This window comes from Silurus meridionalis, chromosome 26, assembly GCF_014805685.1.
Source record: "Silurus meridionalis isolate SWU-2019-XX chromosome 26, ASM1480568v1, whole genome shotgun sequence".
NCBI classification, from domain to species: Eukaryota; Metazoa; Chordata; class Actinopteri; order Siluriformes; family Siluridae; genus Silurus; species Silurus meridionalis.
In genome coordinates, this window is record NC_060909.1 from 9,852,471 (window position 1) to 9,924,559 (window position 72,089).

Below are 72,089 nucleotides of genomic sequence, written 5' to 3' on the forward strand. Positions count from 1 at the left end.
CTAACCTGCAGAGATGAAACGAGAAGCATGGTGGGATATTAAGTGAAGATGATGATAGAGGCAAAAGTGAAAGGGTAAAGCCAGGGAAATTTTTCAAAAGGGGGCCAGGAAGCGTCTACAGACTAACCACTAACATTTTTACAGACAGGAAATGTGTGTTGGTGGAAATGTTTTTAGTTATGGCTTTGTTGAACAAAGCAGCATATGCCTTTTTTTGGTTAACAGATTCCTACATTAGCCCACAATGACATTTGCCTATCTATTGATAGAGGTAACAGTTTGTTTTAGTCCTTGCATCATCTCTAACAAATAAGCATGATGCAGTGGCACTTTTGGCATTGGATTCCAGATTAATGCGTATTAGTCTGACAATTCAATTTTTGTTTTTCAAAAATTGCCAGTTTACACTGAAACATCTGAAAATGTTACATCCTTTGAAAAAGGTGAACAGTGATTAGTTTAACAATGTTGTGTAACTGTATAGCAGGCACAACATGCACAGTACATCATACACCATCTTGATTGTTTTAAGTCATTGGGTATCATAACTAAGTAAAATCATTTTTTAAAGGTTCTTTCTTATCAGTCCACACTGCACATTAAAAATTGCTTTTTTTAAACGTATCCACTTGGGGTATCATTTTCAGAAAATAAAATAGATGCTATTTCAGTGTGGTTGAAAGGCCACAATTTAGAAATGCATTTATTAAATTTATCTGGATTAAAGTGTAATTTCTTTAGTTTATCAAGCTCTCGCACATCCTCATCGATGTGTACATTCCAAACAATCCAAAGCTTTTAAGGTAATACCATCATCAGTAGAAGTGGGCAAGCAAGAGTTTGGAGTTTATTATAACAACAAAGGGGGAATAACTGTGGAATAGGATTAAAAAAATATACATTCAATCTTTTGGTCAGGTATTTACAAATATTTGTCCATATAGTGCAGATTAGAATTTAGACCATAATGTGGGTATAATGCTGCACAAAATAGTTGCCACTGACAAGTGAAAGTTTTTAAATTGTATTGTTTTGCAGGACAGAAATACAAATTGTATGCAATGCAGCTGAAAAACATTTAAATATATTGCATATTTAGCATGTGCTGCTCCATATCTGGGACAGTTAAAAACACAAGTACAAAATTCTAAATATTAAAAGCTATTCATATTTAGCCTGTTATGAGCACCGCATAACTGGATTTCAGATTACCAAAGTGATTCCTGATCTGATATTTCCCAGATATTGTAACTTTTTCGGTCGTGTCTAGACTACTGTTTTACCATAGAAAAAGAGGGAAAATGTGGACTAAAAAAAATTCTAAGTTCAGGCAATGAGCAATGACTGGAGCATGTTCTGTACTTTGTTAGCAGCAAATGAACCTCATACTGCTCTAACTCACTCACGCTAACGGCCTTTATTGTGTTTTCATCATTGACACTATTAAGGAAATAAAAGCAGACATAAAAATAGCTGCTGCCGCTATGATCTACAGGTAAAAGCTTCTGGTCATGAAGAAAAAAAGCGTGACATTTAAGAGAACGGGGGTCAGGTAGCTGCAGTAACACACAGCTGTACATGTGGCTTCCAACTGGGAAACAAATGTTTCCCTGCGTGTTGGAGGTTATGTGTTGGGAATTTCAGAAAAGTAAAGCTGAGCAAAAAGTGTTTAAGAGGGTGGTTCTTTGCTGTTGCTTTAAAAAATAACTCAATAAATGCTGTTTAAAATATGCACAATAAAAAATGTGCTGAGTTGATGGAAATAGGGAAGTAATAGTGGTGTTATGTTTGTTATGTATGTGAATGTAAGAGAAGAGAAGAGAGAAGAGAAGAGAAGAGAAGAGAAGAGAAGAGAAGAGAAGAGAAGAGAAGAGCGGTGAAGAGAAGACACTAGCTATATGGAATATAAGTCGTTTTACTTTGTTGTAAAGAATCTTAATCATGTGCATCACCTTCACTCTAGAGGAAGATTTCTCCCACATGCAAGCGGTTTCCGGGCATGTTTGGCATTTCTGCTTGACTCTCAGCACACATGCAGTGCAGGATGCTGTTGATTTTGTGGCTTGTAAACCTGAGGAAAATGCTTGACGTTCATTGCAATTACGGATCATAAACGTTCCTTTGCACAATATTCCTCAACAAGTAACTGTGCTGGAATTGTGCCGTAATGCTGTGGTTCACTTTTTTCCATCATATGCATCTGTGTAGACTGAAACATGTTAAAAATAATTATTTACATTTCTCTTTGGCAGATGGGTTTTATATGGACTGATTTAAATGTGAGGCAGACTTTAAAATAGTGAGGAATATCATCCAAGCTGAGAGCGCTTAAAGGAGCCAAAAACCTAGAGCCAGAAGCAAGTGCAAGACAGTTGAAAGTGTCTTTACACGCTGATCATTTTAACACATTAAGCCATTTATTACTAAGAATTTGTTTATTAATATTATTATTATTATTAATATTATTATTATTATTATTATTATTATTATTATTAATAACAAGCTTTTACCCAGTGACCTTTTTAATCCTACAACTGCAACTTTAACACAAATTTTGAGGTAAAATTTGTCATTGTCATAAAATGTGTCCTACAAGCCTTTATTTCTTACAAGTTAGAGTTACCTTTACAAAGTTGGTACTTTGTATATCACAAATATTAGTTAAAATCACTTTTTACCCTATTAGCTAACAGTTTTAAGTTAATATCACACAACTATGATATTTTGCCTCAGAACTGTAAAATAATATCATAATCCATCTTTTTACAACTCAGTTGTGATACTACACAATTGCGCTTTTTGTCAATTGAGAAATACATACATTTTACCTCACAATTGGGAGTAAATATCATGCAATTGCAACTCTTTGTCTTACATTTGCGTATTATGCAATTACCCCATTCAATCTTCAACTACAAATAAGTTAATTTCCCTGAATATTGATATTTTTTTCCTTTAAGTTTCAGTTTATTATAATTATATCATAAAATTTTAATTGTGTTAACGTTATAAAATCTTTGAGCTCACAGTTGCAAGCTATCATCATATATTGAACAATCATTCAGCTATCAACACAGTTATTGTACTTAATTGAAAACATGATGCTCTCTGTACCAACTATAATCATATTTGTCATAAAAATTTACATTGTGAGACAGCAAGTAACACGAGTCACATTCAAGCAGCTAGCTGCAAAATGTGCATTACTCTGCGTGTGTGTGTGTGTGTGTGTGTGTGTGTGTGTGTGTGTGTGTGTGTGTGTGTGAGAGAGAGAGAGAGAGAGAGAGAGAGAGAGAGAGAGAGAGAGAGATAAAGCTATGAATGAAGATGATGAGCCACTGATGAAGCGATGAGCTCTGACAAGCACAGCCGTCATGGTGTTTACCGGCTTGAGTGTGTGCATTCGTGTGTGTCTGTGTGTGGTTGTCAGAAAGAGAGAAAGAGAGGTAGATGAATTAACTGTGTTTGTTGTGGATTTGTGTCTGGGATATGACTACATTATTTGGGTGAATTATGACAGGTTTGTGCCACATGAGTCTCTCCCTTCCACACTCTCTCTCTCTCTCTCTCTCTCTCTCTCTCTCTCTCTCTATTTCTCCAACACAAACCACAATGGTGATGATGATGATGAAGATATCACTTTAAAGAACAATCTCCATAATATTTCATGCTCACTCAGCACCCAGGGTCTGAGGGCCAACTGCTTTATCAATTGATTTGATTCACGGCTGGAGCTTATACTCAGACACACTCACACACACACACACATACAATATTTCAAATAAATGACACAATGAAAATGATATCTGCATGTGAGACATGAATAAAAGGTGTGGATGAAGGAGGCAGGGCGAGGCATTACTCCACACAAAGGGATGAGTTTTATCTCTAGCACTTTATTCTATTTCTCATTTCTTTCATTTCTGATGATGTGAAAAATGAGCCATGAAAAACACACACACACACACACACACACACACACACACACACACACACACACACACACAAACCTAGTTGTAGTTATATTAGGGTCTAGTCTATTCTATTTTATAGTATTCTATTTGGATATATGACACAATGTCTTTTTTTAGGTTAATTATTCAAACCTTTTCTATATATAATTTTATTTAAAATATTTTTTTATAGAGCCTTTTCTTTTGTACTGTATAGTAATATCGATTATTATATTATAATAATGTAACAATGTAATGTCTTGTGATGTATTTACCCTTATTTACTCTTTTTTTTCCCTTCGTAGTCATTCTAATATATATATTCTATTAAAATTGTATGATGTTGAACCACATATTCTATTCTATTTTAAACCATAGAATACTTAATCTGTTTTTATATACTCCATTTTTTTCTTTTTATTTATTATAAAATATTTAAATCTGTGTTAACCCGTTTTTCTATTTAATTCTATATTGACTGTATTGATATATATTCTACTTTATTGTTCTGAATATCTTTATTGTTATGAATTTTGAAATACTATATTCTGTAAGATTTTTATATAATAAACCTAAACCTATTTTATTGTCTCATGATATGTAATTCTTTTTTTTATTTTATTCTACTTTATCAGGATTTACAGTATACTATAATGGTATGTGTTGCACGCCATTCTGTCTTTTTCTACCATGTTTATATCTCTTAATCTATGATAATATTTTTTTTGAAAAGTTACTTCATTCTATGCAACACTGTTCTGTTCTGTATGTCTCTACAGTATTTTGTTCTGCATTATTCCTTAACTATCCTCACAGGGTGTTTAGGCCACAGAGACCAATTCTATATGACAGAATTGCAATGTGTGTGTGGTGAGGGGTATAAAGAGCTATGATTAATCACACAGCTGATGACGGATTGTGTGAGGATGAAGAATCTGTCAGACACTCTTATGACTAATGAACAACATAATAATGGAAACATACATCACTCAATGTGTGAGCTGCAGGGGGGGGTCAAAGGAAGGCCTTACTGCTGAATGCCTTACTAATGAGTCCACTGGAGACTGTCCCCACACATGAGGAGAGAGACAGAGCGAGAGAGAGCGAGAGAGAGAGAGAGAGAGACAGAGAGAGATAGAGAGACAGAGAGCAGAGAGAGAGAGAGAGATAGAGAGAGAGAGAGAGAGAGAGAGAGAGAGAGTCTATAGAAGGATTATGTGTCTGTTAAAAAGATCTCCTTTCAGACCTGCACTTATCATCATTGTATTGTGTATTCATTATGTCTAATCCATGCAAATTTGCCAGATGAAAACTGGTTTGCATTAACTCGATCAGTAAAGTAGTAAACCCATGTCATTTTCAAATTCTATTCATATAAAACCCAATAATTAAATCATATGAACAATGTGAAACGCATTCTGACAATATACTCAGGATTATGCTGGCTAGCCTCCTTATAAGGACTGAGATGGTAATTTTACTCCTTACTATTGTTTATGTTTATTTCCTTGAATAAGTACAGGAAAGCCACATTAGTCTGGACCATAATTCATGTATTTATCATATTTCCAGAGCTTTAGACTCTGTAAATAGACATGGGACGAAATCCAGTAAGTTGGTAATATTTTTAAATGGATTGACTGACCACTGAATGTGATTTCAATTTTATTTAATCTTTTTATTTTAGAAGATTTGAGAACTGCAAAATATGGCCATGTCTGCCAGTTCTAATAAATTACAGTATTAAGAAGTCTGCAAAATAGAGAAGTGTGATGTATTCTATTGCTTTTTGATCAATTCAATTCTATTCTTTTCTAGTTTAGTCTAGTGTAGTCTAATTCTACTCTATTCCATTCGGGTGTGATGTATTCTATTCACATCAATTTATTTTAATGTATTCAACTCTCCACTGTCTTCTTGTCAGAGAACCACCAGCCACGCCCCCTCAAACGTTTAACACTCTCACTCAGCCTCTCCCTCGTATTAATCACCTGCACCTGTTTTACCTTAATCCGTTCCCTTTAAAATATCTCTCTTTCCCTTCACTCGCCGTCCGATCCGCTGTATACCTACCCTAGATCATCCGGACTCTACTGATCCTGTGTGTTCCTGTGATCCTGTGATCCTCGTTACGCTTCTCATGACACTCGCTACAGCTAAGTTTATAATTTCCTGCACTCCAGTTTCTCAGTCTTCTTTGTTTGTCTCTACAAAGATAAATAACCTACACCTTGTTTTACTCCTGGTTTCCGCTGTCTGGTGTTCTGTGACAGAAGATTGGACCGAAAACTGACCTCAATGGATCCCTAACTAAGTCTGGTTGCGGAACCAGTCAAGGAACTCTTTGCTGCTCTCCAGGAGGCGTTCACTCTAGGTCCAGCTCCTGCTAGCATGGCTACACCGCCCGCCTCTGGCAGCCCCATGGCACTTACAGCTTCCTACTCCGGGGAAGTAGCTGAGTGCAGCGGCTTCCTTCTACATGTCAATCTCTACATCAAAATGCAACCTACCAAATTCCCCAATGATCGCTCCAAGGTCAAGTTTCTCATCTCGCTGTTAACCAGGAAGGCTCTGTCATGGGCTAGAGCGATATGGAATGCCAATACTGCCACTACCACCACATATTACCATTTTACCAGATACTTTGCTGAGGTGTTCAGTGTAGCCACCGGGGAACTCACTACAGCTGACCAACTCTTTAATCTCCGCCAAGGGTCTTCCTCACTAATGGAGTATAGTCTACAATTCCTCATGCTGGCCGCCACTAGTGGCTGGAATGAAACCGCTCTACTTGGCGTGTATCGTCAGAGCCTAAACCAGAACCTCAAGATGGCTATGGCAATATATGATGACACGCTGGGCCTAAAAGCATTTATCCAGTGAGCTATACGTGTCTCCCAGCGGCTGGCCACCCGTCTGTCCCGTTAGGCTGAACTATCACTCCACCCCACCATCCCTTCCATCCCAGAACCGGAATGCCTATATTGTGGTGATCCCAGTCACTTAATACGCCAGTGCCCCGTCAGACCACCACGTCCGTTGGTGAGTACCGTTAACCAAGAAGTACGGCGGTCTCTGGCCATGGATTGATTACTGAAATCTAAACTCCCAAATTGTACAACTCCCTTACCCGCTCCCTCTGGTCCCGGCTGCCCTAGAAGACCTCAGTGGAGCCCGAGTATTCACAAAGCTAGATCTCCTGAGTGCATACAATCTTGTGTTCATCACCCCCTCGGGGCACTACAAATACTGGGTCATGCTGTATAGACTCTCCATTTCTCAAGCGGTGTTCCGGACTTTTATGAACAAAGTGTTCAGACAGTTCCTCCACCGGTTTGTCTTTCTATACATTGATGACATTCTTATATACTCTCAAAGTCTGACTGAACATTGTTGTCATGTCACCTAAGTTTTGGAACGATTACAGGAACACCACCTCTACCTGAAGCTGGAGGTGTGTGAGTTCCATCAGTCCTGTGTACAGTTCCTGAAGTATGTCATCAGTCCATCGGGTGTATAAATTGTCCAGGGGAAGGTCAAGGCAGTCTTAGACTGGCCTTGTCCGGGCTCAATAAAAGAACTACAATGATTTCTAGGATTTCCTATCTTCTATCAGCGGTTCATTTGCAATTTTAGTTTGGTCACTACCCCGCTCACATCGCTCCTGAAGGGTAAGGTCAAGACTGTAGTCTGGAACCAGGAGGCCGAGGAGCCCTTTACTGAGATCAAGCACCTCTCCTATGACACCCGGATCCCCAGTTTCCGTTCATAGTAAAGGTGGATGCCTCCTCCACAGGCATAGGGGCTGCACTGTCACAACATACGGGTAATCCTCCACACCTTCAACCCTGCGCCGTCTACTCCAAGAAACTCTCTCCCTCTGAACAAAACTATAACATTGGTAATTCGAGAACTCCTGCCAATCCAACTGGCTCTGGAAGAGTGCCAGCACTGGTTAGAGGGGGCGATGCATCCATACCGTGATCACTGATCTCAAGAACCTCCAATACCTTCGAGAAGCAAACTGGCTTAACTCTCGTCAGGCCAGATAGGCATTATTTTTCACGCGCTTTCACTATTCTATCACCTATCGTACTGGCTCTAAGAATGGTAAAGCAAAGCCCTTTCAAGAATCTACACCCCCGATGACCCCACGAACCCGGAACCTATAATTCCACCCAATCTTATCCTTAGTCCCATAGTGTGGAATATAGATGAAGAGATCAAACGGCAACCCTTTTGGAACCTGAAAACATTCGTCCCCAAATACCTGCCGTATACAATCCGTGTCACCCTGAGGTGCTCGACCAACCCTACATATACTCCACCCGAGAGATTATGTACTATTGGCATCGGGGCCCCACGCTGGAAACCTCATCGATTGGGAGGGGTATGGTCCAGAGGAATGCTTCTGGGTCCCCTGGAACCCTGGGCGTCCTGGAACCGGCACTCCTGGAGCAGTTCCACCTCAATCACCCTGACCCACACGTAGAGGTTGCGGGCGTCCCCAGAGCCGTGTTAGGGCATCACAAGCTGCCCCTGGAGGACTCGTTTTCCCTTAATCCGTTTCCTTTAAAAGATCTCTCTTCCCCTTCTCTCGCCGTCCGATCTACCATATACCTACCCTAGATCATTCGGACTCCCTACTGATCCTGTGTGTTCCTGTGATCCTGTGATCCTCATTACGCTTCTTGTGATGCTCTCTACAGGTAAGTTTATAATTTCCTGCACTCCAGTTACTGAGTCTCCAAAAATAAATAAATTACACCTTGTTTTACTCCCGGTTTCAACCATTTAGTGTTCTGTGACACTTATAATCCATCAGCACTGATTATTCTACTATAACTCAGGACTGCCTCACTGACTCAGGACTGCAGTTTGCTTATGATCACCATCACTGTACCCGCAACATCGAATATCTGCAGTAAATAGACTTTTGGTGCAACCCAGATGAGGATGGGTTCCCTCTTGAGTCTGGTTCCTCTCACGGTTTCTTCCTTATGCCATCTCTGGGAGTTTTTCCTTGCCACATTCGCTTGCTTATCAGGGACAAATGTATGATCCACATTATCACCACATTATTTGTGTAAAGCTGCTTTAAGACAATGTTCATTGTTAAAAGCGCTATAAAAATAAAAATGAATTAAATTAAATATATTTTTTTATTTTTTGCTTTAGACTGTTTTCTTCTACTCTATTTTAATTCTACTGTAATTCTATTTTTTTGTGATTCTATTCCATGTTATTCTGTCATTCTATTATACAGTGCTTTATTTTCTTGTGATATATTATATTAAATTGTAAAATGTTTATTTATTTTTTATCCATAAGCCTCTATATTGCTATGCAACTAGGCATTATATAAAATGACGATATAAAATTAATTGCAAAACTTGGTTACTAAAACTGAAACTACTAAGCATTAATTAATAACAGAACGGTTAAAAAAAAAGTAACTAAATACGTTTTAATTAGTAACTTACTTTGGGGCACATTGTAAATGGAGATGTTAATTTATTCGGTTCTGTCCTGCTCTATTGTGCTGCATTCTACTCTGAGTGTGATTAAGAACTTTTGATTGATCCATCAGTGTTGAAAATATCTAAAGAAAAGCAGAACTTGGGTTTTAAAATCTTTTACTGTTGCAGAAAAAACACAATTGTTACTATCCATCTCCTTACAGAATATATCTGAGAAGAAACCTTTCATATTAGTTAACAATTTAATCAATTAGGACATGTCCTTTCCAATGTGTAATTTTAATTGAAAGAAAATCATATAAAGGTAAGAAAATATTACTCAGATTCTATAAGCCTTTGTCAAAGTACACATCCAGTGTTTATAATCAGCTGCAGTGTGTGCCACGCTTGACCTTACTGATTTCAAGCATTAGCCAACAGACGCCACAGACGAGGCCCCTGTCTTTCTCTTTCTTCACCTTTCTGTCATTCAGTCATGGTTATTATTCCAATTATTGATATCAGAGCAACATTTTACTCTTTTGGTTTTTCTCTGCAACGCTCTAACAGATCAATACACTTGATCAGTGTGAGGTCCAATTGTGAAAGATTCCCAGAGGGCAATCACACTGCTGCTACTTAAACAGTGCACAATGTAGGTACTGATACAATAGTTTTATTAATCTATATAGCAATTCTATATGATATTTGTTTATTAAAACACTGTGGATGATTATAATATTATTGTAATAAGCTATATCAGAGCTTATAATATATATAATGCTTAAATATATAAACAATAGGTTTCCAATTTTATAAAAGTATAAATCACATAATAGAACATTATACCATATCATAACAGGCTACAAAAGTGATCTACATTATAAAAAACTAAAGTTTGATGTCATCTCAAAATAAGATTCATATGTGTTTTTCCACATTCAGTCCCCACCTACTGTAATAATAACCTCCACTTTTTGGAAAGATGTTTAACTTGATTTTGGAGTGTGCTGGTAGAGATTTGTGTTATTGGTTAAGGTCAGAGTTCTCACACGTTTTGGTCTTCAAATTACGTGAAGGGAAAATTTAATAATATTGCAACCAAAATCACAAAAAATTGTGTGCCTTCAACTTTGTGCATCCGTTTTGGAACGGGATGGCTGGAGAAGTCAGGTCTCCCAATATTTTTGTGTATATAGTGCATTTTATGTTTGGTATTATATGAGGAAGACAGTATGTGAGGGTGGTGCAGGACATGTATGAGGACAGTGTGACAGCAGTGAAGTGTGTAGTAGGAATGACAGACTGGTTCAAGGTGGAGGTGGGATTGCATCAAAGATCGGTTCTGAGCCCTTACCTTTTTTGCAGTGGTGATGGAAAGGTTGACAGACGAGGTCAGACAGGAGTCTCAGTGGACAATGATATTTGCAGATGATATTGTGATTTGTGGTGAGAGCAGGGAACAGGTTGAGAAGAGGTATGAGAGCAGGTTGAGAAAAGGTGGTACACACTGGAGAAAAGGGAAATGAAAGTCGGTAGGAGTAAGACAGAGTACATGTGTGTGAATGAGAGGGAGGGCAGTGGAGTGGTGCGATTGCAGGGAGAAGAGGTGGTGAAAGTGGAGGAGTTTAGGTACCTGGAGTCAACAGTGCAATGTAATGTAAAGTGTGTTAAAAAATGAAGGAAAGAGTGCAGGCAGGGTGGAGTGGTTGAAAAGGTGTGTCAGTAGTGATGTGTGATAGAAGGGTATCTGCAAGAGTGAAAGGGAAGGTTTATAGGACTGTGGTGAGACCTGCGATGTTGTATGGTTTAGAGACAGTGGCATTGACTAAAAGACAGCTGGACAAGTGGAGCTGGAGGTAGCAGAGCTGAAGATGCTGAGATTTTGATTGAGAGTGATGAGAATGGACGAGTTTATTAGAGGGACAGCACATGTAGGACGTTTTGGAGACAAGGTGAGGGAGGCATGATTGAGATGGTTTGGACATGTGCAGAGGAGATGCCAGAAAGGAGGAAAAGCGGAAGGACAAGGAAGAGGTTTATGGATAAGGGAAGGAAAGACATGCAGGTAGTTGATTTGAAAGAGATAGATGTAGAGGACAGAGTAATGTGGAGACGAATGATCCGCTGTGGCGACCTCTAAAGGGAGCAGCCGAAAGAAAAAGAAAGAAAGTGTATTTTATATGTTATGATGCATTATGTATAGCTGCTATACATACTAACTCATATGCTATTAGTTAATACTCAACACTACCTTTTTAATTTTAAGTATAAACAGTGTTATGTAAAAGTGTTATCCAGCATTATAAACTTATATTAGCATACTTAATAAGAATATTAGCATTAGAAAGTGTTATTGAATTATTATAATTTTTTATAAAGAGTTATACTCCTACTGCTCAACTTTTAGAAAAGTTATATTCGGGTAATTTAATAATCTTAATGGTATGGAGTTCAATCCAAATTCAGAGAACAAATGTATGTGTTATAATGCATTATAACCTCAGAACTGAACTACAACAGATCTTCAGTTAAGGTGCATTAATGTCTTGTTCTTATTGACAAACAAAATGTTGTTAATACAACCATATAATACATGTGTATAATACATGAGCTTTATAATGATCCTTTAAGTTAGATATTGTAGTTGTCCATAAACATTTTTGTCCTATGTTGTTTGTATGTAAGGTTATAAGGAAATAATTATTGACAAGTAAGTCTGATAAACATAATTTGACAAAGAATTAAATGTTTACCCATTCATAGTAACATTTGAAAGTTTATTTTCTTCTTAAACTTTCAACATCTGGTAAAACATTTCTGTTAGAGAAGGTACTACTTTCCATGAACTGCTTTAGTTAATTTGCTGACACTATGACTGATGATTTCATACAAATTTAGATTTTGACTTTAATTTTTTTCAATATAAACATTTACTGGTAAAAAAAAACAAAAAAAACAGCATGAAAGTGTTTGCCAGTAGAAAGCTTCGTGTGAATGCAAGTGTGCTTTTTTCTGTATCTCATTGCTCCGTCTGACCTCTCGGCTTACAGAGATCTTCCCAAAAGGCTAGTCTTTTTCTTCCGCCCCCAATATTTCCCACAAAACTCTCAACAGCAAGATGCGGCAATGGACAATGACTGTGCCTGCATGACCTGAGCGCCCAATAGAGATTAAGCTTTGCATTTCAATCTCTGTTGTTGTGTCGGAGGTAATTTGATTGATAGGCTGTTTATCATTCAGCTGGGATTGACACTCATTCTGGCCTGGAGGGCACACATCCTTGTGTCTGTGTCTGTGTGTGTATGTGTTAGAGAGAGAGAGAGAGAGGGAGAGGGAGAGAGGGTGCATTTTAGCCAATCTTTTGCCCCCTTGTTCACATTTAGCTGACCCCTCGAGGTCATCTCAACATAAGTAAGAGTGAAAGTGTGTTAAACATGTACACGGAGTCCACAGCTGCAGCAGCACTCCTCCACCTCCTCCTCTTTAGCTTTCTCCTCTTTCTCCTCTCCAAGCTGACTTTGATGCTTTAGCAATCCATACATATTGATTTGGAGCGATAATAAACAATTTGATTAGCCTCCTTCTATATGCTGCCACTTCAATCTATCACAAGGGCCCAGCCAAGTGGAAGACGAGCAAAGAGGAGGGAGTGCAAGGGAACAAGATAGACAGACGGAGAGGGAAGGAGAGTGATGGAGGAAGGGGAAGGGTGGACCACAGAAAAAGGGGATCCTGGCATGATTATGTGTCAGGGTGTTCTGAATTGGACAGGACAGCTGAGCTGCCTGCTTATTAACTCCCTCAGAAAATTCTCGGGGCTCTGGTGAGCATGCCGCAGCGCTACCATCTGGATCGATAAGCAATCTCCGCTGTGTACTGAGCAACTGCAACATTCATTTGTCTTCCACTATCCACCCTCTCTTTCTCTCATTCTCCCACTCCGTCCTTACCGGACAAGGCACCTGAACAGACAAAAAAGCAACCTTTAATTCCTCTTCACCTTCCAATTCAATTTTTCAGTTTTGTTATAGCCACAAACATGCTCACTCTTAGTCCACAATTTTCACAATTTTTTCCTTTTCTCACACTATCTCCAGCTTTGTCACTTTTCCCCAGGCTCTGTCACTTTCTAGATAATGACCCTGAGTGAGAGAACAACTGCCTCCATCCATCTCATCACTTTGACCCCTTTCTTCTGTTCCTAAGACTATAGAGAAAGTCAGAAAGGTGTGGAAAAAAGGAGAGCTTTAGAACACCAGTGGTTACAGCACACAGAGGAAAGAGTTAAACATGTACATTTAGTATTTGAAATTCTTGTTATTTAGAAAAAAAGATAAGAAACAAACATATAGTAACTAACAATGTCATAAATGCTCTAACCATGATTGAAGTTTTTATATAAAAATCCTAAATTAGAATTATTATTTTCGTAATAAGCCAGACAATGTGGGGCTAAAATGGAGATTTTGTTGACATTGGCATGATGAATTTAAAGTTCTAGTATATGAAAGCCCTGGTGGCCAAACTGAGAAAATAACCTTAAACTAAATTTGGCACCCAATGTTGGTAAGGTGCATTTAAAGGTGGTTGAAAGCTGATCAGCTCAATTGGCCTGGCATTAATTTAACTACCACAGACTCTCAAAAATAATGGTATGTCAGTTAAATTACACAAATAAATTTCTTTGAGGGGACCTTGAGTTGAATTCTTGTGAAAGTAGAGATTCAAAACTAATTACCAGGCATTTGTGTCACTGGGTAGAATTAACATTAGGTTTGCCTCAACATAGCAGATAAAATAAGAAAAGAAGGCTGTGCTGACATCTTCTCAATTAGCAAATAAACTATAGTCATGATGTTCAGACAATTGTGTATATGGGATTTTTTTCAGAGCTGCCATTGTCTCAAGTTTAATTTTCAGAATGACCTAATGTAACTAGCTAAGAAAAAGTGCTGACATTAGTGAAAGTTGGTTTGAACCTAAACTTAGTTTTTTCAACTAGTTTAGATTTTCTTCTGCAGTCTCTGAATTTCATAAAACTGCAATCTGCCAAACAGTTCAGTTTCCCAATTCACCTGCTAACTGTCCTAAATATTATCCGAGATTAAAATTAGTGTATGTTAAAATGAATATACTATAGGCATTTCTGGAAATTTTTGGAAGTTGTTTTAAGTGTGGTTCTGTGGTCAAATTTTCAGTTTCAGGGAGGGGAGATTTGTGCCAGAAGCACTTTAAGACAGGAGTAATGAATGAAGAAATGCTGAAATGCAACAGAAAACCTGTACGCTTTAGTTACGCACTAAAAAGTCTGTGCTTTTTCTTCACCAAGAGTATATACCTTTAGTGAGTATAAGTACACAACTTAGAACACAGCGTTAGTATTAACCAATAAACTCTTGGATAAAGTAGAAGTTGGATAAGGGACATGATGCAATTTCTTATTTTCGAACATACAATATGATGGCTATTCTACAAAAAAGATAATAATACAACACTGACTCTAACCTTTTATTACTACAATGATTTGCTTTATAGCATTTTTTTTCTGGAATCTTCTAGAAATGAGCTCTTGAACATTGTTCTGTGCTATATAGTTTAATACTCTGTGGTTCAAAAGTCTGGACCTACTTGGCAGCCTTATACATTGTCTTTCAGGTCTGAAAAAGAGGGAATAAGTGCTTGTTAATGCAGCATTTGGCTCTAGTGCGGTTCCCCTTGGCTCCACGTTGCCTCTCTGAAGATGGATTTCCATACAGATTGTGTTTGCAGATTGGCTGAGCTGATCACTTTGAGTGATTCTGGAGGCTATCGATCGGACGGATGGATCTATTGACAGGCAGGACAGCTGAAGAGGGAGGCAGTGGTAGCATACGCAGCACACAGAAAGCCAGTCAAGCGAAAAAATGACGGACAATAAGCCATATAGGCTTTCACGTTCTTCGAAAATGAAAAAAAGGACAGGACATTTTATCCTGTTGATTATAAAGCACGGATTTCATTGTACATGTTTACTGTGTAATTTAGATTGACAAGTCCTCTGACACCCAGTTACGCCCACTCACTAGTGTTATAGTGTTAATGTGTATTTCTAGTATTTACAAAACAAGATTGTTTGGGCCCAAATCATATAAACTTTAGTTTCTTTCATTTATAAGATCTTATAAGTCTTATTTTCCGTTTGGGTTCTCGTTATAACGACTGATCACAGCAGCTTCATTAAATGTTTACAGATAATCAAAATATCTTCACTTGTTTTTGGGGAAAATTGTGAAAGCTAGCAACCGCATTTTCACTAATACAACCATTTCCTGCAGGAAAAGCTAAAATGTGCATGCAACATGGAACACATGGTCTTGGCACACGGAACATTCACGAGTTTCACACACACACACACACACACACACACACACACACACACACACACACACAGAATACTAAAACCACAATACATATTGCTGCAGGCATAGGATATGAAGCAGACAAAACAGGAAGTTCATTATAAATAAGCTTTTAATCAGTTCAAAATGCCAACTCTGAGTAAGTGTATGTGTGTGTGTGTGTGTGTGTGTGTGTGTGTGTGTGTGTGTGTGTGTGTGTGTCAGTAGATTACGCCACACGCCCCCAAATTTCCCACATTATGGAAGTGGTGATGGATAATAATGACTCATACTTATTATTTATTTTTGGCTTATAGTCTGAATATTTCAACTCATGCTACAATAGATAATGCTTAGACAGTACTTTCTGCCACCATGTAAATCACAGATTTATAATACTTTGGTTCTAATATGTTATCAATTTTAGATTAACAACAATTTATAGGGATGTGTTTAAAGTGCACTTCAGATAATCTAATGCTTGTAAGAAATTAATATAGAATATAAAAGAGAATAAACATGTAGTATGTGACATTTATGGATGGAGTCTTGGTGTCAATACTTATCTGTTTTCAGAACAATAGCAAAATTATGTGGTACAAAAGCATTTCTGGATGTGGTTTAATAGCATAGTATTCACTTTGCATCAGACTGCATTATAATACCTAATCATTTATTTTATTTTATTTTTTTCATTTTAGGAGCTCTCAAGTGTGCCATTCCTGATCTAAATAGTAGTATATTGGCATACAACTTTTTACTGTACACTATTTTCCTGCTGATCTTTAAACAATTGCTAGCATTCAGCATACCGTTTTTCACATCTATCACTCAACCATGACTTGATTTTCTATTTTTCTTTCATTACGCCCTTCTCTTCTTGTCTTTTTTGTCCCTCTTCCCTCTAAGGTCATTTGTAGTCTGGAATCTATAAACCTTTGCATGGCCAAAGTTATATGAATTCTTACTTTTTAATAGCCAAGTTAAAACATTCTCATTTCCAGAGCCGCCAGTTTAAAATGAACCCACAATCAGGACAGAAGAGGATGGAATTACAGAGTAATTACTTTCTCCTTTCTCGCTCACCGAAGTCACATTCAGGGCTCTTGAAGTTGACGTGTTTCTATCTGTTGATTTTGCTCTTATGAAGTGTCTTTTTGTGTTGAAGTATTTAATTGAAACATGAGCCTAAGCAATTAGTCAGAGCTTCAGACCTCCACTGTGTAATTCTTCATGTGGATAGGTGTATAGCTACATCCTTAGGCTCAGGGCAGATATATATGAGTCACACACATGCGCACACACATGCACACATACACACACACACACACACACACACACACACACACACACACACACACACACTCAGACAATGATGGTAATGTGAGGCCAGCCAAGCTGCCCCCTGAGGTTGGTCACCCCATCGTCTGGCTTAATAAAAATCACCACCCGTCATCACACGGACACCCACACACACACACACACACACACACACACACACACACACACACACACACACACACACACACAGAGCACTCATACATGCCATCGTGCTCTGTCCCTACAGCCCAGTGAAATGTTTTCGGTTTGCCATACAGCACTTTTCTCCCCCTGTAGCACCCTGACAACTTGATCCTAAGCAGACCGGACTGCATGTGATTTGTCTGATTCACTGCACACCTGTCTGGCTGCTATAATTAGTATCCATGACACCTGCTGCCTGGTGTTAAAAGTGCAAGTCAAAGTTTAGGCCAGAGTGCAGAGTGAGATACAACCTGAAGCAAAACATAGCTGACAAATACATTACCAGGATCGGCAGTGATATCTCAAGCCTTTTAACACTTAATAAACTGTGTGATTTTGCAGCCTGCGATGAAATAAATGTAAAGTAATAAATAGGAAATACAGTAAGACTTCAAAAAAGGATACAGAGACTAAAGGTATAAGTAGACAAACAAATAAATTACTTAACACAATATAAATGATAGTACAGCAGTGGGTGGAAACAGGGCCAAAGCAAAAAAATCTTCTTTCTGTGTGAACATTTTAAATCCATGGATTCTTTGAGGATTAACAGAAAAGTGCTTTCAAAGCAGAAAATGCATTACATTGTGGCATAAATACAACTGTTAAACCCGAAAGCTCTACACAAGAGATATCTGGCAACATCAGAGTCATGAACTGTACGTGGGTAATTCTGATAATCTGAACTTAAAAGTTATAAGAAACTTGCATTAATATTCATGTAACTTTTGAACATGATTACTGAACTTTTGAAGTTAACTATGCATTCCAACTCTGTTGTTAGGGGGTTTGGATATTTTCTATGTCGAGTAATAAATAATGCACTTGGCCAAATTGGACATAATGTCTATAATTTCTATTGAAATGACTTTTCAGGCAACCAAAACATGGGCAGCAAATTAGAGAAGTTATTTACATGTTTGGTCTGCTAATGAAATTATGATTGGATGACATTGTACATGTGAAATTAGGTAAGGTTCAAACTAATTAACTAACTGATTTGCATTATTCTACATATATTGTGTACAGTCTACATGATGTACCACTGAATTACCTACATTTGTCATGATCCTGCCATTATCCTGTCAGTCAGCCCAGTTTACTCCCCAAAACAAGCCATTATTCACAAAAATTAATCAAAATGCGAGAAAGTATGTTTCTATATCTTATATCTCCATAAAATGTTTCACCTACATGAACATATATTTTAAATATGAGTAATTAAATGCTCCAAGTAAAAACAAAAAAATATTAAAGTTCCCAAGCCTAAATGGAAATGCTTGCATTTGGTCTATTCAGTGCAATTTGTTAATGTGTTGTTTGTTGCATTAAAGTTGCGTTTAAGCAAATAAAAGACAGGCCATTGATTTCCTGCTCAGTTCTGCTCCTGGAGAAAGTGCACATGTAGGCACTGAATTAGAATTCGTTTGATGGCTTTATGGATTGAAATATGCCACAAATTTGATTGAGGGCGATTTGCTCGTCTGGACCGGATCCATCCGGCCCTTTCCTCCTTATTGTGCTTCCTGATTGATTTTTAAGTTAGGAGCAGCCGAGTGCCACCCAATCAAGAGCCACCAACATTGTACAGATTAGACAATTTGCGGTAATCAATGAAAATATTCCCTGATTTGCGAGAGCTCAATCTGAGCCATAAATCACAGGTGCAATGCATGAGTTAGTTAGCAGTAAAACAAGCGCCGCAGACAGAATGGGCTAGTAGGGGTGAATTAGGGGGCGGGAGAGGAAGTAACGTGAGAGACGCTACTGAAGTGTGTGTGTGTGTGTGTGTGTGTGTGTGTGTATGTAAGAGTGAGATAGAGAAAGAGAGGAGGTAATGAGACTGAAATACTGGTCTATCTTCCTTTTACCCCCTCCTTTCTCCAGCAGCATTCCTGTCAACTACTAATGGGCCAGCGCAAGGGCCAGCATTTGTCATCCAGCTTCCGGACACATATTTATTCATTTATTTATTGCCTAGATGCCGGATCATCTTTTATAACATTAAGCACCTTGTCCTCCCCTCGAGTCACATATTGACAACAGAGGCATGAATTTATTCCCAGGAAATAATGCAGTGAGTTAATGGAATGTCAAATTCATTAATTAATAAAAGTGCATACTGTAGATATTAATATATCTAAATAGAATAAATAGAGGATTTATGACTCTGCAACATCAAGCTGAAATTACTTTTTTCTTTTTTTTTTCCTTTTTTTGAGAAAATGGACCACTATGCATCTCACTTGTTTGGCTCAGAAAAAAGATGGCCATCTTTCTACCATTCTCGCTTTCACATCCCAAACACACACACACACACACACACACACAAACACACACACACAAACTGATACACACCTGGCTGATGCTCTTGGCAGGTGGTTGCTCTTTGTGTCATTGTAATGGCCCTGGCTAGACTGATGATCCTGCCAGCAACCTCTACAAGTGCATTTGATTCTTACCCCCACAACCCCCACTGCCCACCCCCACCCTCCCTACTGCCACAAACACACATACACATTTACACATACACACAAACACACACAGAACGATGAACACACTCACAAACTGTGGTTGGTCTGTTTTATCGAAGGAATTACCTAAAGTGGCTGTTATTTCATCATCCTGCCTGTCAACATGGCCTATTCCTTTAATTTATACACCACCAAAACAAGTACACTGTTCATAGATCACCCATGTCTGACAAAAAAGAGCTAAAATATCATCTGGCCTATGCAGTTGAGGCCAGGTGTTGAATCATTAACCTCTGCCATGGTGTGAGACCAAGCTTATTATGAGATGGAGGCACCTCCTCGGTAGGAGAAAGAGTGCCTTTTGTTACCGAACCTGTCCTATTTTAAGCATACACACTTTGTCACACATCAATACACTCATTTCCTCCTCATGTAAGTAGGTGCTGAGAATAGGAACAAAATGCCTGGCCTTAAACTTCATGCTTCCTGAGAGATTCTACAAATTGAGTGTTAATGATGTCTGGGTTGAATTTATTGTCAAGACCATTTTGTACCAACCACATGCATTGCACTCTAATAAGGGTCACTTATAATAAATACTAAATGAAAATGTAAAACTGAATAAGTGTAATTTAAGTTTGATGAGGCTTGTATGAGTTTTCTGGAACGCCATTTGTTATGTATAATGCTCCCTTTAGAAACTGTTTCCTAACACCTTGTGGGCAATAAGTAACATTGCTGGTGATGTTTGGGTTCTTTGATCATGTTTGAGTTCATATTTGGCGAATTGTCTGTTGCTTGTAGTGTACCGTATTTTTCGGACTATAAGCCGCTACTTTTTTCCCCGCGGCTTAAACAACGAAGCGGCTTATTTATTAATTTTTCCTGGGTTTTTCCCAGTTTCACAAACATCAAGCCAAAAAACTGAGCGACATAATACTAGACCAATGAAATTTCCGAACAGAAACAAAAAAACGCACCTCACCTGTGTTCTGAGCTGCACGGCATCAGGAGAAAAACTTTTTTTTTAAACGCATGACGATGTCAAAAGAAAAACTCCCGAGAGAAATAGTTGTGAAAGGAAGGAGGAAGACAGTGTACAAAGACTTTCTTGGTAGGCTACTGTTTATATACAAGCCGTTGTAATGCGTTGAGTCTGGGTGAAGGGAGAGCTCGCTAACTCCAGTTGCAACAGAAATCATATAAGTACAGACAGATTTCCAAAACTCTTGCTTTTTTATTGTTCTTGGCAACAGTGTTACGGGTTGGTCAAAGAAAGTTAGAAATCAGCATCAGAAAATAATAAGGACATATTCCTCAGTCTTGCACACATGCAGTAATACCGGAAAATGCGGCAGCAGGCTATTCCCAAAATTCCGCTATGCTCCTAAAGGAGCCACAACATATTTCACCCATTACACCGTGTAACAGACATTGTCTTTTGTTAGAGACTGTGTAAAGTTCATTAGTTTCAGTGTTTATATACAGGCTTATATACAGGTGCGGCTTATTTATGTTCAAAATAAAAATCTTTGTCAAATTCAGTTATATATGCTTATATATGGATAATATATGGGTGCGCTTTATAGTCCGGAAATTACGGTAGATGCATTTAAGATCAAGACCTTTTTACATCAACTCCACTTTCTCCCGGTTTTATTAGGTGTATTGGAGTTTGCTGGAATGTTATTTGTTTTGTATGGTGTTCCTCTAAAAAGATTTTCTGAATCATTCTCTTTTTATACCATGTACATAGGTGTTTAAAGCAGGCAAAACACAATGAATAATAACAACTGAAACATTCTGTTTTGCTGAGGACAAAAATGAACATGACACTGTCTTTGTGATAATTCACATTTAACACTGGTGCTGTCTTTATTATTTTTTAAATATTTCCTTGTTGCTTTTAGTACAGATACATTTCATTTTAACACTTTTTATGCATCAATTACAAGTTTATCAATTTGGACAAGCTTTACAGGAGTTTGCAGTAATGCTATTTTTATTAAATGATGCTCCTCTGAGAACATGTGTCTTGAGTCAGTCTCTATACATATTATGTCTATAAGCCTGACTGTCACCAAACCTGGCCCTTTTCAAGCACGTATATGCACAAATTGATTGAGAGACATGTGCTTATTCCTGATAAGCATAACAATGAAATGTCTAGCCATAAAAGTGACAGTGCCTGGGTGATATGTTACACATTTAACTCTGATGATTGAGTTTATATTTGGATGTTTATATTTTGCATGTAGTACAAATGCATTTATCATCACAGCCTTTTTTTGCATCATTCACAGATCCTTCGCATTTGACCAAATGTATAGGACTTTGTAGTAATCCTATTCGTACTATACAATGTTCCTGTGAAAAAGCATTTTTCTGTCTCTTTCTATATTGTGCTTTTAGTTCTGTTAGTATATATGTTACAGTATGAGCATGTCTCTATCTTTGCTTACCCTTGAAAATCTCTGCTCTCCCTGATCCAACATCAGAAGCGATGATTAAAAACACAAAAAAAACCCGAAAAAAAAAAAACGCTTGCTTGCCTCAAAGCAGCCGCCTGGCTTAACATTGTCAAAAAGAGTTTTTTTACACTCCCCTTTTTGACCTCCTGTGTATAATTTATTGAGCCGTTCTCATCCCTGTGCAGAGCATAAGCTTTGTTCAAAATGTATTTCTCCTCTCATTAACAGCTTGTGGGCTACATATGCACTCTGGCTTCAGCGAGAATCCTGGGCTGAGCTTTTCAGATTCTTCTGATGTTTCACAGGAGAATTCATTTTTTTACTTGTTTAAAATTATGGTAAATACATGATAGTTCAAAAGTTGATTATTTTAAGTGCATTAGTTTTAAATGTATAGTTCTTTACACATTAATTATACTGAATTGTATAGATTTTGTTTTACTGTACAATGCAATAATTACTAAGACTTTGTATAAAACAAATTTAACCATGATACATCATGTCAAGTAAATATAAACCAGTGGTGCGATAATATCAAAATGTGCTTCATAAAAAGTATTAGTTTTGGGGTGTGCACCATTATGCAAGTGGGTTAAGTAGGTTATACTACTACTATAAGTAGTAGTAAGTAAGTTTCTTTTTGTGCTAAAAATATTTTTTCACTTTTTATATGATGGAATATCAAACTGAGGGTGGAAATTATTATAAAACATTTAACATGGTGTTTTACATAAAAACATTTCTTTCTACTAGGCGACTGGTAGAATGTAGACCCTTTATATGAATTAAAAAATGTAAAGTTCTGACTAATTAAAACTTATAAAAAATATCATTATTGAAACATACTTCAACTTACCTCATGTTCTGAAATCCTAATTGTTTCCCCCAGATTATATTCATATGATTTTCATTATTTCTTATATTTCTACATCAACAGATATTAATATTCAGAGGATACTACTTGTAAATGATCTTTCAATATATGTTAAATTGTTGGTCCTGTTCACATTGTCTTGCCACACTGTAGTACCACCCTACAAATTTCAAGTTATTATATAATTTAAATACAGAAATACTTTGGTCTGAATAATCCACATTATCTATTCTGCAAAAGTGCTGACAAAGCAATTTACTCTGAGCGAATTTTCCCATAGGAATTAATGTAAATTAAGATGCGTTCAGACACCAAAATAAATCTTAAAAATTAAAGTATACAGTACAATATACAGTAATACAGAATAGTAATACAATTATATGTAATTTTAACTTAAATCTAAAATAAATAAACAAAAGCTTTACTGTACCTTTGAGAAGACTCAAGGCTGCTCAAGGCCGAGTCTGAATTATGATTTTGGGAAGACTGTCACCCGAATCGCTGATTTAACCAAACTTCTGCTTTTAAGATGAACTTTTTCAACTTTTTGTTTTTTTTATTTACCTGACTCTTCAACCTTAATCAAGAATGTTTTATTCAATGCTTGTATATACTGGATATCCCTCACAATCTAATGCAAAATTTCACGAAAGGTTTTGCTCGTACTACAAAGCACTCGTAAACTGCGTTACTCACAAGTTTTACTGTAGTTTCTCCCTAAACTTTTCGCCACAAAGCTGATATCATGCAATTGTCTAGAATTTTTTTGTCTGCTGTAGCTTTGGAATTTCCCTTCACTAATTGCTGCCCTTAAATGAACCTATTCCAAATGAACTCCATGGAGACATGGTTGGAATGAATTTGAGTGGCCTGCACAGATCCCTGGCCTAAACACTATCGGGATGACTTGGAAGAGTGACAGCATCACAGGTCTCCTCAAACCATTTCAGTACACGACCTGACTAATGCTGTATGGATAAATGTACAATTCCTACAGCTACATACAAAAAAAAACTAGTCAAAAAAGTAGTGGAGGCTGTTCATTGCAGCACTTTTTGAATGGGACATTCAAAAATCACATATGGATGTGACAATCAGATGTTCTTATACTTTTGGTCAAATACTGTAGTATACTTATCTTTTTTAAATATCCTGTCAATACACTGACTGGATGCCAAATTAAAAACATTTATTATTTACAACATGATCTCATAATCATATTACATCCTAGAGTGCTTGATTTTATATTAAGGTAATTTACTTTATAATTCAGTTAATTATCAAAAAAATAATTTCAGAATGTAGTGTGAGGAATGGACATTTGGATGCAACAACACATTTTTGGAAGTTGAAGGATAAAACATTTTGACATTTATATGAAAAGGTTTTTGAGGGTTTTTGCATTTGTATCAGTTAACTTATATTTTATTTTATATACTTATATTTGTATAAAATAATCTAAAACCCAACAACCTTGTTCATTCCAATTCAGACAAATTTCTCAGAAGATGAGTTTGCTATTTCCAATGCCATTAAAGATAAACGATGCATTAGTCTTTAATACATCTGTGGGTTTCAACCTTAGATATGATTAACACATTAGTTCCAGCCAAGAGTACCTGTATTTTATGCACTAGCACAAACCATTATAAAGACCAACATGACCTCAGCTTTATTCCATAAAACTATCCTTCCCGAGAGTCTCTCATAGGGCTAATGGAACATGCCAATAGATTCAACCTGCTGTTTCAGCCTAATGTCCCATCATACAAAGCAAATATCAAAAATGTGATTTGAATCACTGAGAAAAGTTATTGGTAAAGGACAAAGGAAGGATGTACAATGTGACGTGAGAGCGATGCCTCATTCAGCTCTTTTTTTTTTACAAGTGTCTATGAAGCTTCTTTCCTGCTCCCCATTTTCTTGTATCAGCACTCCAACAAAGTGAAAGAGCTTCCTCTAAGAATCCTCTAGACAGTAGGCTAACAGCTCAGAAGGTTAATTGAAGTCAGTGTGAATGACTTTAGTGGTCTAACCACTAAATGACCTATAAATGTTTAAATGTTTGATTTCTGCTCAGCTATGGAGAAAAATGCATTGTGCCACCTTTTTGTTGTTGCTAATGTCCTTGTAAGAACATTGAGTTCTACCAAGCTGGATTTGCCAACATTAGCAAGCCTTAAATTGTATAAGAAATGAAAAGTCCTTATACTTTGACAATAAATGAATATAATTTACTCCATTCCATTTTGATTTAAAACTTTTTACAAAACATTTACACAGTTTTTTTTTTTTACTTTTGCTCAGCTACCTGTCAATTTTAATTTGAACTTTATTTATTAATAATTTTTACTATTATACATGTAATCTTGTACAAATAGCATGACTATCATCTTTGCATCTTTAATAGGACATTTTACCTTCTGCCATCTGTTAAAAATTATGTTGAACTGACAGCTCTAACCATAAAACACATATAATTCTACAGTAGAGCAGTTTGTGTGAATTGTTTACACAAGTGTGAAAATTTGCAATTGTTGGGAATCCATGTTTACAAAAATAACAGATAAAAGATATTACTTCTTGCAAATTAAATCCAATATTATTTGGCACTAGAATGAATTCTTGTTAGTTTTTGCCCAAATATTTTTATGCAATGCCTCGATTTTAACTGGGCAGGATTTTTCAGGTAGTCTTCATTTAGGTATACTGTGCAACCTCGATACTCGAGGGGGGCTACGTTCTATGACCCCTCGCGATTTTTTGTTACTCTTGAGTTTTGACTCTCTCCTTTTGATGGTTTCTTTTTCATGGGGAATTGTACATATACAATGTATATGTACATGTATATTGTAAACTCAACAAAAATTGTGAATTACTTGTCATAAATGTTTTATTTACTACTATAAATGAATAACACAATAATAAAATAGTTTTTTAAACATTTTTATGTACAGTCGAACCCACTTATCTCGACCTCGGTTAACTCGCCAACCCTTTTAAGTCGACGTTTTTGAAGTGGAACCGCGAAATTCTCGCTTTGTCTTATCATTTTTTAATCGTTTATGTACATTTTTTTATGTCGCTGAACACTAATATCTCGAGCACAAGGGGGGGCAAATTTGCCACTTAACATCGGTTATGTCAGGAATCCCCCTGCCACGCCCCCTTCGACGTGCATTCTCATTTCTTCTCCCGTGCATGCCCCGCCCACACGGAGCTCGTCGCAGTCATGCTGATCACACACACCTGACTCTCATTCACTCACTCATCCCAAGCCTCTCACCTCCACACACTCGCGGTCCGTTATTGTTTGTGCATGATCGTATGTATTGGTTCATGTCGGTCTGTGTAATCGCGTATACGTATCCTGCTATGTACCCTTCTTCTCGGACTCCGCATTCTCTCAACGGCACCCCGGATTACCCCGATCCTGCTGTTTTCCATGTTCACGCTGTCTGCACCACGTTTATCCACTGCTGCCCATCGCTGCGCTTTCCATAGCGCGGATCCGTGGATTCTCTAAACGAACTGTCTCTGCGTCACAGAACTTCGTGGACCGCGCTCCCGGAGCACACCACTGGATATTACTGCTTCGCTACAAGTATTGGTGGATTATCTCCTGAGTATTCTTAATAAACTTTGTTTGCGTTTACTTCGGCTTCCGCCTCCTTATCCGCATTACAGGTTATCTCGATCCGCATGACCAATCAAACAAATCGCGGCAACGCTGTTGTGTAAAAAACTTCCAAAAACACGTGCATGCACATTCTCATTTAATAACGCACATTATGTACATAAAGAAATTTCAAGCACGTTAATATATTGCTGCCATATTGGTTTTCGTTTGTCTAAATCATCGGTTATCTCGACGATTTTCCGCAAGTTACTCTCAGTTCAGTTCCATACGAAAAGTCACAAAGTATTGCAAGTTTTAAGGTCGCGAGTATCGAGGTTCCAATGTACTTTTAAGATCTGTTTGTAAAGCAGCATTCATAACTATATGGCCATTTTACCCATTTTATTTTTTACACTGCTTCAGTTTTAAGTTAAGCACTTAGACAAAGAATTGTGCTGAATCACAGCTGAAACATTTTACCTTCTTCTCCTATTAGCTTTAATATTCAAGTACTTTACTGCCACAACATTGTAAATCCTTAATCATCTTAAATCTTTAAAAAGTAATCTAGTTAACGTCATACTTCTAGCAATTACAAGTTTGGCCTTCAATTAATTTACTCCACCGATCACAGAGTTTTATGATTTACTGTACTGTGTATATCTGTGAGTAAAGATTTTGTTTTGCAGAGTTAAAGAAGACAGAATGGAAAGATAGAGACAGGCCAGAATTTTTTTTGCCTTACATTCTTGTCATTTGGGAGATAATCTCCACTATTGATCTGAATAGAAATGCCCAAAGATGAAGCATGCATTCTTGACTTATCTTAATCAAGAAGGATATTGATTATATGACTAATGATGGACCATTAAGATATGGACGAAATGAATGGTCTGTCGTATAATACTAAGCTCTCGGCTAATAGGATGTTTCAGTCAAGAGATGCTCATGATATCGCCTCGATTACAACTGCTCTCTAATTCTATCTGCTCTTCAAGATAACTTAATGTCCTTGTTATTTCTGAAAGAATGGTATTGATTTGTCAGGGCCTGTGTATTACACAGCTAATTCATATCTTATTTGTTTCTATATTGGCTTTAACCTTTGGGAGAACACAGAGCACATATTGAAGGACAGTTTAATAGTTGGTCAGTGATGTATTACTTTTATTGAATATCAACCACTAAACAACTGCGCCTGTGTAAATACTCACATCGCTGACATTTTATCTCATTGCAAACACAGCAGCAATTTCATTAGAAAATGTATCGCATTTCCTGACTACATTACTAAAGCTATGCAATCAAGTGTAAGTTTAGCTATAGCTATAGTATGCAAGAATGTACGCTGTATGTCAATGTGTCCTACAGTACGATCAGTATTTGTACTGTGAAAAGTAACATGATTCAAACTAGAATTTACATAATGTGTTTCCACTTTGAGAAAAACTGGTCACAACATATGCAAAATGTTTTACGATCAAGCACATAAACTATATACATTTTTTCAAAAACTTTTCCCCAAATGTCCTGCCAGCAACTTCACCCACTGATCACAATCATATAAGCAAGCACATGAATTACGGTTAGAATTTTGTTTTATCTTGGCAGGTGTCCTATCATAACCCAATGCATAAGAGTAAAAGACTATAGGACTGTTAATAACCAAATTTATACTCATCACTGTTGGATTCTTGATTCTGAATGGTTTCAAATGTAAATTGACTATAATAGCAGGTCTGCAAAAAAAAAAAAAAGATTAAAACAACTGTGTGGCAAATCACAATATAAATATATAATATTGTTCTTTATAGTAACAATAATTTGTTTTACTTCTCAGCTGTTATTTAATAAGGAAAATCTAAATTCATTGATATGGTGAAGTTTTCGGGTTCTGAAAGCCTGCGCTGACCAACTAGCACCGGTGTTTACTGAGATATTCAACCTCTCCCTGGAACAGTCTTCTGTCCTCTCATGCTTCAAACAGTCCACCATTGTTCCTGTCCTGAAGAAGCCCCAGCCCACCTGCCCCAAACAACCTCCGCCATTGAGGACTGAGGACGCCACTGCTCATCTTCTTTACACAACAATGCGCCACCTGAACTACAGAAAAGGGAATTATGCAAAAATGCTGTTTGTGGACTACAGTCCAGCGTTCAACACCATAATTCCCTTCATGCTCACCTCTAAGTTAGAGGTCCTGGGACTCTGCCTGCCGCTGTGTCAATGGATCTCCAACTTCCTGACAGACAGACCACAATCCATACGGGTGGGCAAACACACCTCATCCACCCTCACCCTCAGCACTGGAGCTCCCCAGGGTTGGGGACTGCACTGAAGCTCCCCCCTGCTGTACTCACTGTACACATATGACTGTGTGGCCACTTCCAGCTCCACCACCATCATCAAGTTTGCTGACTACGCTGTTGTGGTGGGCCTGATCTCCAAAAATGACAAGACGGCCTACCTACAGGAGATTAAAAACCTGAAGAGATAGTGCCAGGAGAACAATCTTCTCCTGAACATCAGCCTAAGTCTAAGGAGTTGATAGTGGACTTCACCACGAAGCAGAAGTGGTCATACCAACTGCTAAACATCAACGGGACCCCATTGAAGAGAGTGAAGAGTTTCCGGTACCTAGGTGTTCACATCACATAGGACCTGTCTTGGTCCTTTCACATCTACACCCTGGTGAAGAAGGCCCGGCAACGTCTGTACCATCTGAGAAGCTTAAAGGACTTTAAACTACCCTCTCAGGTGCTAAGGATTTTTTACACTTGCACCATTGAGAGCGTCCTGACTGGTAGCGTCACTTCCTGGTTCAGGAACAGCACCATGCAGGACAGGCGAGCCCTATAGAGGGTGGTGCGGTCAGCTGAATGTACCATCCGCACCGAGCTCCCAAAGCTGCAGCACATGGTGCCGTACCAGGGCCAGGAAGATTGTAAAGGACCTCAGCCATCCCAAAAATAGACTCTTTTCTTTGTTGCATTCAGGGAAGCACTTCCGCTACTTGAAAGCATACACAGAGAGAATGAGGAGGAGCTTCTTCCCTCAGGCCATTCGGAGTTCAAACCAGGAAACACCCAGGATCCAGTACTGGACCTCTCTCTCCATCTTCACTCATTTCTGCACAACTTTTTTTGCACGTCATATCACACCATACTGCACATGGACACTTTAAGAACAATCACACTAAATCACTTTAATTTGTACTGTCAATATCTGCCATACTCCTTCATATATATACACATATATTTTCATATATTTCTATAGTTTATACTTTTAATTTATCTACTTTATTTATTTATTTATTTTTTTATTCATACATTTTTTTATATACTTAAATTCTATTCCCCTTGTACTTGAATGCTGGACAGTCGTATAAAGCATTTCACTGCATGTCTTACTCTGTATGTATGTGTATGTGATGAATAAAGTTTGAATCTGAACTCGTTTTTCTATAAGGGGATGTTTGTTAAACAGATAGTGGTAAAGCTTTACCTTTAGGTCTTCTTTCACAATAAGGTGTTCAGGGCATCAGAGGAGTCTGTGCTTTGTGGGTTTATTTTTATTTTTTACCTAACTGCATTTTGTCTTTTTACATTAATAAGAGAGAGAAAGACAGAAAGGCTATGGGACAAGGTCTTATAGCTGCTATATTGTAATGAAAACAAGTAGCTGGATTAGTAGGTATTTCATAATATTACATTTATACGAGATGGCATCCAGCGTAAAACATGTGCCAAATCAAATATGCGGATCACAAATGAGAATTTCATACCGGATCGGTCGAGGCCCGGGTTAACAACGACCGCCACAGGTATCGTTAGCCGACAGGGTACCGGTGGAAATTGGGCTACTGTTGGCCGAAGGAGGAGAAGGAGAGGAGGAAGGCGTCTACAGAGACGGCAGGGAAAGGAGCAGTGTAGGAGAGTGGAGGTTAGGGTTGGTACTTTAAATGTTGGTACTATGACGGGAAAGGGAGAGGTAGCTGATATGATGGAGAGGAGAAAGGTAGATATGCTGTGTGTTCAGGAGACCAAGTGGAAAGGGAGTAAGGCCAGGAACATTGGAGGTGGATTTAAACTGTTTTATCATGGTGTGGATGGAAGAGAAATGGTGTAGGGGTGATTCTGAAGGAAGAGTACAGTAAGAGTGTAGTGGAGGTGAAGAGAGTTTCTGATAGGGTGATGATCGTGAAGGTGGAAGTTGAAGGATGATGATAAATGTCATCAGTGCCTATGCTCCACAAGTTGGCTGTGAGATGGAGGAGAAGGAAAGATTCTGGAGTGAATTAGATGAAGTGGTAGATGGTGTACCTAGGAAAGAACAGTTGGTGATTGGGGCGGACTTTAATGGGCATGTAGGTGAAGGAACAAAGGTGACGAGGAGGTGATGGGTAGGTATGGTTTTAAGGAGAGGAATGTGGAAGGGCAGATGGTGGTAGATTTTGCTAAAAGGATGGAAATGGCAGTGGTGAACACTTATTTTAAGAAGAAGGAGGATCATAGGGTGGCGTATAAGAGTGGAGGAAGGTGCACACAGGTGGACTATGTGCTATGCAGGAGATGCAACCTAAAGGAGATTGGAGACTGTAAGGTGTTGGCAGGGGACAGTGTAGCTAGACAGCATTGGATGGTGGTCTGTAGGATGGTTGTGGAGGCGAAGAAGAAGAGGAGGAGAGTGAGGACTGAAAGAAGAATAAGATGGTGGAAACTGAAGGAGGAAGAGTGTAGTGTGATGTTCAGGGAAGAGGTCAGAGAGGCTCAGTGGTGTTAAGGAGGTGTTGGATGATTGGGCAACTACTGCAGGAGTGATGAGGAGGCAGCTAGAAAAGTACTTGGTGTGACATCTGGAAATAGAAAGGAAGACAAGGAGACGTGGTGGTGGAATGAGGAAGTGCAGGAGAGCATAAGGAGAAAGAGGTTGGCAAAACAGAAGTGGGATAGACAGAGTGATGAGAAAAGTAGGCAGGAGTACAAGGAGATGCGGCAGCAGGTTAAGAGGATGTGGCGAAAGCCAAGGAAAAGGCATATGAGGAGCTGTATGAGAGGTTGGACACTAAGGAAGGAGAAAAGGATTTATACAGATTGGCCAGGCAGAGGGACCGAGCTGGAAAGGATGTACTGCAAGTTAGAGCAGTAAAGGATGGAGAGGAAATGTGTTGACTAGTGAGGAGAGTGTGTTGAGAAGGTGGAGGAGTATTTTGAGCAGCTGATGAATGAGGAAAATCAGAGAGAGAAGGTTGGATGATGTGGAGATGGTGAAGCAGGATGTAGATAGGATTAGTAAGGAGGAAGTGAGCAGCGATTAAGAGGATGAAGAGTGGAAAGTCGGTTGGACCAGATGACATACCGGTAGAAGCGTGGAGATGTTTAGGAGAGATGGCAGTGGGTTTTGACCAGATTGTTTAACAGGATTTTGGAAGGTGAGAAGATGCCTGAGGAATGGAGAAGAAGTGTGCTGGTACCGATCTTTAAGCATAAAGGAGATGTGCAGACCTGCAGTAACTACAGGGGAATTAAGTTGATCAGTCACACCATGAAGTTATGGGAAAGAGTAGTGGAAGCCAGGCTGAGAGAAGAGGTGACCATCTGTGAGCAACAGTATGGTTTCATGCCGAGGAAGAGCACCACAGATGCCTTATTTGCTTTGAGAATGTTGATGGAGAAGTATAGAGAAGGACAGAAGGAATTGCATTGTGTATTTGGGGATTTAGAGAAGGCCTACGACAGGGTGCCAAGAGAGGAGTTGTGGTATTGTATGAGGAAGTCAGGTGTGTCAGAGAAGTATGTGAGGGTGGTGCAGGACATGTATGAGGACAGTGTGACAGCAGTGAAGTGTGCAGTAGGTACGACAGACTGGTTTAGGGTGAAGGTTGGACTGCATCAAGGATCGGCCCTGAGCCCTTTCCTGTTTGCAGTGGTGATGGACAGGTTGACGGACGAGGTCAGACAGGAGTCTCCCTGGACTATGATGTTTGCGGATGATATTGTGATTTGTTGTGAGAGTAGGGAGCAGGTTGAGAAGAGCCTGGAGAGGTGGAGATATGCGCTGGAGAGAAGGGGAATGAAACTCAGTAGGAGTAAGACAGAATACATGTGTGTGAATGAGAGGGAGGGCAGTGGAGTGGTGCGGTTGCAGGAGAGAAGAGCTGGAGAAGGTGGAGGAATTCAGGTACCTGGGGTCAACAGTGCAAAGTAATGGAGAGTGTGTTAGAAGTGAAGAAAAGAGTGCAGGCAGGGTGGAGTGGGTGGAGAAGAGTGACAGGAGTGATTTGTGATAGTAGGGTATCTGCAAAATGAAAGGGAAAGTTTATAGGACTGTGGTGAGACCTGCGATGTTGTATGGATTAGAGACAGTGGCATTGAGTAAAAGACAGGAGATGGAGCTGGAGGTAGCAGAGCTGAAGATGTTGAGGTTTTCGTTGGGAGTGACGAGGATGGATAAGATTAGAAATGAGTTTATTAGAGGTACAGTGCATGTAGGATGTTTTGGTGACAAGGTGAGGGAGGCGAGATATAGATGGTTTGGACATGTGCAGAGGAGAAGAATGCTGAGGATGGAGCCACCAGGTAGGAGGAAAAGAGGAAGGCCAAGAAGGAGGTTCATGGATGTGGTGAGGGAAGACATGCAGGTAGTTGGTGTAAAAGAGGCAGATGTGGAGGACAGGGTGGTATGGAGACGGATGATCCGCTGTGGCGACCCCTAATGGGAGCAGCCGAAAGAAGAAGAAGAAGAAGAAGAAGCTGATCATGGTTTTTCCTGATATCTCAGCACCTTCCGGTGATGTTCGTCTGATCTTGAAGCACGCATGCCCTAAAAACACCTTAAACAGCTTATAGCGGCAGCACCGTACTTTAAACGTATATCATGTCAAACATCTCTGTGGCAGATTTGCCAGGTTTCACCTACAAATCTACATTGGCCCCTTTGTTTTAACTTGCTGTCCATGATGAAATCGCAGTCATGGTAACACACATGGTCAGAAAAGAACCAAGTAGCACCATTAGTCTCGAAACTTTTTGATACAACCTCATAAATGGCTATAAAGCATGACATTTCATTTAATATGTCATAAATAATAAGTGTTAGCAACTTGCTGTGGTATAAGAGGAATAAACAAGTCTGAATGTCATGTTATCAGAAATTAATCAACTTTGGATTAGTAATAATAACTGCACTTCATCGCAACAAAATTTAGATTATTAAATATTCTGTATGAGCAATGCATTGTGTGTCATTAGGTCCGTATATAATATTAGCATGTTGTGTTGGACACCTGAGACTCATGGTGGCCATGCAGGCTTGTAAGTTTATTAACTGGAACCTGGTCAACGCGAGGCTTCTCAGGCGTCTCATTAGTGTGTATATGGCACTGTGTATTTTCTTTGTGCATGTCCACACTTGTACATGCATCACTGATGCCTCAAGTAGTGTTAAGTTTCCAGACACAATAAACACCGTGACATGGCCTTTTTAATAGATTACTTCCTTTGACTTTAAAATGAAGGGAGGCGTTCCCCATCGACGAGGAACCCCCCGGCTGAATTCCCTCAGGGTATGTGTGTGTGTGTTCTCTTCACACTCCCCACATGGTGACAGAGGTGTGTATGGCCTGCTGGTGAATGGTCACTGTGTGCTGAACATGATATCAGATATGGACCAGGTGTCAAACAGCCGTACCCATCATGCACTGGGCCTGAATGTCATTGGACTCTTCTAATCTGGGGGCAGTTTTATCGAGATATTTCCTTTCAAATCCTCCTAACGCACCTGTGTGTAATAGTGAGAGACAAGGCCAAGCTGGAAGGAGGCCATGTGGAGGCCATAAGTTTAGGAAACAAAATTGTAAATTGGAGAAGTAAATTGGAGAAGAGGCAAATTTAATTATCTAGTATTACTATGTTAAATAAAATGTTTAAGTTGTATGCAGGCATAAATATTTGATTTCAAGGTATAATACATAAACATGAATAGACACAAACACATACTGTATATACATTTAGTCAAAGCGGCATATATAATTATAATTATACTCTTGGCATTTGTCTTTTTATAGACTTGTACGTCTAAATATACATTCTGTTTAAAAAAACATGGTCATGTGAAATGTACAAGGTTTTCCTGTAAAGAATCTCACATAAGACACTGTATCTTTCACATGATGTGGTTTATATGGATAGTCTGAAACCGTTTGGGGAAAGGAAATGCTAAAACAGGATGGAAAACGTCTTATAGACCTGCCCACACTCTAGCATGATCTCTATGAAAAGCCTCCACAACTGTTCATCGTGATTACATTACATTAATAAAGTAAATACATTGCCATTGTTTAAATTCACGTTACGCTGCTTGTCCACATATTTTTTACACTTCAGAGCTTCGTGTCCATTCCCTGGCGTCTCGCTGTCCTTGTCCTCAGCCTTCTCTGATCTTCTGTTTACGTCTCTAATGGCAGCCACATAAACAGGGTGGGCTGCCTGTCACACCTAATGGTACTGTGTTAAAACGTGAAAGCGCGGAGCCTCCAGCCAGACGGCCGCCGCCCCTAAGGGGGTTTCGTGATCAAAAGGCCCTGAGTTGTCAGTGAGGGAGAGGAGGATGAGGAAGAGTCCTCATTATGGGCTCTGAGACATCCATTCGGGTATTTTTTTTTAATATGTGTATCCTATTAAGCCCCTTTAAGTGCTTTTTGATAATTGTGCTTTGTACTTTTACGGCACTCCAGTCTATTCCCAGTTCAATTTTCCCCTCTTTTATCGGACGTTTGAAATATTGATCTCTGACAGATAAAAGCAAACACCATAATCTCGCTCCTCCCAAAAAATGCTCCGGAGAGAAAGAGAAAAAGAGGGAGAGAGAGGGAAAGGGAACTAGAGGAAAGTGAGAGAATGGTGTTCACTGCAAGGAGGAATGCACCGGGGACATTTCATCTCCCCTCTCAGATCTCCTCTTTGTTTTATTGCACTTCACCGTCAACAGAATTTGCTTACAGCTCACTGAGACAAGTTTATGTAAAGCGCCTGATGGCTCCTTGATATGGCCTGTTTCATTTACCTCTCTTTCTCTCGCTCTCCATTTCTCTCTTTTTTTCACACCCTGCCCCCCCATTTCACTGGGGACGGCCGCAGCGCTTTCCATGATTGCCACGGCTTAAACAGCTGTCAGGCCGGCCAGAATAAGCATGATTTATTCCCGCAGTGTTTTTTGGAAGTTAGTGTTTTCTGTTAACCCGAGCACTCCGGCGTTCTTCGCACTGCCTCACCGTCACATTAACCCAAATCAATCACGTCTTGATTTTTCTATAACTACAGTGGCGCAGCTGTTCAAAGAGAAGCCAGATCACATCCTGATCCATCTCTGTGGTGAATCTTGAGCATCCTACAGTTTCGAAATTCTTATTTTAGGCATCCAGTAATATTTTACTGAAGCAAAAACCTTTCCTGATACATCACAGTCATTTTAAGACTAGTTTCCCAAAGGAAAAGATTATTGTAAAATAGGAGAGCCAGAGTGTTTTAGAATAAAACTAAAATCATTCTCACTCCCAGGACCCTGAAACATTAAACATTTACATGCTGAAGGTATCTCAGGGTTAACATATGCTACAAAAACAACTTCCAGATCCTTTTTTGAATATTATTGAAATGGAAATCAACGGTTACAGTCAGATTAAAATTAATGGCACCTCTCAAAAATACTTATTGTTGCACCTGACACAAACTTTCTACCTGCACAAACACAGAGACAGCTAATTTTCCAATTACAAAAAATTAAAAATAAAATTAATAGGTGTGGTCATATTGTTCCAATTATTCTCTTATTGATTATATTACATGGAATTGACTGTACATTTGTGTTATGTTGATTCTATTACATTATCATTGCTATATATGTGAATATAAATATATGAATTTTAATTTCAATTAATGATCTTTTTTGTGTGTGTATTTTTGTCTTCTTTACTACATCCTGGTTATTATAAAGCATCGTCGTCAAGCCTAAGCGTCAATACACAAGTCTCTATGGACTGAGACACAAAGGGCTCGATACTGAAAGTGTTTCTAAGCCTTTACCCTTCCGATCAACCCTGAATCCATCCTGTCAGTTTCAGAGATGGGAGGTGAGAAAGAGAATGCTACCCAAAGCACCTTCATGCACTCTTCCATCTTTTTTCTTTTTTTCTCAGTTTCAGCATTTGCAGACACTATTTGAGATTAACGGCAAACATTTGAGCATCCAGCCCTCTGTATCGACTACATTTGACAAGCGTAATCCTTTTCTTCTTTCCAGTCGCTTCTATCCCATGATCAATCAGGACATCAATGCCACCTGACTGCTATGAAGTGCAGACGGATCGGTTCGATTTCTCGCAAAGCTTCTTGGACTCACTATAATACAGAAATTGATTCATCTTCAAAGTTTTCTTAAGTGCTTGCTCTGGTGTGTATGCATGTATGCGTGTGTGTCCATGTGTGTGTGTCCGTGTGTGTGTGAGTGTGTGTGGTGTGTCTGCACTATTAGATCAGAGTTTTACTGTTACTATAATAATAAGAAGACGACAAAGAGAAAGAAAGAAAGAAAGAAGAAAGAAAGAAAGAAAGAAGAAAGAAAGAAAGAAAGAAAGAAAGAATGAATGAATGAATGAATGAATGAATGAATGAATGAATGCTATTTTTGAGGGCCAAGCACCCAGACTCTGTGAGACACACATTTACATTGGCACTACAACTCTTACCTTAGCAATAACCAGAATGCCGGCTAATGGCAGGGCAATGAACATTGTACCAAAGCAGCTTTACAGCTGAATATGATAAATTACTCCATATTAGTTTGGAGTAACTCCCTGAGATGGGACTGAGGAAGAAACCTTTAGAGGAACCAGACTCAAAAGAGAACCCATCCTCATGTGGGTGAGAATGAATGTTCATTCATTATAGTTCCATCATTGTTGAGGTTATCAACTGTTCACTGATGCACACGTAAGTGCAAGTGTTTAGGACAATTGTAGCTCTAAGTCATTGTTAAATATAGACCAAATCCATCCTCAAGATTCTTGAGTTGATCCACCACAATAATCACATGTATGTTTAGGCTTTTCATATATAAAGCCATCCCCAGCAGCTGTGGTTTCTAGTATAAGAGAACGCCATCCAGAAGTAGGGCATCAAGATGGAGAGGACCAGAGAGGAGAAGGAGGAAGAGAGGGAAATTGATAGAGAGAGAGAGAGAGAGAGAGAGAGAGAGAGAGAGAGAGAGAGGGACTAGAGGCAGCAAGGATTAGAACAATGTACAATGTGATCAGAGTGCAAGCTGGGACTAGAAAAGCCAGTCAACCTGACCTGAGTGAGAGTGGGGCATAGACAGCATCCAAACATCCCAGGTCACCAGTTCGAAATACAACTTATATAGTTTGATGCAATTTACATTCTGATTTCTGAGTGGCCAGTTTTAAGATGTGTGTATGTTCTTTATATATCTAGAACATCACAGAATGTTTTAGCAGGCTGGTCGAGTTCTGTAAGGGCCAGACAGTGATTCAATCAATTTCAATAATTCTGGGAATAAAACTCTTTGCAGTAACTGACATGAATGCATAAAAACCTACATAAACAACTAAGCAGGATATCGAGATGACAAATTTGTGAAAGATTGGAAAGAAAATGGAGGAGGATTAGCAATAATGGCATTTTGACCATTTAGAAATATTTAGAACATGTAAATATCACACAGCAGGCTGTGATTACAAGAAACTTGTTGCATGACCTTAAGTCATTGTCCTACTGATGATTACCAAGAGTTGTATCATATTACAAAGTTGTTTCTATGATTCAGCTGCATTTGTGGTCTTTTCTGCCAAACTTGTTGGCCCATTAAGCTTCCTTTTAACAAAATTACTTGTGATGCTTACTATGAAGATGAAATTTGCCCAATATGGTGAGGATTTATCACATTTTGTATTTAACAAAAAAAATGTATGGAAAACCTACTCCTGGATTCCTGTAATGTCCTGCATTTAAATGTTATAAACACACTTTAAATTAGGGATCAATCTGCCTGATGTTGGTGCTACAGTGTTTAAATCTTCATATCTATAAGAACATTTTGAAGAAGAAATGGTTATAATGTATTTCAACTGTATACTGTAAATACTACTTCATTTTGTTATATACTTTATTAATTTTTATTTAAATTTTTTTATTTAATATCTTTAAATTCTATTCCTTTTGTACTTGAACGCTGGACAGTCATATAAAGAATTTCACTGCATGTCGTACTATGTATGTATGTGTATGTGATGAATAAAATTTGAATTTAAAATCACTAAGTCCAATCATCTGAATTATAGGGAGTCAAATAATTCAGAAATTACAATGACTGGTTTTGTAATTAAAACTGATGAATCGTGGTGCCATCTTTGGAAAGCTTCAACCTATCTAACTTTTTTCAATAATACATCTGAGAGAGCATGTCTACAACAATACAGTTTGTTTGAGGTCCTTAGGTTGTATAAGATTTTAAGCCTTTTCTCTCAATGAATGAAATGAATAATCATACTTATAATTTACCACAGAATCAAGAAATACATAAAGATTGGCTTACAATATTCTAATTAATCCTCTTTTCATTGTTTTTGTGTAGCAGGTTCATATTTTCTACTTGACAATCAATTAATATCAAAAGAAAAAAAAAAGAAAAAAAAGAAAAAAAATCTTTTCATGAACTTCAGGAAATATAAATAAATATTTCTGTAGAACAGTATTTTTTATTACTATGTATTATATATTTCTTCTATGACAATATTTTATAGCGCTTAATTCAGGTAACATTGTTAAGTGAATATTTTCACAAACTCTGGATTTGTTAATGTTTTTAGTTATTTATCTAAAAGAAATGCACAAATGTTGATGGAAATTCAGTTCAATTCAGCTTTATTTGTATAGTGTTTTTAAGAAGTAGACTTTTTCCCCAAGCAGCTTTACAGAGATTAAAACTGTTATGAAAACTGTATTTAAAAGAATTATCTATCATTTGTACTTCACATATTTGTGAATGTGATATCAGTTGGATACAAATTGAATAAATCATGGAATCATCTAACCTCATGTTTACATTTTCCTGAACACAATATTTCAACTAGAAGAGAAAGTAAGTCTCATTCACCTCTAGTCTTTTGTTCATTGATGGGAAATTGCTTTGTCTGGTCAATCATCTCGAGGTTCAGGTGCTCTTCTAGGTTGAGAGAGAGAGAGAAGATTTTCATTTGCATGGTCGAAGAGTCAACAGGACTGGACACTTTCTCCCTGTCTTTCTCTCTTTCTTTCTCTCGTTCTCATTCTTGGCCATTCATTTTCCTCAATTTGGCTCACTCCAGACAATGACATATGCCCTTTCAAAATGCCTCTGACATATTCATAGGCCGGCAGCTTGGCCTGGAGAATTGAGAATGTCAATTTCATTTTGGCCGTTTCGCTCATCCATAGACAATCACTGGGATGGACATGTCAGAAGAAGTTTGTTCAGTCTCTCTCTCTTTCTCTCTCTCTCTCTCTCTCTCTCAAACACACACACAGTTGATAGACTATATAGGTCATGCAATGCCTCTGTGTCCCTAAGTCATCAGCCTTTCCTATAGATTGGCCAAAGTCCAGAAAATAGGGCCTGTGTGATTTCACAATATAGCTGACTTGTTCTCATGTTGGCTTTCGCTGCGTGTCTTGGAGGTGTATTAGTAGATGTAGCATTAAGGGAAGTGTAGTAATTACGAAGAGGAGAATGCCAGTGACCTCTAAATTGCAGTATCTTGTCTCTTTTGTCCCATGCTCTCCCGATCTCCTCGCTGGCGGAAATTGTATCTTTTCATTCTAGCACCATTCGAGGAAATGTGGGTGTATTAGGAGCCAGTGAGGCGTGATGGTTTGGGGTGGAGGTGGTGGCTGTTTTGCTCCCACCTCCCACACACACACACACACACACACACACACACACACACACACACACACACACACACACACACACATATATATATATATATATATATATATATATATATATATATATATATATATATATATATATATGACACCCATCGAAGTGGGAGGTTTGAGGACAGCAGCTGGACCAGGGGTATGAGTGGCTATTGGAAAGAAAGTAAGAGAAAGGGAAGAAGAGAGAGAGTAAGAGAGAGATCTCTGTCTAGGCGCAGATCCACCCTTTTCTATTGACAGGTGTCAGGTGACTTACGGACCATTGCAGTATCTGTCAGCTGTCTTTCCATGAATCCACACACATGCGCGCACACACACACAGACACACACACACACACACACACACACACACACACACACACACACACACACAAACTCAGACTTGCATGATAGAAGATAAACAGCTTCACTGTTAGATGTTCTGGATGCAAATCTGTAAATATTACAAAATAACATTACGCTTTGCATCAGAAGAAGTGGATTAATTCTCTAGAACTGCAGCCCTGACTGTAGTTCCAACTGCAACATAAATCACACATTCTAGTCCGTTAGAACAATTTATAATTCTCTTGTGAGTTGGACAACTTATATTCTAAGGCTCATTGAAATAGTGAAGCCTCTGGTAAGGAGGCTGTTATTTTATATTTATTGAGGCTTCAGACTTCACAGCAGAAGAGTTTGCACTTTGCAATATCTCAGGAAAATGATGTGTGCTATCATATAAACTTTAACAGAGATCATTAAATAGGAATGAATGACTGTTCATACCTTCTAGATGCAAATAATAACAGGGACATCACATGCAGAAATAAATGGTTGAGAAGTACGAGGTGATGTTCATAATTTATAAAATGCAGTCACTGACAGAAGAGGAATAAGATATTTCAGTTTCATGTGATAACCTCATTACTTCCCTAAACAGTAAGTCTCATCAAGTGTCTTTACCTAATGATGGCCTGTTGCATTGGAAAACAAAGTTTCTTCTGTATATAATTTCTGTTTTTGAAACACTACATAGCACAGGAAAAGGAAACAATACGTTCTCGAGCTTAAACCTAAACAAATTAAAGCTGTCTTAAAATGTTTTAGCAAAATAAAAAATGAAAATAGAAAATTGTTTAAATTATGGTTAAATGAAGGAGAGATCATGTGGAGAGAGAAAGCAACAGTTCAGCACAACTAACAAATTACTACTAATGATGAGATACCAAGTGTTTCTGAGGTACAGAACAGAGCTTGCCCTATCATAGTAAGATCACAAGTTCAATCACAATGCCGCAGCCATCTGTGGTGAGGGGAGGAGCAATTTCTTTTTCCTCTGTCAATCACTGGAGCATTAACCAATCGTGGGTGTCTTTAAGCTTATGTGTTTGAAAGTGGGTGGACAGTGCTCTGATTGGCAGTATGATAGATGTGGTTCACGTGTCTGACAGTAAGCATTTGCACTCCACCATTAGAAACTAAGACATAGCTGGTGTTTTTTTGATCATTATAATTTCTTCCATTATTTGTTTTTATCATACAATTTTTATTTAAATGTACAGTACAGATGGAATTATTTCAGTAAAAGAGATAATAAATTAGCATGTTAACAAAAATGAGAAAAGAATCCCCAATATTTTAGGGTTTTATTCGTTGCTTTTTTAGAATAATGGAGTTTGACTTATTCTTAAGATAAGTAACATAACAATAATGGGAAATTAATGTTTTGTGTGTAAAAGTTTTGTGGATTATTTTTGTGGATCGTTTCTTTCCTTATTCATTTCTTTGTGCATTAAATTGATGCTGTGGTAAGTGCTACACAAATAATGTCAGCAATTTAGCATGAATTGACCTTCACTAGCTGGGCATATTTAGTCAGACTAGCTGCATGACAGCCTAGAAATACATTACACTTTATCCATATTATTTTTTACTCATTTTGTTTTTACTCGCTACTTATAGTTGTCCAGTGCAGAAAAATTGTGGCCTACAATTACCTAAATCTGCTTTCTCCCACTGTCCATAAGACTCACAATAAAAGTCCTCTAATGGGCGACATAAAATCAGCACACAAAAATCAATTTGTGTTAACAAGAGCCGCATAGATTACGTTTAATGCAAGGACACCAGCTGTTTGTAGAAATGCCTTTCACAAGTAACACAGGGCAAAATCTAGCGTCTGAGTAAAAGGATAATGCATTAAAAACTTTAGAAGCGGCTTAATATGTGTGGCGCAAATCAATAGCACTGGCTAAAATGTAATGCATAAAATAAAATCAATGCTAATAAAGTGACATCGGTCATACACTCACTGTCATCTCCTGGATGGTAGCGTCGTTCAGCGACTCCCAGAAGTCTTTGCAACGCTGTGTGCCAGCAGACCTCGGTCAATTAATAGAGTGATTAACACATCTACACAACAACGAGCTCCTGTTAGACACAATGACCTCTGTCTAGTCCGTTCACTCAATCCAGAAAGAAAACCAGTGACATTGTAAGTATATGTTTAAAAAATATACATTTCTAATATTCTGATGATATAAAGAAGACAGTAATCACAAATAAATATCAGGCCCTTCCTAGCAATAGAACAATAAACATTTTAATATTCAGTGTTCAGACCTGTGCACATGCTCATTCATGTAATTTTCCAATCAGCCAATCATGTGGCAACAATGAGAAGAGCTTATTAATGAAAGAGAGCTGAGTCAACTTGACAGGAAGTCTGTGGTGAGCAGACAAGCATCTCAGAGTGCACATGTTAAACCTTGACAAATTCTTCAGTTTTAGCTGTTCAGTTTTGGTTGTCCTGTGCTCACTGTAGTGTAGATTCCAGTTCTTGGCTGACTGGAGTGGTCTTTCACCTCTCTAGGCACAAATCTGCCTCAGGAATTGAAATGCTGGATGTTCTGAGATTCGCCAACAACAGGAGGATCCTCCTTCGAATCAGTTCAAGTCCAAGGCACCAGAAACAAGAATTTCTATTTTGTACCCAATATTTCATAACAAGGTGAGCAAACTGAAAATTAACTTTAATGTTTTCATTGAAAAATCCTCTGCTTGATCATGACAATAAAGGGACACAGCAAAATAAAAACACCGAGTGAATTTTATTCGACTCACAAAGAGATTTCCTGCAAAGAACATCTGTGCATAAACCAGAAACATAAATGAACACACAGGATAATAATCCTTTGTTGGAAATCTTATGTATCTTTGTGAAGTTCTTCCGCTCCTTGTACCACTCATACATAAGTGTGGCTGTGTGTGTGTGTGTGTGTGTGTGTGTGTGTGTGTTTGTGTGTGTGCTTCTTATACCTGTGGGAACCCCATGGTGCCCTACATGTTTCCTGCTCTTGAGTCTGAAGAGCCCTCAAGTTCAGCCATGGCCACGGAGAATCATTAGCACAGCTTTGTTTTCAGGAGAGAGAGAGAGAGAGAGAGAGAGAGAGAGAGAGAGAGAGACCACCATGGCTTTTAAAGCTTCACAATGCAGAACGGAATGTAGAGTGCAAGCTAACTCACAATGTTATAGTCAGACCACACGTTCAGAAATAAATCATTCATAACGCAGGATTATTAAATACAGTTTATCTGTGCTATGGCTGGAATAATATAATAATATATCTTTATTGAAGTTAAAAACGTTCAGAAAATAAATAGAAGTATTTCTGTTTCTATTTCTGTAGTGTTTAAATCTTTGCCTGAAATCTTAGTTGTGGAAGAAGAAAATGATTTTATGCTTTTTATCTTTATTAAGTGAACTAATGAATATATATATCTTTTTTTTTTACAATTTTGTTACACCATGTGGTATCACTCGGCAGGCCATTAAGCCTTAACATGGATACTGTGTAATTAGAGTAGTGTATGTAATGTAAAAAGTAAGAAAATCATGAAAATGAGAGACAAGTCCAAATCTACAATTATAGCACAAACTATAGGTTGGGGGGCATTTTGGGAATTACTAATTTCCATAACTTTAAAGAAAAAAAGTGAGAGAAAGAATAGAAAGAGAGATAGAGGGTTATAATAGGAATGTTTCTTTGTTATTTATCTTCAAATAAATCGTTTAGTCACTTGTTTTCCTTAAGAACTGACTATTTTTAGAGGGGGAGGAGTTAACGGTTGGCTCAATAAAGGAGAAACACTTACAGTAAATGCCCTCCTCCTTAAACACACACACACACACACACACACACACACACACACACACACACACACAAGAATGATGTGTACTATGCCAGCCTTGTTGAAACACACACACACACACACACACACACACACACACACACACACACACACACAAAAACAGTGTAAGCACTTGAAGTCACCCTGGAAGGGAGGTCAACAAGAGTAATTGTGCTGAAATTGGCCCTGTTTCCGAACTGACGTTCCTCTACGCTGTGACTGTACAGTGCACGTAAACCACATAGAAAAAAAACCCCATCTAAATAGCAGTGTGTTGTGAGTTTTGTACTATTAATAACCATCCCTATAAATGCTTTATTCAGAATGCTTTTAGAATGCACAATGTTATACAGTTTAATAATACATTATAATGCTTAATACAGTGTGGGCATTGTTCATAAGTACTTTGTTAGGAATGTTTGGATGAATTTTTACTTGTAGGAATTTATATGAGTTCTCTATTCTGCAAAATAAAGTATGTTGTGTCTTTTTAGGAAGGTAGAACAACTTTTTGATGTTGTTTTGTAATATAAATACATTACCTGCCATTCATTTTTAATTAAAGATTTCTTTTATTTAGCTTTGCTGTCTAAAGAAAAAGGTTTGTTGCTATTAATACAGAAATGATTTGCAATCTGCAAGTAGTATAAAGTCAGAATTTAAGAGAAATCAAACATGTATAGGAAATAATTACTAATTCATTATTCAGTAGCTGCAACCCAAACCACATCCAACCTCCAGAATGAACAATATGCTGTTTTTAATGCAGTAGTAGTAGTATTTTTATTTTCATTTTATCTCTTTCTCCACCCCGTCTCTAATGCAATGTTTATCTTCTCTATCACTTTCTCACTTCTGCTCTAAAACTTTTGTTCTGGTTCTTAATGTGCGCCGGTCGAATATGTACTAGTTTTCTAGACAAACTGATCTTGAATTTAGCGCTCTCTAGTGGTGATCACAGACTTGCTCTCAAATCAGCTTCAAATTCATAACTAGTGCATGAAAGTGGTTAAGGTTAAAAATGACTATTACCTGACACAGAACAAAGCATGACTTCATGTTGATATTGACTCTTGGTGAAGCATAATAAAATATTTTACTGCAAAAGTGATGAAATCTATCAGCAAACTCCAACAGCTTGATGGAGAAGAGACCACACATTTCTACTGGCCCATATTAGTTACCGTGTCTGAATGAATACAAAATATACAGTCAATTTTATCTTTGCATCAGCAAAATGTATATCATTGTAAAGACACAGAAATACAAATAATAGTGTTATATAATGAGTTCTGGATTAATTCTAAGTAAATATTGCATTTAATAAACTTTTTTTAAGCTTAAGTATTCTAAAGCATTTATAATGTGTCCTCCAGCATTTTTCTCTTTCACTTGTGTTTTTATAGGGATTATCGTTAATACTATTTTTATACATTATTAATATGCATCACAAAAACAGAATTTAACCTCTTAAAATAAAGCTGACCACCACAAATCATATTTCAGGTGTGATAGTTATTAACTGGTGTGTTTTTAATAATAAATATGTTTAATAAATGTTATAGAGTAACTATAACAATATAATATATAAACCAATACAGTAATGTTATTACATGGCTTTTACTTTTGCACCATCAAAGAAAACAGATGTATTGCTACCCAGTCTATAAACTTACAACAGACAATGACTATAGATAGATAGATAGATAGATAGATAGATAGATAGATAGATAGATAGATAGATAGATAGATAGATAGGTAGATAGATAGATAGATAGATAGATAGATAGATAGATAGATAGATAGATAGATAGATAGATAGATAGATAGATAGATAGATAGATAGATAGATAGATAGATAGAATTTAAATGTATTTTTTGTGTTATAAAAACCCACTGAAATAACAACATATGTACGCTAAATTGCTATTATTATTTATTTACTCTTTTATATTCTTTTTATTATGAATAAATGTCATTTATGTAATTTCTTTTTTTATCAGCTTGCTCTTTTACTTGTTCTTTTGTCTTGCAGCATGTAAGTGTGTGGATATATATGTGTGCATGTGTGTGTGTGTGTGTGTGTGTGTGTGTGTGTGTGTGTGTGTGTGTGAGCAGGAATGTGGAGAATACACACATGTTGTTTTTGTGCATCTATCTGAATGTCACAGGGTGTGTGTACCTGTCAGTGGATCAGAGAGTGTGAATGTGTCTGTTTGTCTGTCAGAATCTGTGAGTGTGTATCTGTCTGTCAATATGTTTGCAGTGCGCTCCCACCTGTCTCTCCCTTTCTCCTCTCTCTCTCTCTAGCTTTCTCTCTCTCTCAGTCTCTGCATTCTGTCACCTCTGGCTCCATTGAAATTCTGATGGGAGTTGCAAGGCATCTTGTTCTGTTGTTCTCCTTATTGAGATGACACACAGAGAGAGAGAGAGAGAGAGAGAGAGAGAGAGAGAGAGGGTGATATTTCTGTTGTTTGCCAAATGTTGTGTGTGCCTGTTCTTAAATAACACTGATGACTGTAATTGGAAGATGGTTTGAAGGCTTGAAGTGCTCCAAAAGAAATCCTCAGTGAGACATTCCTAACAAACACAAAAGCCAGAAGATGTCCTTGTCATGGCTGTCATGAAAGATTTTAATGTTTTTACCCTGATATATTGCCTATTTTTAATCGTTGGTCTCAGCACAAAATCTCACACATCTAATCTATTGAGCATTCTCAGAACTGAAGAATTCATCACTGCACTTGTGTAACTCAGCTAATCTCTCTTTCCATCTATCCTTTCCCCCATTTCTTTTAATGTGTGTTTCCTCTGAGACACATTTCACCATCTAATACATCTTTTCAAACACAAGCTGTGTTACATGGCAATGTAACCAACCACTATCTGCCCTCTTCTACATACATAAACTCAACAACACACATTAATGGCAAGTTGTAGTGTGATCGAGCATGTTCCTTCTACCAAAGAGCACAGCCAATTACACTCACTTGCCTCTGGATCAAACTCATGGTCTCAGGCTGAATGTGTTTCTGTTGTATCTCTGTGTCATTACCTTTTTGTACAAATCATTACATTTTTTACAAACTTTTTTTAATCTTAGCTTGGAAAAAATAAGTTACTCGAATATAGAATGGCTTATAACTGCAATAGCATTTTAAATTTAGGAGGGTAGATGTGGTGTCCTTATAATGTTTTTTTCTAGGGTTCTTTAAGAGATTAATTAAAGGGATTTAACTTCATCTACTTGAACCCCATTCTGACAGCAACCCTCTAGGCTCATTATAAAAGAAAAGCCTATAAAGGACCTATATATTGGACCTATATATTTTTTTCTGAAAGTGTTTAATGAACTCATTTAAAACACAGAAGATCTTAATGACTTCAGTGAATTACACTGCATCGTCTTCCCTAATACCTGGATCAAACTGTGCTATTTTTAATAGTCTTTTGCAATTTTTTGCTTGTCAGTCTGTACAAACATGATGCCCATGTCACATTCTAGGATCTCAGTTGTCATAATGTCAGACTGTATGACAGTCAAAAACTGGCATACCCAATAAAAAGACTCGTCTGACGTTTTACGTCATCAATCCATGACACATTCAGACTCGTGTTCTCTCACTAATGAAAGCTAGCAGCAAACAAAAACAATCTGTAGCTTTTCCTCCATAACTCAGTAAGTTTCTCTTCTTGCTGTACTTGTTGCGTTTTGACTTTTTCCATTTAAAGTTGTCGCGCTAATTGCGGAATCAGGTTCGGAACTCCTATTGGTTCTTGGTTTGACAGTCTTTGTAGGAGAAGTCACACTGCAGAAAAGTTTCTGAAAACTTCCAACACTGCCAGAATTTTATTGAAGGAAATTATCGCAATGGCCATTAATGGGCTGTTGGTGAACATGTCAAACCAGTGGTCAAAGACTACAGATTTTAGCCTAGGGTTATAGGAATCATTTATATTTTTGAAAAAGTGTCTCAGGACCGAATTGTGGCCAAAATTGCACATTGTGCATCTGAAATATATATTGAAAAATACAGAATTTATTTACAGCTACATGACTGTCAGATTGGCGTTTACTTTAAAACATCTCTTTCCACATTTACAGTGCACCTGGAAAGGCTCACCCCTATCTATATAAGGTCCCACAATTAACACTACATGTCAGAACACAAGCTGAGACAGGATTGTATCGAGGCACAGATCTGGGGACAGATACAGAAAAAGAAGCACAAAAGGTCACAGTGGCCTCCATCATCAGTAAATGGAAGAAGTTTGGAATCACCAGGACTCTTCCTATAGTGGGACTCCAAGACAAAGTGAGCCACCGAGGGTCTAAGGGTCTTAGTCAAGGAGGTGACCAAGAACCTGATGGTCGCTCTGAAAGCGCTCAATTGATTCTCTGTAGGGAGAGGAGAACTTCCAGAAGAACAACCATCTCTGCAGCACTTCACCAATCAGGCCTGTATGGTAAAGTGACCAGACAGAACCCATTTCTCAGTAAAAGGCACATAACAGTCTACCTGGGGTTGCCAAAAGGCACCTGAAGAACTCTCAGACCATGAAAAACCAAATCCTCTGGTCTGATGAAACAAATATTGAACTCATTGGCCTAAATGCCTAGCATCATGTCTGGAGGAAACCAGGCACTGCTCATCATCCATACAATGAAGAATGATGGTGGCAGCATCATGTTGTGGGGATGATTTTCAGTGGCAGGAACTGGGAGACTAGTCAGAATCGAGGGAAAGATGAATGCAGCACTGTACAGAGACGTCCTTGATAAAAAACCTGCTCCAGAGCGCTCTGGACCTCAGACTGGGGTGAAGGTTCATCTTCCAACAGGACAACAATCCAAGCACACAGCCAGGATAATAAAGAAGTGTCTACGGGACGACTCTCTGAATGTCCTTCAGAGCCCAGACTTGAACCTGATTGAACATCTCTGGAGAGATCTAAAACAACTGTGGGCTGATGCTCCCCATCCAACCTGGTGGAGCTTGAGAGGTTCTGCAGAGAAGAATGGGAGAAACTGCCTAAAAATAGGTGTATCAAGCTTGTAGCATCATACTTAAAAAGACTTGTGGCTGTAATTGGTGCCAAAGGTGCTTCAACAAAGTTTTGAGCAATGACTGTGAATATTTAAGTACATCTTATTTTATTTATTTATTTATTTTTTGTAAAGATTTGCAAAGATTTATTTATTTAAGTTGTCATTATGGGGTATTGTTTGTAGAATTTTTAGGTAATTTATTAATTTCGTTTTGGAATAAAACTGTAACATAACAAAATGAGAAAAAAATTGATGCACTGTGAATACTTCTGGATGCACTGTAGTCTCCATTTGTTTGTATAATAATCTCCAGTCTTCTGGTTAGATGTTCCACTAGATTTGTGCTCATTCAGTCGAAGACTGTTAGTACTTGTGTTGACCAGTGTTGTGTGAGAAGGCCTGGCTGTGGTGTGTGGCTGCTGAGTTGCAGTCAATGCTCCAATTCAATGCCCAATAGAGTTGCGGTCACTGCTCTATACAGTAGCAGGCCATTTAAGATGTTCCATTCCATCATATAATATCACAGAAACATTTTCTTGCTTGTCTTATGGTACAAGTTAAGGACAATTTTATGCTACCACATCCAAAAACATACTATACAATTGTGTCACTTCAACTTTGTAGTAACAGTAACAAGCTGGAAAAGTCAGGTGTCTGATTACTTTTGACCATATGTAGTGTGGCTGGTTCGGTTTACTCCTGTTTTTTTAGTACTATTTTATTTTTAAGTATAAGCCCTATAAAAGTTTTGTGTACTGTACAGTATGTGATGAAAAAATTACATTTTACTGGTTTATTATGAGAGTGATGGGACTAGTTGCAGTACCTGGGATCTCATTCATAAATCGTAAAAAGCATCAAACAAACATATTCAGAAATAAACAGGAGAAGTGGCGGCCCTGCTCGTATTCTTCATCATTTCTAACGAGACATGACAGGCCCCAGTTTGCCGGATTTATGCTTTGCCTCTGAAATATGAATGAAGCGGTGAAACATCATTGCCGTGATGACACTGGAAAATCTAATCAGAGTGGAAAATGGATTTTAAAGGGTCTGTCGCTTCAACCCGCCCTCTCATAAGCCATCATTTCATCCACATTTAATTCAATAGTTAAAAAAAAAAAGAACTGCTCCTTGAGAAGACAGGAACTCCATAATGGCACATAAAGACTTCGTTTTTATCTTCGAATTTGAGACATTGAGAGAAGAAATGCCATTTTAATGACTGAGGTATGACTATGATGTGAAGCCTATGAGGGAATACTAAACGCTGTATAAAAAAAATGATGGTTTCTCATGACAATTATGTTTGAGAAAAAGAAAGATGAAGTGATTGAAAGCGGTGTGTTAGATATTGAGGCTGATAGGGCTGTCCATAAAACACAGTGTGTTTACCACAAACACTCAAGTCAGTTTATCAAGCAAAACAAACAACCCAATAGAGCAAAAACCCACATACACATTAAGTAGCATCGTTTGATTCAATTGTGAAATGTGAAATCCTTCTTTAACTCTCGTAGAGAGAAAAAAAATCCCACGCTTGTCAAATCCAACGCTTTGCGAAACTCCTGATAATTATGGTATTGAGTCGATATGAAATATCAAAAGCTTGGTTCAATAGCTGTGGCGGTGCTGTGAAATTGCAGCCCGACTTACGAGCTCATAAATCAATAGTGAAAAACACAGCAGTTAAGAATCCGACAGAAGCTATTAAATCACTTAGCTGGATATTAAGTCGAGCTATGTCAGCTGCCAATACTTTTTAACACCTCCTGCTAAGCAAGCAGTATAGATCGGCGATGATTGCTTGAACTTTTACACATCCTGAAATATTCAACACAGCACAAGTGCTATGGTAATCTGCCGAGACAGAAGAGAGAATAAAGCAGTGGGAAAGAAACAACAAGGCACTTCTTAAGCTGAAATTGTTTGATTAAGAAAAAATCAGCGTGAAATACATCTTACGTAACATTGTATTCCTAGCACAGTTAAACTGTTGTCTAACAGGAGGAGGAAATTCACTACATAAGAATAGTCTATTTTCCTCACTTAACATTTTATTATATTCAAATATTATTTCAATGTAAAATCCACTGTAAAAGTAGTTGAGACTTTGGAGAAAATGTTGGTATAAATGTTGTACAATGATCCATAATAGAATGAGTTACAGCAAAGACTTTAGTCAGCTAGTTAGCAAAGAGTGTGACTAGCATGATGGTGGTATTAGCATGGGAAGTAAATCCAAATCTGGACGCTGATCCTTCTGAACTATAGAAGTTAGATGGTTCGACTAAAGACTATAGAACTGCTGCATTACTCTCTTTTTCGATAGATATTAAGTGCTGGATACAGCACACCATTATCTACAGTTTTTTGTTTTGTTCCTCAACTTGTATTGCTTATACAGTTTAATATGCACCTTTTTTCCTTCAATGCCTGGTTTTGCAAAGATTTTTATTCTTTACTTTTGCACTACTGTGGTGTTTGTGATGCTTTCACACACACACACACACAGACTGTTACACTCCAGTTGCACATATTCACCAGTTTGATGATACACTGTGGTTTGAGCCTGTGGTGTGTTGAGTAACCTGATCATATCAATCATAATTGTGTTACTTGTGATCCAGCTAGGGCAAGGGTCAGGCAGGAAGCACGCTCCCACTTGCCATCAATTACAAACAAGAAAGAAGAGAGGGAAAGAGATGTACAGTGGGAGGGAGAGGGGCTGGAAATCAATGGCATGCAGTTCCTTTATCAGGCCTGTAATAGTGTAATGGCACTTGGTTCTCTCAGTACAGCTGATCAATACTGTGTCTCCTCTGGTCTTATACTGAGAGACCAGGAGCTAGAGGAATTGGGGCAGAGTGTGAATGCAGTGGAATAAACAGCAGCACATAATTTCCTGATGAATATTCTGGATAACACCTGTTAGCCACACACAATACAGTTTAATATAATTTAGGAATGTTTACTTTGGGGTAAGAGCACTTCTTTGGGGCAAGATTTGCTTTGCACCTCCTGGGTTGGTGGTTTGAATCCTGCCTCCACCCTTTGTGTGTGGTGTTCTCCTGATAGTTTGAGGGGGTGTTACTCCGCTTTCCTCACCCATGCACTGTAGGCTATTTAGCAAATCCAAAATGTCTGTAGCAGGTGTGCTATTGTGTGCTGTGATGGATTGGGAAATAAAATTAGATTAAAAAAAAAACGGAATGTGGAATTTTTATTTAGATAGAATTGCTGAGCAACAGGTTGCATTGCTGTCGCACAGATCTTAAGTTCATGGCTCATACCTAGATTTGTATGCAGTCATTTCTGTTTGTGTGGGATTCTTCCTGGTTTCCAGTTTCCTCCATTCCTTTAAAAAAAAAAAAGAATGCTGGACTATAAAAGTCATTGGTTCATGAGACAGCCTCATATCCAGTGTTTTCTTACTTTTCCCTTTTGGGTTTAGTTTAGGGTTTAGTCTCAATCCGAAGTATCTGTTGCTAAACAGAAAAAGAAAAACATGGCGTGAAGGGGTTACAATGTTTATGAAGATGAGTCACTGACCAGGTCTGAACTGTGGTTCTTGAAATCTCTCCTCATTGACAGTCTCAGCACCTGTACTGTGTGCTGTTTAACAATACTGTATAAAAGTTGAACACAAGAGGCACCTGAAAAGTCAGAACAAAGGGATTCACGTCTAGCACTAAGGCTAGCATATGGCATGGCAGCTCACTAATTTAATATTCGATCTATCATATTGCATATCAGTTTTCCTACAGAACGCATCAAGTATGCCTCAGCGGCCCATACGCTGCATATTGTTTTGCCCTCCTGGCTTGTGCATATGGCATCATAGCCCTGTATAAAGCTTGTAACCCAATCTTTGGTCACCCTGATGACAGAAGGATGACAGAAGCTCTCAAATAATGAGAGGCCATTATGAAGTTAATTTAATTCAGATATATTTATCCATTTGTGACAGCTCTGTGTGCTATAAAGTGCCACAATACTCAGCGTTGTGATGAACATGGCATCATATCGCCAAGCTTTGTTTTGTTAATGTTTCGCTTTAGAGTGCATTGAGCTGGTTTGCCTAATGGTCATCACACTTTCGAATGCTTTTTTGGTGGTACGTATTAATATCACACATTCATATATTGATGAAAGGAAACATACATTTAAGTTTGTGTTGGATAAAATTGGGCAGCTTTAACCGTACTGTCTCTCGGCTGCTTTATGATGACATCACTTCGGTAAACTAATATCAGCACCGAAACTGTTCTCTCTCCTTCTTTCTGTCTCTCTACGCTGTATTTCATTTGACAACACCACTTTTATAATAAGTACAGGCTCCATTTGTGCCATTATGTTCTTTCTTCCGCCGCTTCCTACTGTCAAAACGTGGCACAATACATCTGCAGAGGCGTGCGTCGCGTAAATAATTGAAGATATCAGTTCTCACAAGTTAATAAGCGCTGTGCGCGGTTGGGCCACGCCGGAGTCCTGCGTTGACAAACGCAGTGCCGTTTGACGCACTTATTATCGGTTACGTGTAATATAAATATGCAAATGAGCCTCTTGAACTTTACAATCTGCGGCCGAGGTGATTCGTCTCTTTAAGATGCTCATTTGCATAAGAGGGAGCCGCTCGTGCATCATGGCGTGTCATTTTGAAAGCAAATATTAATCAGTTTTGCGGCACGTCTCTTTCCGGAAGCTTCGCACTTCTTTTGTTTGAGCTCTCATGCTCAGCTGAATGAAGGTTTTTAAAACACGACTCTTTATGATTGACCTGCCTGTTATGCACAATGCTGCATTAACAAAACCAATGCCATATAATAGATAATAAAGGAGTTTGATGAAAAAAATCTTACTAACTTAATAAGTAATAGCATGTAAAGAATATGTTATTCAAACTGAAAAGATAATGTGTTTGCAGTAGATACAGATAAAGATATGAATAAGAAGCTAAATACTGGTTTTTGTGTTTGTGTGTATCAGGGACTGGGATACTACAGGAAGTAATAAGTAATCAAGTGCTACATTTATGGCTTATATTCATTACTATGTTACTAGATTAATTAGGTTTTTAGAAATTGACTTAATGATATTTGAAACAATAAATGAGGGTTAGAGGGTTTTTTTGACATGTGGCAAGAAAACAATAGCTAACTGCAGATTCTAAGCTGACAGGACTAGACAGGACTAGAACCCAGCATGATTTTTTTTGCTGTTATAGCTTTTCCACCTCAAGGTTTGACTTATGTTGTGTATTTTGGAATTTTGCATTACTTTTCATGTTTATACAGAGTGTACAGACTTGTTCAGAATGGTTATCAAGAGTAACCCTGGCCTTGCTGTCAGCTCAAACCAGACTGACCATTGTCTTTCGACCTCTCAAGCCTCACCAATTGTGAAGTGGTGGACTGGATGATTTTTGTTTTCCTCTCCATTCTTAAAATTTACAAACGGTTGTGTTTTAAAATCTCAAGAGATGTAACCATGCACTAAAGGTCTTGACATGTAGCTGCATGATTTTTTGCATTGTGCTGCCGCTGCATGATTGGCTGATTGAATAATTGCATTGATAAGCAGGAGGACAAGTGTTCCTGATAAAGTGATGTATGTTCAATTTGTTGCAATAGAATAGAATTTGTTGCAATAGAATAGAATAGAATTTGTTGCAATAGAATATTACAGCACCAGCTTGCTGTCCTATTTTTTCATGTCCTATTGTTTGTTAAAAAAATTAAAAGTTTCTAACAGTTTTGTTGGCATGTGTGTGTGTGTGTGTGTGTGTGTGTGTGTGTGTGTGTGTGTGTGTGTGTGTGTGTGTGTGAGAGAGTGTGTGCACGTGTGTGCACGTGTGTGTGTGTGTGTGTGTGTGTGTGTGTGTGTGTGTGTGTGTGAGAGTGTGTGTGTGTGTGTGTGTGTGTGTGTGTGTGTGTGTGTGTGTGTGTGTGTGTATTGTGGATCTCTTGCATCAACGATCAATGGTGTTGTTTTGGACCTATCTGAATCAGGATCAGAAGTCTCTGAAGACCAACAGAGCGAAATCCGAGTTTGCATACATTTACAGCTCTACAAGCACTAATTATACTGGAAAAGCAGTAAATGCATGTTACTCAAAATAAACTATAGCTGATATCTTACATACTTTTTTCCACAGTGATGCACAAAGGAGTTGCTGCTGAACATCTGCAATGTAATTGGAGTCTATATATTGGATTATAATAACACTCTGGGGCGCAATAACTATTTTCATCAACAGCCGTCCAATAGTCTTGGGGAGAAAAGTACAAAGAGGAAAGCGGTGTCTCTGTTTGTGTCCTTTTACACACACACACACACACACACATATACACACACTGGAGTCCATAGGGACACCAGTCAGACAAACGATGATAAAGTGATGCTCTTATGCTTCTGACAGATTGAAGAGACGTGGGCTTCAAATGTCTCACTAATAAACTGCCTATCTTTCTTACACACACTCCACACACACACCCCCACACACACACGACAGAACCTCACAAAGATATGAGTCTCTCACAGGAAGATTATTACCACACAACTAAACCAAAGTATCTCTACTGACAGAAAGATCAAACACAACATCACAGATGTGCTCATTGGTTTTAGAGTCAAAATAGAGTTGAAATGTTTTAGCAAGAAATAAATACATAAGACGTTGGATACTTTTTATGATGTAAATCTTGGAAATAATCGCTGTGCACAAATAAAACATTTTTTTAATTAATTATACAAATAAACAGTCAGTGCCTAATTTCTTTTTTAGGTAGTGTGTGCATATATATTATCTTAACCTTATTCTCATACTGAACGTATCACTCTTTGAGTAACATTAAAGACTCAAAATCAATGAATCATTCATGAACATCCAATCACTACTTTCTCCTAATTTATAGGACACATATTTGATGTTTGGTACACATCCACTGAACTATTTCCTGCTTGCATTATCACTGATATAAACTGCTGTTTCAATACCATCAGGACAATATTGTGAAGAAAAAAGGCTTTCAACTTGCTTTGTCCTGAGGACTTTCCTGTGCTGCCAAAGTTAAAGTCTGACACTGGAGAATTTCTCCATAAGTCTTAATTCATTGTCTTCTGTTATGTATTGTCACCATATTAATAATAAACAGTTTGTTTCTTTGTTTCTATATGGCACCCAGAACAAGTTTTAGACCTCCTGCTCAAGAAAATAAATCAGCCTCTTGTTTCCAAAACAATTGTATTATTTGATTAATAATGAGGTTGAAAAATTACATTTGGAATTTGTAGACTCATTGAACTTAAATTTGAGGTAAGAAACTTTGAGAGAGAGAGAGAGAGAGAGAGAGAGAGAGAGAAAGGAAAAGGAAAGAAGAGCTGCCTCAAATTGGAATAGTGGAGAAGAGCGGAAAAGAAAGGAACAGTGGAAAGGTCAAGCATGTAATATCAGCGTAACATGCCTCCTCTCCTGCAGACAATAGCTTCCCACGGCAGGTTCTCTTCTCCCTCTCCTCCTCCTCTCTCCCTCTTTCACTTGTCCCTGCGCTTAATTACAGTCATAGCGGCCTGCCGCCTGCTGTCCCTTAACATATTCCTCTCTATTTTGAGTCGCTTTTTACTCGGGTAATGGAATGTCAGTTCTCCGCCATTCCCTCTCCGAATCAAAGTGACCTCGCAAATCAATACACACGCTGACAAGATGAGGAACATATAATAAACAGCACATACGCACCCCCACGCACACATATATGCACGCACACACACACACACACACACACACACACACACTTTTCCCCGAGCGTGTGTGACAAGCACCTCTCATAGCAGTCATCTCAGTGTAAAGGCAGTCAGTTATGTTTAAGGTGTGCATATTATAGACTAGAGTTGGTTAAAGCGTTTTCCCCCTCTCTTTCTTTTCTTTTATGTCCAAAACAGAGAACTGACAGCAGCCTGCCAGATTACAGTTGTAGCTTCTTTCTCTCTTTTTTTTTATTATTGTTGATGTTTTCTTTCTGGGTAGAGGTTATAGGCGAAGCAATTTTCCTCTTAAGAGGAGCAAATGGCAGCGGAAAATTGTATGTGCCGTCACTCAGGCAGTGATTGGCAGGACGGCTTCAGTGAGGGTGAAGGAAGATCGAAAAGATTCCATATGTGAAAGGGAATGAAAGAGAGGGAGAAAGATGGAGAAAGAAGGGGGCACAGTGCATATTAAAAGATGTGTTGTGAAAAACGGGTGTGAAATTTCACACTCCTCTGGATGGAAACGTCTGCCGGTCTTCCGGCTAGGGGAGTGAAAGCCAGGGAAAGAGACAGACAGACGGCGAGAGAGAGAGAGAGAGAGAGAGAAATAGGGAGAGAAATAGAAAAAAAGAGAAACGATGGCCAGGTGCTCAATATGTTGGCCTAAGCGAGCAAAATCCCTCTTCTCTCCTTCACTTTCTCTCTCTTCCCCAGCTTTGTAATGGATCAAGAGGATTTGTCACTGTTGGAAAGCTCTCAGGATCCTGGAACAAAGAGGATGAAATGAGGAGAAAAGAACAGACTGAGGCCTAAAGACAACAGGATGGACACAGAGAATTCACACACGTGATTCAATAAATGATGTGTGCATGAAGCATTTGTGTGATTTTTTTTTCATAATATTTTTTTTTTTATTAGTTCTGGTCCATGCTGCTTTATTCATGCAATTTTTACACAAATTTACCAGCAATTAAATAGCAACAAGTGTGTGTGTGTGTGTGTGTGTGTGTGTATCAAAGCTTTTTAGTCAATGTGTGACCAGAAAACATGCATTGACACCCATTTAGTTAAACATGAGAAGATCATGCTTCAAAACATATAGAGCAATTAGAAAGTAATAAGTTCCATTAATTTTGTGTCTTGCACTGCGCATGATCATCCATAGAGTCACTTATAAAGCCCAGATCGATGAAGTGTTGCAGTTATGGCTGACCGTCTGCAAGATTTTCTCATCTCTATACATGATCTCTGGAGATCAAGCAGAGAGCATTGTGGTCACTTTCTTTAACAAGGCCCTTTCCTCTGATAGCTAAGATTGGCAGAACGGCCAGCCCTAGGAAAAGTGTTGGTTGTTGCTTGTTCCATATAAGAATTATGGAGACCACTGTGCTCTTGGGAATCTTCAATGCAACAGAAATTGTTTTGTAATTTTCTCCCTCTGTGTTCATGAACACAATCCTGAGTTCTTCAGGCAGTACTTTTCACTTCCTCACAGCTTGGTTTTTGCTCTGATATGTGTTGTCAGCTGTTAGACCTTGTATAGACAGGCAATCAAATCATGAATTTGCCACAGCTCGACTCCAATCAAAGTGTTGAAACATTTTAGAGATGATCCAGAGAAAGGGGAGGCAGCTAAGCTGAAGTGTCACTGCAAAGAGATTGACTTGGAGAAAAAACTTTTGTATTTTGTTAAACAGCTTCAACATTACAAGCTTACAACAAATATACACTGCATTTTTGAATGCAGTGTATGAAATTTCCAGATTCAAGGAATCTGGAAATTGCTGTTGGATGATTCCCAGAGAAAAGGCATTTTTAAGTTATTTAAAAAAGCTTGTCTAACTGTGAGTATGCTCGGTCACCTTCTGTGGAAGGAAGTTTCCAGTACAATTTGTAATGTTCAGAGGTAAAGATATGACTCTATAAAACTATATTAAAGCTTGGTTCAGCTATGAGTTTTCTGGCAGGAGGAACTTTTCAGGGCTGAGCAGTTTACACAGTGAAGCTTTTCAGTAATAAAAACTGTATGGTTGTCTTCCTTCACAAGTTTTCAATTCAGCAGTGTAATATATTAAAATGAAATGGTTTTAAAAAGTTTGACGTCGTTATGTAAAAAATTAAAACACATTTACGAGTAAAATGCCGTGGTGTTGATGTAATAAAACACTTTGGGATGACTCGCTGATGAGAGCTAATTCATTTTGGGTAACTCTGATTCCCTGTTGTTAAATTCATTTACTATAACAGCATAGCATGGACTATTAAAACTGAGTTTATTCATTTGAAGTGCGTTTACAGTGTTTTTTTGTAAAACAATTAGATGAAAACTCTAATCTCTCACACTCTCTTTTCCTCTCTCTTTCTTTTTGTCTCTCTCACCCCAGGGTTAATTAGCAATCCGCTGACAAACATTTAGCTAATTAGCAAACTTCTGACCTTATTAACAAATGATAAATTATGAGAACAGCTGACACACACACACACACACACACACACACACACACACACACACCGAGCTAACAAACAAACGCTTCTCTGTGCCCACACAAGGCCTCCATCCATTAACTGCTATTGTTTTCCACCAAACATGACATTGATCCAATTTAACACTAATCAATTGCAACTGTGCGTGACATTCAGAGGCGACCTTACTGCCAGGCGCCTCATGAACTATGACGATGATTAAACTTTCACTAATGAGCTGATATCTCAGGGCAATGCTTACTGAAAAAAAAAGAAACAATCTGATCAATTATTACAATCCCAACCGGCTATAACAGGATTTTCACACTTTCACACTGTGCAATTAATAATCTTACATGGCATTGTATTCATAACAATCCATAATGAAATTGTTTAGGCACGCAGGTCATCCATTTGCGGAGCCGTGTCATAATCAATGACGTGAGCGTGCACCCTGGCAGCCATGTTAATGAGTGTCGGTAGTAATTGTTTACAGTGTGGAGCCGGCGGCACGCGTGAGGCGACGTCGTGTCATCTACGTGAAAATGGCACATCTCATTAGGAATGCTGCGTGTGAGGCAGAGAGAGAGGGTAGGCAGGGAGGTACAGCGCCGCTGCAGCGAGCTCGGAAGTGATATCATGGCTGACAGCTGACAGGTGGAGAGAAAGGCACACATGGCGGGAACGACGGGCCGAAGAAGGGAGACGCAGTAGTATCGCACGCTCGCCTGCCATCTTTTACACAATAGAGCTGCCAGCGGCGTGAAATGACACTATTGTGTTTGTACACGCTCTGTTTATGAGATTTATCTCACAGCGGAGACGTGGACCACCCGTCATAGCACTACATCTCTCTCTCTCTCTCTCTCTCTCTCTCTCTCTCTCTCAGTTCTCACTGGGACCAAACTTTACTGATGTATTTGAAATTGAGTATTACTTAAAATCTACATTTTTGCATACACACAGGGGCATAGGTCCAATACTAAGGCTAAGAAGATGAACACGTTTCTCTCAGGATTCCGAGACAATCACAAATTACCCACCACACTGGTAAAGCAATTTTTTATTAGCCTCATAAATACACAATGCACTCACTATTGATATTGAATAATATTTATCATGTGTGAAACATGGTGGCGGTAGAGCTCTGTCATGGGTAAAATATGAATGTAATGGTAAATGAAACATCTGCGTGTGGACAGAAATGTACTTTGTGTGACTACAGCAAGACAAACAGTAAGACAAATATTACCTGAGTAGTTGAAACTGTTAATGTAGGGAATAACACATTAAAGATAATGTTGTAGTAGGAAAATAATCAACAACAGGAGGATGAGATGTAGATGCAAAGTGGGATTTCTAATTAATCTGAAGTTCATTATTTTTCTATAACAGCACGTCATACAGTTGTACAGCGGTTAATTCTTTCTATACAGGTAATTTAACAAAGATTTTTGATTTATTAAAGAATGACACATTATTATTATTTTATTGAAACATCTACAATAAAAAGCCCCTGTTATTGCTTATGCTATAGCAGCTACATATAACCAGTCATTCCTTCACCAGACCCTCTATTTTTCCTCTTTTCGTAGGAACAGCTTTTACAGTATAGTTTGACTGTACTGACACTGGAGACTCCTTCCATACATGCTAAAGAAATATTTCCTCACAGAAAGCTTCACCATATCATCAGACTTGACACACTTTTTTTTTCATCAATCCATCATACAAGTTATCATTATTGAGATAATGTATCAGATAATGTATTAGATAATATAAACCCATAAAAGCACGTGCAGCCGAAACTACTGCCGAAGAAACTGAATCATAATGAAACTTCTGATCAATCAGGTGTGAGACTTCAGCATCGTTCGAGTGAGATCAGTGTACTGTAATTGTCGCTTTGCTGTAGTGTAAGCCCGTGATGTTTTTTGGAGTTGCTTCCCGCCACTAACGAGACAACAAATGAATATTTATACACGTTCATTAGGCATTATGGCCTAATGAAGGAGGGAGCGCACAGGAGATCGAGATTACCTCCGAACATCCGGCAGAGTTAGCGTGCATCTGTTACACACATGCGTGTACTTTATCTAAAGAGCAGATTGCACTGTGCTGCGGTGAACACCTGTAAATAATGCAGCGTTAAAAGAGACAGACGAAAAGGAGGATGGATTGAAGGAAGGAGAGAGAGAGAGAGAGAGAGAGAGAGATACAATAAAAGAGAAAGGAGGAAATGCACAGGTGCAGTGGCTTACACTCCAGTCCCATGGTGAGTCACACCCTCTCTCCTTTTAACACCGTACACACGCCAAAATAACATCTGATACATGTTGTGCATTTTTAAAGCAACATTTAAAAGTCGGTGTGTATTAAGGTGTGTTTACGACAACCTCAGCCCCTTACCCTCCCCTTCTCCACCCGATAGCAAAATCCCTCCTTCCCTCCCTCCAGGTGACGAGTAGTAAAAACACTTGGCGGAGGTGGCAGATATGACGTTAAATATTTTACGTGTGTTTGCTGCATATGTAGTTCAGCTACACCTGCTCCTCAGGAGGAAAGCCAGCTGCAACATCTGCTCCAGAGCTCATTAACGACTCCTCGTTCCATCTGAGGCCAAGGTGCACTCTGCACTCCGACACTGAACTCCGATCAGTCTGCTCTTCTTTTCAGGCTGCTAAACCACTGGCCTTTAAGGAATGATTACTGAGTGTAGATCGAAGACTTTTATCAATACACTTATAGTATAATTTGTTATATTGCTTGCGTTTTGACAAAAGCGCAAAAACTTTTAATCCTTTCATGCATAGATAAAAAAAACAAGCTGATAGACAGTCAGTTAGGGTTTGTTGTATGGAAATATACAAGACTAGTCATCTCCAAATCAATTCAAACTATTACTATAATAATGTATATATATAATAAATGTAGATTTCTTCTTTCTTTCAAACTATTTGGTTTTCTCACTGCAGCATATCTGACGTTCATCTGAGTATATTTCTTTTACAAATAATATGCAAAAATACTTAAAAATACTTTTTTTACCACATTAAAAAAAAGGTAGAATTACATGCATTACATCCTAAAGGTCATACTTTTTGGTAGAATATTGCTTTATTTTGTTAAGAATTTTGCCAATCAGTATCAAATATAAGGTCATTATTATAACAAATGGGGTTTAAATGTGGGATAAAACCACATACAAATCTTTATTTATATATATATATATATATATATATATATATATATATATATATATATATATATATATATATATATATATATATAAAATTAAATATATATTAAATATATTAAATATATATATATATATATATATATACATATAATTTAGTTTTAATTTCATGTATAATCATCTCTTTTTCTTATCAAATTCCTAAGAAAAACACTTTACCTTATGAAAGACATCTTACTTTTGCATATAAGTAATATTTGGGAAAAAATTCTAATTCGTATAATATTTTGTATTCATACATAATTGTAATAAAAATTTAAAGTCATTTAACCATGAAAGAGATGTTTTGTCACTTTTTTTCCACATTATAAGTGATAATAATAAATATTATCTGTATACATATTTCATACATTTTCCATATATACTCTGTTTTATCCACAGTGCTGCAGATTTTTTATTATCTTCTATAACAAAGACATCAATGGCAATTAATTATGTTTACATTTATTTATGTTTCATATTCATATACTTTTAAAAGCAGCATTATTTGACAAATATAAATATAATGTGATGTATGGAGATTTTTTTTCTGAATCTTTGGTATCAGCAAGAGGTAAAGCTGTAATTTAGTTTTTCATCACAAAGTCCTCATGCAGGAAAAGTTTCCAGTTTCCAGTTTTTATGTAACAGTGCAAGCTGTGGGTTTTGATTGTTTGTTCGTATCACAAATTTTACACAAGACAAGACAAGATAAAAACTGTCACTTAAAATGGAATCAAAAAGTATTATTTAATTGTTATAACTTAAAATAAATAAATAAATAATGCAATAAATAAATAATGCAATAAATAATATTGCTGTGGTATAAAAGGAATAAAAACTCTTCAGGATTTAATTAAATTGGAAAATAATCAGCTTTAATGTAATAGTAATAATAATTTAATTGTTATTAACAATGGTTAATAGTTTACAATAACAACACATACACACACTATATCAGTTTGAACTGCTAAAAAAACGATTCGTTTTTTAACAAAACGAACAAAAAATTTTTATAGCTCTTTAAAACAAACTGTTAAATATCCTTCCTCTCTTCTATCCATCCTCTATTATCTATTCCTCCACAAAGTTCCTTTTCCAGTCACATCTCTTTCTCCCTCTCTGCTCATCTCTCCATCTCTCACCTTGATCTCCTGCAATGTGCAATTTAACGAAAGAATGTTCAGTTTGTTTATTTGTCAATCACGAAGTTCATTCTGTTTGATCTGTTGGTTTCCATCCTGAATGAGACCACGCCCATCAGGATAGTAATGTTTATAGGCTCATAGAATGAAGTGATAAAGAGGAATTTGCAGTGACTCGTCCCTCTAAAGGGACAAGTGGATCCAAACTGCAGCAAAAACAAATAAATAAATACATTCTATAGCATATGGGGTATTTTCCCTCTTGATTTTGTCACCTGCTTGTATATGTTTGCAAGTTTTCACCCTTTCATTTTGACTGTGACGTCGTCTGTAGAAGGGCGAATAATGATCTTCGGCGCGTAGCAGACCTTTTGACAAGCAAGTAATATATTTAAATTTCGATCCAGGGAATAACAGATTTAAGCCAGATCGCAGACATTATGCGGCATCAGTGTGAAAGACGAGAAGATTGGCCGGCTAAACACATAGCAGCAGAGCTATTGTCGTTAATCAATCTTGACCACCTCGACATAATCCAGATAATCACTGGAGTTTTGAAGACTGAGCATGAAAAGCTGCTATCAGGCGGAGTTAAAGCAAATCCCAAGTGCTTCGTCGGGTTTCTGATGATTGACTGAAATTGTTTCATCCGAACTCGACCAGTCTACCAAAAGAGTTTCACTCGGACAACAGGAAACCAATGATTTCTTTTCAAGGCGATAAAGTAAAATATGGTCATTGTGCCACGTGTTTTTATTTTTCCGTCTTTGGAATCAAGAGTTTCCTTCTCAGGTTGATGGAGTTTCTATGCTAAACTAAAGTTGCATGTCACATCTTGCACATCGTTCTTTTAGAATTAGTGGTGTGCTTTCAGCAATGAATATACACGTGTCGTTAGATATGCGCCGCAGGATTTATAGGTATTAAAAAGCTCAGAATCGACATACGCCAACATACAAACACACAGCACGCTCACCTACTGGTGTTGTTTCTGATCATCAGTGCTGCTGGAATCACAGCTCAACTTGGAGCTTGTAAAATGGGTACAACTGGTCAAATAAAGTAGAAGTCTTAATAAACATGACATACTTTTCTTTTCCTAACAGCCTGTTATTATTTATTTATTTGTTTGTTTGCTTGCTTTAATGGGATTCTGCAGAATGAATGCAAATGAATGAGCGTGTTAATATGTCTAATAGAATTCAGTGTGTTTTGGCATGGGTCAAAGAACAGTGAATTATTTATTTAGTGTTAATCTTAAAAAGATTTATAAATAAGACACGTCTTACACGATAGAGCGATTTCTTGTGCTACTTTTAAAAAAAAAATGCTTTTAATTAACATCATATAGTCAGATTCCAGTCATTATAGATGCAATACAATTTTAGATGGATGTACATTAGAGCTTTTGTGAACCTGAAACATTTCTCTGAAAGATATTTTTGGTTGTAGTTTATTGTAGCTGAGATACAGTATAGCAAACCTTTAAACTCATGGAATTTGGCAGATGCCCTTATCCAGAGTGATTTACAATTATCTCAGTTATGAAAACTAAGAAGTTGATCTAATTTAGGGCTTTCTTAAGGGTCCAGCAGTGGAAGTTTGGAAATTTGAACACATGACCTTCTGATTCTAAAATCTCAACCACTAAGCTACCACTTAGCAAAGCAAATGTTTGTAATGAAGCTATCTGTGAAGACTCCAGGTGTGCTACATTAATCACTACCTATTTAGTGCTACAATTCCTCATTCATATCATACCCAAACCAGCTGCACACCTTGAGTCTTGAAAAGTAGTATGTAGATCTTTATGTTAAGCTTAAAAATAAAAATTATTTAAAAAATAATTAGGATCATCTGTATTTATGATCCGCATATTCGATTTGGCACATGTTTTACGCTGGATGCGCTTCCTAACGCAACCCTCCCCATTTATCCGGGCTTGGCACCAGCACTAAGAGTGCACTGGCTTGTGCAACCATAATGGCGCCGCATCCTAACCAATAGAACACCAGGGAACCCAATATTAATATTTATTAATTAATATTAATTAATAATAAAAATCTGTATCTGTATTCATTTTGTGTTTGCATTATGTGTTCAATATATATAATGCATTCAAAATAAAAAATGCTGGTATCCCTTAAAGCTGTGGACTTTGTGATCTGTTGCACTAGAGAAAAATAAAATTTTTAAATGTAATTAATTAATAAATAAAAACACCTTAAACTATGTTTAGAAACAGTGGCCAATATCAGCAATAACAATGCAAACTTACTGAGAAAAGACACTGAATGGTGTAAAAACTGAAATAAGGTGAATAAAAGAAAACACGACAGTTAGGTACATTACATGATTCTGACAATCTATTTCATGTGAATCACTTTACTGGTGTGACTAAGCTCGATGCCAATACAGTTTTGATCGAGTGAAATTAATAGTCTAGAGCTGGACTGAATTTCCAAGTTATACTGCACAGTTATGGCTAAACTTTAGACCTCAACTCTTTTTGATACTGCTGCACTTCTATTTATTCCATCTCCCAGTCTTATTATTTCTTTTACTGTATTTTATCTAATCATATTCATTCTGCTGACACAAAGATTCCTTAATGTTAGTTTAAAGTATGTACTTCTGGACTTTAAAAAGTTAGTTTAGAAGGTTCAAGCATACATTCCTGAAGCCTGAGAATTAATGTGCAGCTTTGTATTTATCATAAATTCTCCCAACAGCATATCGACATCAAGCTCCATATGCGTGTTTTTTTATTTCTCGTCTTCCCCCTGAGGCTTGGGGTTGGGGGTGAGAATGACAATGCAGCACTCCATCTGTTGGTATAGGTACCAGTGCAGGGCTAAATTAGCACATATCACACGGCAGGCATATGCTATGGCATAAAGCTACAAGAGGGCATTGTGCACCAGCTGCTGTGCTGACAAATACTTGCACTTGTGCAGACAGCAAGCCAAGCTGGGCACAAGTACCAGTGACTAGTGTGTGTGTGTGTGTGTGTGTGTGTGTGTGTGTGTGTGTGTGTGTGTGTGTTGAACATACATTCTTGACCTTATGTTGTGTCTTTGCATTTATTCTCTATAGTAAACATACACAGATACTTGTGACAGGATAAGGTGTGTGACGTGTCAGAAATCCGTCTGCTGAAAGTGTCTGCAGGTCAAATTTGTCCCAGATGTCCAGACTTGACTTGAGGTTAAAGACAGGTGAGAGAAACATCTCCAGCATGAAAATACACACATACAAAATCACACCACACAAACACAACAGTCACACCTGTGAAATCTCAGCTGCAATAGATACACATCAAATGTCGCAATGGACACAAATGCCAGATACACTTAATCTGTGAGCAAAAGGAAATGTAAAAATGTTAAATAGACAGTTTTTTCTAAATAAAAAGAAATACAGATCAAAAAATTTTGATGCTATTTTTTTCCAGCTTAACAGAGTGGGTGAGCAACGGACATCAGATAAGTGGAGTATAGTGGAAGTTGTGCAAATTGCCTAGATTTATCCAGAATATTTCTCTTCATTTGCAAAGTTCAAAGTAATATAATGGTATAATCAATGGTTACAAAACAGATATATATATATAAACAAATAATCTTATGGAGTTTTTTTTCGACTAAGCCTGTACTGCATATGGTAAAATTTTTAATAAGCTCATATATAAAAAATAATATATTTGTAAAGATTCATACATTTATTAATTTTTTAACTTATAAAAAAATTTGTAAAAAAAATATATATATATATATATATATATATATATATATATATATATATATATATATATATATATATATATATATGAAAAAATATGTTTATGAATCATATTTGGATTTGTCATCTTATAATAGGAAATTATAGAAATAATTTACTCTATTGATATTTTGTTTAGATCAAACATTTTTGTAAATAATATCTTTTCGTTTGAATTTAAAATCAAACTGTTTTCAAACCAATTTCTTTCACGTAAATGTTTTTTATTTACAGTCTAGACATGAATATTTTGAACATGGCACTGAAAAAAAAACCCACATTAAACTCATTATATAAGAAATATATGGTGATTAAAGCTATTTCAAGGCAATAACAAAGCTAGAAGTTTTATTCTATCAGTAGTTCATTGTTGCAAATATTTACTGTATAGAAATGTGAAAAAAAATGTCAATACAATAAGATTGAAATGAGTCTGATGTAAAATATTGTCTAGAAATAAGATTAACAATCTTGTATTTGTTTAAATGCCATCTGAGAAAAATATTAGTCAAGGCTGCGTATATCCAAGACACTATATGGACAAAAGTTTGTGGACGCCATATACTTTTTATATATATATATATATATATATATATATATATATATATATATATATATATATATATATATATAGATAGATAGATAGATTTGTATGTGGTTTTATCCCACATTTAAACCCCATTTGTTATAATAATGACCTTCACTCTTCTGGGAAGATGTTCCACAAGATTTTGGAGTGTGCTTGTGGAGATTTGTGATAATTCAACCACAACGGAGTTAGTAAATTCAGCTACTGATGAACCTCCCCAGTGAGGAGGCCTGGGGTTGAGTCAGAATTCCACCAAAGGTATTCAATAGGGCTGAGGTCAGAGCACTATATTAGTTTAGTCAAGATCTTCCACTACAAACCATGTAAAGCATACCTTCATGGAGCTGGCTTTGTGCACAGGGGAACTCTCATGCCGGAACAGGTTTGGGTCTGCTAGTTCAAGTGAATCCTATACAAATGTGTGCCTGCAACTTTGTCCGAATACTTTTACCCAATGTGAAAGAGATTTTTTGCAGAGTAAACAATTTTAGCTTCACCTTTCACACATACAGTACCACACATTTAGTCACATGGTTTCACACCCAATAAGGTGGAACCGGACACACACACACACACACACACACACACACACACACACACACACACACACAAAGCATTCCCAAGCAAATGGTTGTTTTTCGAAAACAGGGTTTTAATTTAGTTAACATTTATGAGAAATAGCACAAATAAACAAAACCAGGGCTGGAGTTCAGAACAGGTACACCAGACACGCCATATTCCAGCTGTACAACACTGAAGCACCACCACAAGCCTTTACAGTTCACCACCTTCATCTGTGCAAGCATCGAAGGAGTCTGTCGACAGTGCACAATTATTAATTCCACAAGACGTAAAGAAAAACGGCGGAATGCTGAAAATAAAGTAAAACAAAACGAAAAACAGATAAATAGAAATGAAAGAGAGCGAGAGAGGGAAAAAGAGAGAGTGAGAGGGAGAGAAAGAGATCAGCAGGGTTGACCTACAATGCATTCTTCATCCATGATATCCAACATGGACATGAATAAGAACCAGACTTAAAACAGGACACAGAACTTCCTATATTTTAGATAAAAAATCTGAGTCACTAGGACTCCCGTAACTGTACGCACACGTTAGCAAACCCTGGGATAACCAAATATTTTCAATTTAGCATTATTAAGATGTCTCAGAAACAAGAATGGTTAGTGGTGTATACGCTACACCTGCTACAATGCTGATTAGGCTTAGCTCAGTAGAAAAACACCACTCTGAATACACAACCTGCAGCATTACTGGGACCAGGAGTGAAGCAGTGCACTGTAACAGAAGTGCAACCACATGGCAGAAGTACTGATCTCTGACCTAATACATTCAGAACTTTGCATTAAACAGGAAACATGCACACTTTTCAATAAAGTACACACAGAATTCCTAAATCTGATTTGTTTAGAAGTCAACTCGTTTTCTGTAACAGCAGCTCTGATGTGAGTTCTGACATAATGAGAGAAAAAAATGGATCTTATGCTTTCTGCTATGAGATGTTTAAAATGTTTTACATTTTTTGTAGGAATTTTTGTAGTGCTTTGTACACTGACATTTTAGCAAACGATAGAAAGAACAATTCGCTAATATTTCCTCATTATGACATTATTAATAATTTGGCTTCTTTCTAGAAATAAACAAAAAAGTAAAATCATCTATTACTTTTAAAAGCTTTAAATGTGTTAAAAAAAAAAAAAAAAGTGCTGTCATTTAAAACAATCTAAACATAAAACATTTTTACTTTTGACTCAATTTAATTGATTGGTTTATTAAAAATGCAACAATTTGTTTATTATTTAATCTTTGAGCTAATAAAGAGAAATACTACTTGAATTTGTCTACATTCAAGATTAGATCACTTGACTTTTGCAGTTAAATAAGTAAAGCTGAACTGCAAATAAATTAATAAATCAGGCTTAAAACCCGTTTAACTTAATTTTTTCTTTCCTAAAAAAAAGAAATAAACGAATAAAAGAATACCTTCAAATATACTAAGCTAAAGCTTAACTTTTTTTTATTCATTGCTTATTTTCAAAAAGAAGCCTCATTTGCCTTTAGAATAAAAAAAATGCATTAGAAATCTTAAATGAGTAAAACAGTGTTCTTACATTATGATCATAAAATAATGTCATTCTGAGAAAAATTAGACAACATTGCATTTATCACATGCTAGTTTTTGTATTTTTTTTATGTTAAATATTAAGCATTACATTAAGTATTTTAAATGTAAGCAGATTCCTCTAGAAAGATTACAATTCAATAAATACGATTACTGAACTTTGCCTTTTTAACCAAGATTTTCTTATTCTACAGCAAAATAATTTAGTAAAATAACAAAAAAAACACCACTTATTTGGACAAATGTATTGGACACCTGCTTCTTCCTGACACGTTTTTTCCCTTAAACTCTAAACATAGAATAGCCTTTATTTGTTACATATACATTACATTGCAGTGAAATTCGTTCTTCGCATTTCCCAGCTTGTTCAAAAGCGTCCCTGGAGCACAGAGGGTTCAGGGCCTTACTCAAGAGCCCGTGTGTGGCATCTTGGCAAATCCAGAGCTTGAACCACCGACCTTCAGATCAGTAACCCAGCACCTTATCCACTGAGCTATTTTGTGAGTTGCTTAGTAGCTCCTGGTTCCATAATCTCAAATGACTTTATAAAGGACATTATTTATAATCTAGGTCTCACTCTCCAGTGTTCTGTATTGTTTTAAAGATTTAGGATCACACTCTTGATGTCACCCAAATGAGGATGGGTCCTTCTTTTGAGTCTGGTTCCTCTCAAGGTTTCTTCCTCATAACATCTAAGGGAGCTTTTCTTTGCCACAGTCACCATGGCTGCTCATCAGGGATAAATACACATCGTTCACCTTAAATTCTGTAAGACAGTTCCATAAAGAAATGCTTTCGGGAAGATCTTGAATGACCTGCTATAGAGATCTGACCGACCTCAACCCTGCTGAACACTTTCGGGATCAACTGGAACACACAGCACCCCAGACCTCCTCACCCTACATCAGTACTTGACTTTACTAACAGCCTTGTGGCTGCATGAGCACAAATCACCAAAGCCACACTCATATAGTGGAACATCCTCCCAGAAGAATGGAGGTTATTATAACAGCAAATGAAGGC